Source organism: Durio zibethinus, chromosome 12 (genome assembly GCF_047325235.1).
Source record: "Durio zibethinus cultivar Kanyao isolate XHJ-2024 chromosome 12, ASM4732523v1, whole genome shotgun sequence".
NCBI lineage: Eukaryota > Viridiplantae > Streptophyta > Magnoliopsida > Malvales > Malvaceae > Durio > Durio zibethinus.
The window spans coordinates 23,139,091-23,210,883 of record NC_143173.1 but is presented as its reverse complement, the minus strand read 5'-3'; the positions used below and the strand labels follow the sequence as shown (position 1 = coordinate 23,210,883).

The following is a 71,793-nucleotide window of genomic DNA, read 5'->3' as shown; positions in this document are numbered from 1 at the left end:
ATATGTAATTAAGTTTTATGTAGTTAATTTAATATGTAATTTAATAGTGATATTATGTTAATTTTAAAAATGCCTTGTGTTAAGTTTTCGTGAAATAAATGATAAAGGTATTATAATAATTTAATATATTATTAAATTTTATGTAATTAATTTAATATGTAATTGAATGTAGATATTATAATAATCTCAAAAAATATGTGCCACGTGTCAATATTTTTTAGGAAGCCAATGGTAAGATTATTATCGTAATTTAATGTGTACTTAAATTTATGTTACGGATGCTTCTAATCATACTTCATTTTTTACTCTTCACGTTCTTTTTTTTTTTTCAAAATTATTCTTAAATAAAATTATTTAACTATCATTTTCCTTCTCGCTTCTCACTTTTAAGCTTTTGGATTCATATATCCGGAGGCTTTTATAGTTTTTTGTGTCATATCGTTTAAGTCAAGAAAAAACCTAAATTTATGCGCGTAGTTTTTTTATCAATATGTAAATAAGCTTATAACTATTTGAAATAAAATTTGTTTTTTCTTTATAATGTTATGAAAAATTTCAATATATGAGATTTTTTTTAATCTATTTTTTTTCTAAACTCTAAGATGGTGTTTGGTTCGGAAGAATTCGTAAATTTTTTTTCGAAATCTTGATAATGGGTATTTGATTCTTATATTTGGTTTAAAGTAATCTGATCATGGGAGAAAGTAACAAATTTTTAACAGTACTCAAAGTTTCGAAATAAAAAACCAGCTTTTCCTTGTGGTATTTTAGGATTCTGGAGAAAAAAAAAAGTTATCTTAATTTCAAATTTGATCAGAATAAAAAATTATAAAATAGTCGTTATTTTTTTGAAAAGCATATCTGAAAGTGATTGTAACTTAGTTGTAAGTTTTTGTACAAAAAACTATTTTTTTATATTGTAATCAAGGCATTTAACATGAAAAAGCACCTTAGATAATGTTTTTTTGTTTTTATAAATAGATTATTTTAGGGGTTATTGTACATATAATGTCTTAAATAATCTTTTTATACTTTTATAAAAGGATAAAAAAAAATTATTTAAGGATTTTTCTGTACAGAAATACTTTAAATAATCATTTTATACTTTTATAAATAAATTATTTAAGGCGTTTTTTTTTTTTGTTACAGAAAATGCCTTAAATAATCTTTTTATATTTTAGGATTTAGGGTTAATATTTTTATAAAATGATTATTTAAGGCATTTTTGTATAGAAATGCTTTAAATAATCATTTTATATTTTTATAAATAGATTATTTAAATCATTTTTGTATAAAAAATAACTTAAATAATACTTTTATAATTTTTAAGGCATTTTTTGTATAGAAATGCCTTAACTAATATTTTTATATTTTTATAAATAGATTATTTAAGATATTTTTTTGTATAAAAATACCTTAAATAATCATTTTATTTTTTTATAAATGAATTATTTAAGGCGTTTCTATACAGAAAACACCTTAAAAATTTATCATAAAAAATTAAATGTATGTGGAGAATATATGCAAAAAATAAGATTTAACTACAAGATTAGTTTTATTTTTAAATTATGACACAAAAATTGAGATAATAGGTTGAGTTAAGCTATTTGTTTAGTTCTATCTTTGTTGGTCATTTATAAATCAAAGGTTGATATATTTTTTTAAATTTATTTTTGGTTTAAATTTTGACCAATGCTCAATTTTCGTGAAAATCAATTAAAATTAAATTGGTGTATATGAATAATAGTGATTAAGATATGGTGTTTCATGGATTAATTGGTGGATAATAAATCAAATAATTGTTATTATTACAAACATAGGCAATGTAACATGTATTTTGCATGTTGGTGTATTATAGTACTAGAAGTGATTTTGCAAAATAAAAGTTTATTGTGAACAATCACAAAGAAAAAATTTAAGGTACAACTCAATCTATGTTTGATGGCTAAACAAGTAAGACAAATAAACTCAAGAATTTGGAATATAAATGATCCTGTTGTATAATTATGATTGATGAAATTGGCTTACAAGTGGTAGGAGATTAAAGAGATGCTTGTTAAAAAGGAAAATACCAAATTATTATAACTATGGGGTTTATAAAGGTCTAGGTTCTAAAATATTATTCACTTTGATGATAACATTTATAAATTGTTTGAATTTATAATGTAATAAGTTAATGCAAGTTTATTATATGCAATGAATATATAATTTCATGAAGAATTATGGCTGGTGTTAATGTAAAATACATTAAGTATGTATATCTATGGCATCCCTATATTTTGTAAATTTTATGTTAGTATCACTAACTAAAATTTGGCCAACAATTTGGGCTAATTAAATGATTAATTAAAAGAAAAGACATGTCATTAAAAATATTGAAGCATTTGTCGGTTATTAACATTTTGAAAGATGCTCATCAATGTCTAAATTAGTCACGTTTATAAATTGGAAAAAAACATGCAAATTCAATGTTCCAAAGACACTGGTATATGTATATGTTTAATTCCATTTTGTGATTGTATGAAGAACATTGGTACAGTTTACCATATATTACAAAAATAAAATGAATGTGATAAAATTTTTTTTCTTATATGTTAAGAAAGATATGGACTATGGAGATAGAATACCATCATTCAATTAATACATTATTGCTTAAAGATATTGAAGACATTTTTGCTTTTTGTACATGAAAAAATGGCCTTTTGCAAGCTGTTAAAATGGAAAGTACATAAGTTTTCGTGATTTTCAATAGTTTCATAGTGATCGCAATGATGTGGTTGGTTATATACAATATTAATATATGGTTTAAATAAGAATATTGGCTTGTGAAAGCCGTAAGACTTAAAGTTAGTCAATTAATGATTTAACCAATGCAAATTCATCACAAATTTTTGCATGAAATATGAGTAGAACTCATATTATAATTATTGTTTATTCTATTTTATGAAAATGATTCTTTGAATTCATATTTTATGACTTACATTGATATGATGATCTAGATATGAACATATTGATCATAAAATGATTACGAAAATATTTGAAATTGGAGTTAAATATACTATAAACTCTTATTATACATAAGCATATTGGTCCTATGAGTAAAGTTTGAATTTATTATATACTTGAAAATGTTATGACCAATTAAAAGTGGTAAATAATAGAGATATATACTTAGGCTGCACAATGGTGGAGAAATAAAATTATCATAAAATTTTGAAATTAAGTTTAAAGGTTTTAATAGTTATGAACTTGGAAATTAGCCATTAGTTAATTAATATATGCATTAGAAACTCATGATAACATTTGAGATAGTTGGTTTTCACTGAACGCCATCACTATAAATGAGATAACTTAAATAGCCAAATCTACATGATTTGTAAGTATGATGTGGATTGTTATGGTTGGTTTAGAATAGCCATAAGCCAAAATTAATGTTACAATCTTGATCATGTTGTGGTAATTTATTTTTTATGGTCTAATTCATGGATTGTACAAATGATTTATCATCTATGATTTTATATAATGAAAATTTTATAGTATGTTTACTTTGGAAATTATGAGTGATTAAAAAATCTTGTGAATATGAAAACATTTATAATAGCAAAAAGAATGCTATTTGATCTATTTGGGTGATGAAAATGGTTTTGTTCATAGTAATAAAAATTATTAATAGTGTTAATGATAAAATAGATTCATATAAGTATTTATGAATTGATATAAAAAAATCTTAAAAGGAGACTATAAAAATATAATTATATTTAAAATCTGCTTATTGATGTAAACTTTTATATTGAGTTAAAATATAAAAGTTTTGAAACTTTTATAGAAATATTAAGATATTTGCTAGTTATCTTTCATTAAGAGTGGATTTGGGGGCCTACTACTTAAAAAAAAAATCAAATAGTAAAAGATAAATGAAATGACAACTTGATTAAATATATATAATATCTTGATAATTGAATGAGACATTCTTTAATAAAAGATTGCATACCTATATATGGTGACGGTGAAAAGAACAAAAAGAAATAAAAATTACCACCATAGTGTTGTAAGATTTTAGTATAATTTTATGAGCCAATTATACAAGCTAATAAGTTTAGTATACTTACTAAATTAAAATCATAAAGAGGTCCTTAAAAATCTTAAAAGGACTAAAATAGTTTGGTTTATTCATTAAGTTTATCTAATTGTACTATAATTATAATTATATTAAAAATGTATAAAAGTATGAAAATAGAATGATTGAAATTTATGAATATAGAATTGTGGTCACAACCAATACCAACTATTTCTTAAAATTATAAGAATGAGATAATAATATCTAGAGCATATAAATGATGTGCAAAATAAAAAGTTTGGACATATTAGCCTAAAGTGATTATATTAGATATTCAATCACAAGTGACAGTAATTATCATAAAAGAAAATTAAATTATAAGATATTTGGTTAGTAATACTACAAGTAGAATAGATTTAAACCTTTACTATTAGGCACCGATAATGGGAACTTAACTTTGAACTAGTAACCTTTAATTACAAAGTTAAATGGATAAAAATAAGTTATTATTATGTGTCAATTAAACATTAATAATATCTATTCAAATTTTAGAAACTAATGTGATCCATTATGTGGGGATGATGAGTTTTTATACTCTTAATAGAGTTTTAAATATCTAAAGTAATAGAAACATAATGAAAATTCTATCTATATAAATACAGAAGTGATGACATTTCAATAGGAAGAATTATGGTCTCTTTTGTAAATATTTTTAAATAGGATAAACACATGTTATTAATAGTGCTAAAGCGATTATAAAACTGTGACAGAAGAATAAATAATTATTATGTATGTTATATCTTCAATTCTAATATTAGGAGTTAAGGTTTAATCTATAGACACCATCAACTTCGTTAGATTTTCAAGATATATATATATATATATATATTAATTGAAAATTTAAATCGAGAGATACCTTCTTATATTCATAATATTTATTTGTGTAGAAAATTAAAAATTAAGTACCAACATTCTAAACTGTTGGAAGATTATTGATAGTTTAGAATATGGCATATCTCACATTGGATAGAAAAATTTAATTATTGATGAATAAAGTTAATTTTTTTAATTAATTTTATTCATATTTTAAATAATTACATTTGAATAGAAACAATGACAAATTGTTATAATTATTTGAATATAAATAGATTATTATTCATAAATGTTATGATTATATTATTATATAAAATGTCATAATCATTTGAATAGAAGTTTATGTCTGTTTAATCATTATAAATAGATCTTTTAGTATAACTATTTTAACTACTTTTCTTAGAGAATTTTAAGGTTTTATTGGATCTTAAAGGTATAATTGCTTTTAAAAAAAATATTTTTTAGGCATCAAAATCAATTTTTTTAAAATTATTTTTCTTCTCTTATTTATTTTTTCCAACACAACCCTTGATTTCCTGCCATTTTTGTTAGTGATAACTGTCGGAACAACTTGCTATCCGGAAGATATCCCGTAAAATTGTTGTAGGAGATGTTCAGAGAAACAAGATTGTCTAGCCCAGAAAGTGCTACCAAGTAACTTTCAAGTTTGTTGTGTGAAAGGTCCAATATGGATAGCTTGTTCAATGCAGAAAATTGAGGTGGGATTACCCTAAATAGTGAGTTCCAGCTTAGATTCAGAGCAATATCTAGAGCTTGGATGTCAAACAGTTCCTCTAGGATTGTGCCAGCTAGTGCATTGCTGCTAAGATCAAGCAATTGAAGATTTAAACAATGACCAAGAAAGGAGGGGATTGCTCCAAAGAGAGAATTTCTTCTAAGGATAAGTCTACTAAGTGAAGTAAGTTAGCCAAAACTCTGGGGACTCTGGCCCTTGAGCTGATTAACTGAAACATCCAACACCTAAAAGTCTCGTAAGAGAAGATAAAGAGCTAGGCAAAGAACCTTCAATGGTGTTGTTATTCAGGTTCAGCATCTGCAACTAAGTGCTTAAAATATTAGAGAGAGAAAAGAAATGAAAAATAATTCAAGTTTAATTGATGTGGCATTGAGATCATAGTCACATCATTTTTCTGTCAAGTAATTTGGATGAAATTTGTTGAGTGATCATTTTTTATATATATAACAAAATTTAATAAGTTTATCAATATAAATTTAAATTGAGTGATTTAGTTGGGAATAAGGGTATAGTTTAATGAGCATGGATGAATTTAGTCGCAATAAACGTGTAAATTTTTTATTCAAAGGAATTTGATTCAATAATTAATTTAAATTTTGAATTGCATGTATTTAACGTAACAATTGAAAAATTTTCTAAAACCCATATAAAAAATGTTTTTTTCTTAAGGAAACCTATTATATGATTATGATATATGAACGGCTAGGGAATTAAAAATAACAGTTTCACCATTATACTAAAATTTATTAATTCAAAATTAAAGTTATTTTTCTTACATAAACTAGAGAAATTATTAACATGGGAAGAACTATTCAGTTGCTGCAAGTCCAGGAGCATTGACAAAAGAAACGGTTGGTAACAGTTTGAAAGCAATTTCCCATGCTTCCTGCGTGGAATCGAGCACATTGGTTGTTGCAAGTAGCAGTGTCGCAAGAACCATTACCAGGAATTTGCGCATGGCAGGTTTCTTGTCCATGGACTTGATACATCATCAAGGCAACTGAAAAACAAGAACGAAGTCATGATAGAGACAATAATAAAAAATAATGGAAGAGTTTAATCAGAAGAATAATAACAAACCAGAGAAAATAAGAAGTATGGCAAAGAAAATATTGCAGGAGATGATCAGCTTCGACATTTTCTATGCAAAGCTTTGAAATAGAAAAAAAAAAATGGTCTATGGAGCAGTGAAATGGATGGTATTTATATATAGGGTAGATTGGCTCAGGACTTTTTGTCTACCCAATCAAGGAATATTTCCTATCTTGACTGAGAACTGAAAATCTTCGGATTGTTTTTGAATAATTCCCTGATTTGAGGCCAAGTTGATTCTTTTCTTAATAATCCACTTATCTCTATCAAACAAAATCATTTTTATTTGAAAAAAAAAAAGGGAATTTAATCCAATTTTTTAAGCAGAAAATTCATGTACATATCCCAAAATTTGAACTTTCTATAAATGCATATTACATATTCGCTTCCATTACAACTTCTCTCTTAAGTTTTAGAATTTAAGATTTCATCTTAAAAATCATGAGTTGGAATCGTGAAATAAGCGAAATGAGATTTATGAGACGGAGAGCAGGAGAGAATTACCTCATATAATGTACTTTAATATCAATGCATAGAAACTTGTCTGAATTGCCAGATAATCAGGAGGAAAGGTAGTCCATATATATATATATATCTTTATGAATACACAAAAAGATAAGTGCCCTTAAACTTTGTGGTTAATTGTGCTAATCGGACGGTTAATTTTTCGGACAAATTAGCATTGTTTATGCTCACAATGTTCCATGCAACAATAACTGAATCTAGTTTAGAATTTTGCTCATTTTATTTCTGTTCGATTGGTGTACCCTAAACCTAGCTTTAACTTTTTAATTGATAAATTTTAATTACAAGCATCAAACTTTGTTGCTTCACTTGTTATTTTTCTCTCAATTGATTTATTAATAAGTTTTAAAAAAGTTTTTTTTTAATTTAAATTTAAATTTAATTGATTTATAAAAAATAATATTTAATATATTTAAAATTTAAATTTTAACATCTAAATTATTTTTTTTATTCAGGTTACGACCTTCTTAAAGAAAATTATTTACGAAAACACAGGATTTTTACGGGGACAGTATAATTAGTACAATGTTTTTTCCTTTGTCCAACTTTTGTAAATGAATATATACGAAAAAAAATCAATTTACATAATGTAAAATTAAAATTTATGAGTTCAAAATTTGTAACTTCTTTTTCTAAAAACAAAAATTATAATGTGAGTCAAACAAAGTCGATGACTAATAGTTCTTTTCAAGAGAGAGTCCATGAGATCATAATTTAAATTCATAACTTTAGCTTCTCTGTTAAATATAAAAGTAGAAGAATGCCTCAACTACATATAAATACATTTTCTTGTAGGACTCAAAATCTTTAAGACCAAATTCATTATGCTTTTCATATATAATTAGAATTCCGAGATGAATATAAGTTGTTGGTTTTGAAAGGTCGAGAGACAAGATATATCATTCTATGCATTCGAATTAGTACAAATAAGAGACTGTAAGTCGTATCTGAACCTAAAACTCTTCATGATCAAGACCGATCACTGATTGCTATATATGAGAGCAAATATATTATACATGGCATAAATCTTTTCAAAAAGTTTGGTTTAAGTTCTCTCACAACAATCTTCTTGTGCTTCTTTTTTGTTTTCTCTAGTAACCTTTCATTTATAACTTCTTAATTATTTTTTTTCATTTAGGCATTATGCTATTCTAATCATATGCTGACATTTGTGCCCTTATGATGCACATGGCAACTGATGAAATATCGTTTAAGTGTCTGTCATAAATCATGGAAAACATTGAAACAGTATAGGTAATAATATCCTAAATCTATTTAATCTGTAAATGGCTCCATCTCTCTCAATTTCCAATGCCTAGCACAAACTCAAAAAACAACAAAAGCCAGAAGCAGACAGAAAATGAATCACATTGGGGGTTCCTTACAGTAGTATGTGCAATAACAAATATTGTCTCTGCAATCTCCAATACCAGCAGGTTCCTTGGAACATTCCTGGATGCATTTCTGCAACGCACATGGGTTTGTCTCAATAACCTTGTGACATGTATGCTCAGGGATCCCTTCCGCATACTCCCCAAGTGTAGCCAAAACAGGGCCAAACTCAGCTGTTGAGATGAGAAAGACGAAAACAAATAGCAGCTTATGTTTCTGAAGTGTTTGTTAGAAACAAGAAGTTGATCTTAATGAACTTTAGAAAATCAGAAATCCTCTTAATTTGTGGGATAGAGAACAAAGAAATCATTGGAAATGGATCATCCCGATGTTTTCTTGACATAAAAGCAAGAAACTTATTGCTCTCATTTTTCAAAAGTAATTTTCAATCAATCAATAAGATTTAGCTCTATTATTCCTTATGTACAAGACATGAGCAGAAGTACTGCTTTCAGAGGGAGAGAATGAAAGAGATGGAAGACAAGCAAAATAAAGATGATTAAGAGACAACCTGAGGCAAGGAGTAGGAGCAAAAGAGAGAAGAACATCCAGGATATCCTCATCTTTAATCTTCCTGGTGGCCCAGACTCCAAGATTTGCTGTCAGATTTCGGTGTCCTCAAGGCTGTGGCTTGTTCTATTAACTGGCAAAGATTCTTCCAATAAAGATGGTCAAGATTAACTTAAAAAAATAGCATACCAATCATTACTGAAAGTGTTCATTCAAATAAGGAATAAATTGGGGTCGTTCTACCTAAGTCACTTGCTGTAGTACTTGTGACAAGCTTCTTGCTTTGAGCATATGTTCTTTACTTTGTTAGTACTTCTCAAAACTGCCATTTGGCGTATAGCAACCTTCAAACTTTTCAGTTTTCAGCTGCCAAAGTTTCAGCAAGGTTCAAGAGCTGTTCATTTACATTTCTCATTCATTTTGAAATTATGATTACTCTCCGGCGATGCATCGTCAACCACCCATCCCATCCCATCCCATGAAGAATCAATTCTGAAACCCAAAAACATTGGTTCGGTGTTATTTCTATCCGCCAACATCACTAGGTCATTTTGTGACAGAATTTTGGGAACTTAGAGCCAAATTGGAATTTATATTGCACCGATTCTGTCGGCACTCGATTGTTAAGTGCTTATTTACTATTTAAGTTTTTATCTAGCCTTCCATTCCATCCTCGAAGAACATGTTGGTAGCCCCGTATTATATTTCGCAGCAACTACGAGATGGCGAAGAAGATCGTCCTAACCATTAGTGGGTCTATGTTCCGGATATAGTTGGTTTGAAGGGGAAAAAAAAAGCTTCACTTGCCTGAGCTATAATGAATAAACAAGCTTCCAATGCCAAAAGAAGCTGCAGATAAAATAACTGCTGAATCCTTGGACACTGATAGAAATTTTGGGTTTTGGAACTTAAAACACAAAGCATAAACAAATATAACGTTTTGCATTTAAAGGCAGTACCTCTTCAAAATAAACTTCTAATGAAAACAGCACATCAAGTAACCAATCCAGTTCACTTATGTTGGCCAAACATAAACCAAAACAGCAAGACCACAGAAAATAGTAGATCTAGTAACCACCCTTGAGATCATTAACAACATCATATGGGATGGGAGTGACCGTTTCCAACGTAGCACCCTCCACCATGAAACCAGGTTTAGGGCCCTCTGGCTGCCTCTTTGTGCTAATGACCTCACCCTTTGCCTTAGCCTCTGCCTTGAGTTGATCATTCTTCAACTTTCTAAGCTTGAATTCCTCAGCGCACCTTGAAGGCTGGACATGCTCCACTCGCACATGAATCCTCTTCCTAATAATCCTGTTACCCACCTGAAAACCACATGCATATTAATACAAGTACACAAATGCCCAATCTCCCATACAGGAAGCATGCAGAGATCACATGAGAGTAAGGCACAAAGTTTTAAAAAATTCAGTCAGGCAACAATATCAAAAAAGCCCTATCGCATAAGTGAAAAAAGGAATACACCTCAAATGCTTTGGCACATTACTGCCCATCCAATCAAAACGATGATGTTAAACTGTAACTCATCTTATTGGAATAAGAAATTTAAGCTCATCCCAAAGAGTGAACTTAGATTCTTTTCTTTTTTTTTTTTTGGTCAAAAGCAGCCACAACTCGTCATGAAATTAAACAAAAGCTACACGAATGGTCTATGAGCAGCGAATGCATTGATATTTATTATCATGTAACTAAGTAAATATAACCTTAAAACAACAGAACATAATCAAAATCGAATTTCAATATTAGACAAAGCAGAACAGAATACCATAAGTTGAGAAAAAAAACCCAATTGAATTATCCGAAGCAGAACCTATATTCTCGGTTTAATACAAGATATCGATTTTCTAAACGAAAAACCACATGTCAAACATCAGTAATCAACAATGGAAAACAAGAAATGAAACAAAGATTCACAGCAAGACAGAAAATACATCAAAACCCATATACAAACCAAAATAATACATCAAGCAAAATGAAACAGAAAACCCACAAATATCTTTCACCAAATCCACATAAAACAAAAACCCATAAATTAAAAAAAAAAGTCATTTGTCAACCAAAATAAAAAGTACCCAAAATAAAAGAAAAAACCCATTGTTTTTTATACCTGCTTGTTGACTTCAACGCCGATAGCGCGTTTGGTGACGTTCCAGACACGACCAGTACGGCCATGGTAGAACTTGTGGGGCATACCCTTGTGAACGGCGCCGTTTACCTTGATGTCAACATAATCACCGATCTTGTACGTCCTGAGGTAAGTCGACAAGGGAATATAACCCTTCTTTCTGAAGGGTCTGGCGAACAGATCCCTTGTTCGACAGCGAAGACCGTGACCGGCTGGCATTTTTTTTTCTCTCTCTCAGGTTTTCTTTCTCTGGCCCGCTTGAAGAAGAGAGGGTGGCGGTGAGAAGAAGCAAAACCCTAATTATCAACCTCTTATAGAACCTTCTTTACTTTTCGGATTTTTTGTTTTTAGATTTGGGCTTTGGTTCCTATTTGGGTTGTTTTTCTTGTAAATGATTGTAATTGACTAAGCCCCGTAACTGCCCACATTGTTGGGGGCCTATCCTGGCCTGGAAGTGGACCGGTTTTGATTTTTGGATGTTTCTATAGACAAAATAGTAATTCATCTGGCAAAATCTTTAAAATTGTCTAGAGTTTAGATAAAGATTCAAGGCCCATCTGAGGCCTGATTTAAACGCTTTCATATATATATATATATATATATATATATAAATTCGAGATAGAGAAAAAAATATATGCATTAAAATTTAAAATTTAAATTTATTAATTATCATCTTTTAAAGATGATTATATATACTATTTGAGTTAAATTCTGAATTTCATATTTAATAACATATAAAATCCAATTTTTCGAGTTAATTAGTTTTGATTCTGAATTGCCTTCATTGATTATGATTCATTTATTTACATCAGTAAATGCATTTTTTTTTCTCTTTTGGCTTGATAGCATGGAGTTATTCTATTCAACTACATTTTAAAGTTGAAGTACATGACATAAAAAGGCAGCCCACCCGACCTAACTTTGTCAGAACTGATTGTAATTTTCTTCCCAGTAACCCATTTTCCATGTAACTTTACTCCATTAACCCAATTCTATTCCCACTTTTTGTTTCATTACAATATAGTATGGATATAATATTACAGATATAATGTCCCCAATAGCTTTTGAATAAAAATAAAATATTTAATATAATACTTGAATTTAAAAAAAAATTAATATAGTATTTGAATTATAAATTTATTAATTAATATGATATTTAAAAGATTATTTGTCGATATTACATTAGTTCACAAATTTACAATTTAAATAAGGATGATAATGGTTTAGAGCGGATTTGATTCGATTTTTTTTTATAATGCATAAAATTATAAATTTTTAAATCAAATATGAATTCGAGTTGAACTTTCACACAATTTAAATCGAATTTTATCGGTTTGGTTCACTTCAATGGTTTTTTAAATTTAATTTGTTTGTTTGTTTTTATATTATTTTAATATGATTTTTAATATATTTAAATAGATTTATGTGTAAAATAATTATATTTATTTTATAAACATTTAAAAAATATGTAAAAGCTAATAAAAATATATAATTTGGTTTGGTTCAGTTGTTTTTTTAATTTTCATTTCCTGATATGAAATTTAATATGAACCTAATATATACATTAAACATCGGAACTTAATCCAAATCGAATTAAAAAAATTAATTCGATCTGAATCGAAATGAACCGAATACTACAATTTCAAATCGATTTTCGGTTTCTCAAATTTTTTTCTCACCTTTAAATTTAAGTATCACATTAAAAATTTTTAAAATTTAAACATCACATTAAATATTTTACTATAATTCAAATACTATCAATGACATAAAGCCTATAATATTATCACGCCTAAATCAACTAGTCAATTGTCAACTTGGTTAAGGCTTGGTCCACACAATCATACATGAGGGTCGCCAAGGTAAAACACGCCTTGATTGCCACATCATCCACTCCACATTCGCTTAATTGAAATAGCTTAATTAATTTCAGTTAAAACATTTCAAAGAAAAAACCATTTCACTTAAGTGTTTCTTTTTTGAAATATCTTAATTGATATCAATTAAAGCATTTTCTTTAAACAAATGCCTTATTTAATATATTTTTTGAAATCTTTACAAAAGCATCAAATAAGGTGTTTCTTTTTAGAAATACGTTACTTGATATAAGGTTTTTTTTTTTTTTTTGAAATGCCTTAAATAATCTTAATTAAGGTATTTTTTTGAACAAACTCCTTATTTGACCTATTCAAATAAGGCGTTTCTTTTTTACAAATGCCTTATTTGATAGATGATCTTTCATAATTTTTACAAATTCAAATAAGGTGTTTCTTTTGAACAAATGTCTTATTTGATACTTTTTCTAACATATTTACAAAAGCAAATAAGTGTTCAACTCCTCCAAATGCCATAATTGATTTTTTTTTTTATATTTTAATACAACAATTATGGTTTGATGTCTAGTTAAACGCCATTAAAGACATCATTTATTGTTTATATTTTCTTATTAAAATAAAATGAAAGGTTGCCTACAACTTATCAAAGAGATTATAATAATTATATATGAATTAATAAACCAACATTTCACCTAACAAAACAAGTGAAATTGTTTATAAAATGCCTTAAAAATTAAGCAAAACTTCGAGTATCAACCTTTCTTGGGTATCAACTTTCCCTTGAATCCAAAATTTCACAAACCAAATGCTCCATAAATGTATTTTTTGTAATAAATCTGTATAAGCCCAACATGTTCTCTCATTCTCATTTTTTCTTCCATATGCTAGGCCCTAGGAGCTGGCCTAATGTTAATTACTAATAAAATTTGGGTGTGGGCTATGAGCCTCTAGTTAGCTAGTCCATTAAAGGGAGATTGATGAGATAATTAAGATTCCTTTGGTTGGTGTTTTTGTTTTATTTTTTTTGTTATTCATTCTTTATTTTCAGTTATTTTTTTTTATTTTTTGCTTTTCACTTTTCTATTACAAAAGTAAAGAGTAAATTATAAAAGTAATAACCAAATGAAGTCTAAACTAAACAAGTTTAACTACATCTAGCTTTTTCTATTTATAAGAATAAGATGAAATGACTTCAAAACTTCTTTCTTAAACATCAGTTCTAATTATAGAAAATAATAAAGAAAAATTTACTACAAATAGAAACTAATAATAAAGGCTTTAAAATTATCTCCACCATTTTCAATAGCTATAATGATATAAACACAAACTTAAGTTTCCACTTGCTCATTTCTAGTTAAATCATTTATCAAATAATTAAAATTTTACTCTATCAGGAACATGAAGCTACCAAATTAGTAGGTACCATCTCTAACTATAACTTAATAGAGTTATGAAATTATACATAGATCATTTCATTAGTTTTATGCAATTCTAAGGTTTAAAAAGTGAATCAAAATAAATTTACCTATAAACTTATTCATTTCTTTTAATGAAAATATTTTATAATTCTTTTAAGCGACAAGAACGCATTATTTATGCACTTTTCAATCTAGGAACAAAATTGCATTCTCTCAGATATTCCAAAACTTATTTTCCTAGCAAAAAAAGATACATTTTGGAATATCTAAGAGAATGCAATCTTATAATTCCTAGAATAATGAAAAAATATTTCGTCTCACTACTATTGCAATTATCTATTTACAGAAGCTAGAAGTATTCCTAGAATAACTTGTTTTACCCATTTTGTTGGTCTTTTCTAGTAATTTGTTCAAAAAACACTCTATCAATATTAAAGTTTTTAATACTCTAAAATCTAAATCATTGAAATTACTAAGTTTGGTAGCCAGCTAGTTATTGTGCTTATTATATCCCAGATAGACAAGGCTTTAATACTAGGAGACGCCATTGATTACTCAAAAGAGCTTCTGCAGAGGATTAATGATTTGCATAATGAACTTGAATGCACCCTACCAAGCTCTTTGATGCCACCATTTACAAGCTTTCTCATGTTGACACCCACCTTACCTACCCTTCCATGTCATGTCAAGGAAAAACTATGCCTTAGCTTATTGTCTAGCCTTAAAACCCAACCAACAAAGGTAAATTATTGGACTTAAAGTTGACTTATTTTTTCCTATTTATTTGCTCAAGTTTATTTACAATTGCTTAATTTGCCTAATTCCTATAAGAATTTATAAGTCCTTTTACATACTAGGTAAAAAATTTTGTGCATTAACAGTGCCCGGTTAAACTTATATAATAAGTGAGTTCTTGTGTATATACTTGCATGAAGAATGAGATCCAATGTTTCATCCATTCATACATAGAACATGTGTTCATCAAACTTGGTAGTTTTTGGATGTACTTTATCATAAAAATTAGAATACTTTATGCTGGGTATATATGATAGATTGAGGAGGCTGAAATTTTAATTTTTAAGCTTTTTTTGCTTTGTTTTTTCATCTTATTGATCATTTTCTTGTTTTCTGCATATAAATGCTTAAGAGCTTCTTGTTGGTTATAAATTGTAATAATTATTATTTCCCTTGTCAAATATTGCTTTTCATGTTTATACGCTACGCTTTTATTTCTTTGCATTTAGATGTAGAACTAATATGAGACATGAGACAAGATATTTATACATATGAAAAAATATATGCTTGCACAAATCTTTCACTAGGTTGTGTTAATATAACTTATTACGGACAATTTTGTTTTCCTAAATTGTTTTGGTAATAACTCAAATAAATTCCTAAACTTTTACATTTGTATTTGTGTTATTTCCAACTGAATGTTAGGGTAAGGGAAGAAAGGACTATTAACATTCACATGTTTTGTAAGCATTTTTATTATTGTATATTGAAAGTACTTGTTTATTTGACTTATGTGTATTACCAAATTTTGTTCTTAATTTGTAACATATATGTATTTTTTGTACTTTTATTTAATAGAATTCATAAACAATTTTGTAAAATACTTTACATTCTTTTATAAATAAAATAGAACATTTTGTTTATTTATTTTTCTATTTATGTATATTTAATATTAATGTAATTTCTTTAAAAATAAATTAAAAAATTAAAATAAAATTATAAAAATTATAAATAAAATATATTAAATATAACTAAAAAATAAATATTACCAATGAAATACCGACGAATTACCTATGGATTATCAATGGATTTATTGACAAATTATCGATGAAAAATTTCATTTATAAATTTTATTGATAATGCTATTATCGACGGAAAATTAGTTTTTTCTGATGTAATTTTTCATCGATGAAAACTATTTTTCTGGTAGTGGTCATTACCTCTCAAAACTACTCTTCCCCTATCCCCACCTTCCCCTTTCTGTTTACTCTGCTCTTCTTCTCAATTTCTCTTGCCTCTACGAAATCAGATGGCTTCTCAAATATCCTATCCCTAGCAAAACTAGGCCTCAAGCGAGAGAAAATAAGCCACCTTCACTTCTACTTCCATGAAATAGCCAGCGGACGAAATCCCACAACTGTCCAAGTAGCCAACGCGGCCATGAAAACAAATCCGAAACTTTTTTCGGTACCGTGATGATGGCCGATGACCCTTTGACGGCTGCGCCAAAGCGCAACTTCAAGCTTGTGGGAAAAGCACGAGGAATTTACGCGTTTGCAGCACAAGATGAAGTTGGTTTATTAATGGTATTGCACTTTGCTTTCATGGAAGGGAAGAATAATGGTAGCTCCCTCATGAGTCTTCTAGGGCGAAACACCGTCTTCTCAACCGTGAGGGAGATGCCGTTTGTGGGTGGTAGCGGGCTTTTCCGATTCGCCTGTGTCTATGCTCAGGCAAAGACCCACACTTTTGATATTAAAACAAAGGATGTTGTCGTGGAGTATAACGTCTATGTCTTCCAGTATTGATAAGATGATCGATTCCTTTGGTTTTTGTGGTCTACACATGTTTTTTTTTTAAATAAATGTTTCTTCATTGTCTTCTGTTTTCTTGGGTTCGTCTTTTGACCCATTATGTTAATTGATTTTTCGTTAAAATCCCATCTTCAGGGCAAGATTTGAGGACTCTGTTAAAATTACAATTTTTTTTTTTATGAAAGTTAAACTATATATATATATATATATGTGTGTGTAGATATAAAAATTATAATTATGATCATGCATTGATTGCATTTCATATATATATATATATATATATATATATATATATATATAAAAGAAATCAATAAAATATATATATAATTTAATAAATCCACCAAAAAATTGAATCAAATCCTCTTTAAAACTTGAATGTGAGACTTTAAATAAGCTACAAGGTTTTTTTTCTTGCAATTTTTTGTACATAAGAAATAAAATAAAACAAGCTACATCATAACTACGCCATTCCCATTCATATCCAATTGAAGTAAAGGAAAATATCTAAAGGAGACTCTAATACTGAAAAATTTTAGAGTTATAACTTGCGTTATATATTAGCCAAAAAGAAAAAATCAGCACAACAATTATTTTCTCAAATCTCTACAACCCAATCTCTTTTACTTACTTTAGGTTCGGATAAATATTAGTAAAAGAAAGAAGAGTAGAGAAAAAAAAGTTTTTTAGAAGAAAGAAAATGATACATGTATTTTTGTTTAGATAATTATAATTAATTAAAAAAATCATAACAATTATTATTTGCCAAGAGTAAAAGGAAAAGGAAATGGTTAATTATAGTATTCTTGTCAATTATAACATTCCTATTACAAAATAACATATAATATCAAATTAATCTTTTTTGGTAAAAAAAAATCTTGTTTTGATAAAATATCAAAATAATGTACAATATTTTTTAATTGTAAAAATCAAATATCTTCTAAAAACCTGTTATGAATGTAGAAATCAAAGATCTCAAATCTCTACTCATATATAGGGCATGATAGATGTGTTTAAATTAATTTTATGGATATACTACTTGAATAGACAAAATGACAAAACAAACAATATTGATCATGTGACTTAAGGCAACGATTTGATTATTTTTTAATTGGTAAATTAGTTTTTTTTAACACATATATATTGATTTATGTAGTAAAATGATAATATAAAATTAAATTATTTTCTTTTTTTTTGGTTAGAGCTTTGCTTTCTAACAAGACAATATCTTATTTCTAAAAAATATATTTTTAAATTACGATTTTATGAAAAGTTCTTAGAAGATTTGATAATAACTAAATTTAAAAATTAATAAAATTTTACTTAAAATATAAAAAACAATAAGAGTATAATAGATATTTCAAGTTTTAAAAATTTATTCTCTTTTTTCCCTTCCTTGTTCTCCTACTTGGGGTAATTAAAAAAATGAGAGAATACAAGGGAAAGCATGGGGCTAAGCACTCTCCCTTTCCTTTATATTAATTTATATGTGAAATAAATAAAAAAAAAGAGTTTCTCATTTCTTTTCCTTTCCTTTCTCTTCTTTTCATTTACCACAATCCAAAGCTTAATTCACAGCAATCATTAATCAAAGTATTACTTGGATGAGTTGCAATAACTTAATCTTTTAAGAATTGAACTACCCTGATTTTTTTCCTTACCATTGAAACATGGTTTCATTGGCAAAAAAGAAAAAAGAAAAAAGAAAAAAGAAAAAAGAAAAATATATATATATATATATATATATATATATCTTTCTTTTGATTTATTGCGCAAAGGTGATACTATGGATTTTGTTGGACGTTATATTTATTGAAGATTAATATACAATGTGTAAATCAAATTATGCTTGGTGAGTGAACTTATTTTTATTTTAATAGCATTAATCAATGATATTAACTTGTAAAATTAACCAATCGTATAGCAGGCTGTCTTGTGCTACCAAAGCTGTCCACAATTGCTATATTTTTTTTTCAGAAAATTGACTGCCAAAATCAAACTACTGAAGTACTAATTAAATTATAGTATTATTTCTTTTCATAGCTTTAGCCCTCACCAGTCACCACTAGAAAGTTTGCTCAACTTTACAATAAACAAAATGGAGGGGGCAATTCATTTTGTTTGGGTATTCCAAGCCAAGAAGAATATTTTTGAGCCTGTCTTTGGCTTTTGGGGAGAGAGGGTCACGCATCACTTTGGGCCAATCTCATCAGCATAGAAAATTAAAGCTATAAATCAGCAATTTATTGAAAGTTGCAGAGAGATATGAGAAAGAAAATTGTCTGCAACAGTGTGATTTATTGATAAATTATTAAAGTTTATGGACAGTCAGGTTCAACCTAACATAAGGTAATTATAATGACAGTGATCATAGTATTGTGGGGCGTAACCCCATATTTTCTACCATGCAGAAGACGCCGATCGTTGGTGGGAATTGGTTACAAGTGGCTATGGTCAGGCCATGACCCACTCTCGCTTCATCTCAACACCGGGCATGCCGACAACCGTTTTGGAGTATTCTATAATGTCCAATTGATGGTCTTGTGGGTTTTTTCTTTTTTTTCTTTGGATTCCGAACTTTAATGATTCATTAATTTTGTGTGAAGAGGGAAAACAAAACTTAAAAAGAGAGTGGCTTGATTGTGTTTTGGACAATGAAAATGAAAATTCATAAAATGATAGTTCATTTTTTTATTATATAATTATTACGCTTAAGTCAATTGATCAACCGTCAAAGTTTGATCAATGTAATTTTGCCTTTGTGTCACCTAGACAACCACGTTATTTATTTTCAAGAAAATGGTTCACCCATTGCTAAAGGAAAGACTTACCTAAAGTCCTATGAACATCAAATCAAGACAATTATTTTAAAATTGATCACTTGACATCCAACTTGCTTAAAATCATTAAATGTGACCCACATCTGCTTAATTAAGATCATTAATACGATTAGCAGCTACCTAAGTGGACCTTTCTCTAGCTCCAGGCAAACATCTTATTAATTGTCAACTATTTCAGTCAGATCACTGCTTCTCTATCTCAGACATGGAAGACCAAGTAAGCAAAAGAACTAGAATTAAGAGAATACCTAAACCGGTTATGCACACGTTGAGCTTCCCTCCATTAAAGTTTCTCTCACACACTTCACCATCTTAATCTCTATTACTTACTTCTCTACCCTATCTCAGGCAATATACTTAAGCGTCGGGGCACGCTTCAAAGTAACAACTCTGGCACCTCTTGACCATGTTTTTTGACTGTAAGTTACAATTGTTTTTCGCTTTCACCTTGCCTCCTTCCTTCTAGTTAAAACACCCAAAAACACCATCAATAAAGAGCCACTACCAATTGGCACGCCTACATTCTCTCCCTTATCACTCTTTCTCCCATGTTTTAACCCCTACTACACTCCTCCCCCTCGACCCTCTTCTTGAGTGTTATCTTCTGCCAATTTCTCCTTAATAGTGGCAGCCAAAGTCTGGTCCTTCCCAGTGATGATGCAGAAGTCATGAATGTTCCTGGGCATGGCTAACTTCTTGTGGGAGATTTTGGCATTCTTCAACGCCTATACGTACTTAGCTTCATCCTCATTCAACTTAGGTATCTCCTTAGTCAAAGGATTGGCATATGATTACTTTATTTTGAATGGGAACCTCACCCTCGCTGCCCCTGTATGTGCCACCACAAATAGGTCATAATACAAGTGGATGTTGGAAGGCAGATCTATAACAATCGCTTTGTCCTGAACTTGTAAGAAGTGCAACCAGCTATAAGCTTCATTCAACATATACAATGTCAGAATCACGTTCATTGAGGGCACCCACTCATTTAACTTGCAATGAATGAGGTACATCACCAAAATGGCCCAAGTGGTTGGCGAAAGTTGATTGGCAGCAACATTAAAGGTGGCCAATAATAAATGAAAGAATGAGTTCAATAGTAGATGTAGATGGAATCCATAATGAAAGTTGTGCAGATAAAACCCTGTAATGCCTCCAAACTATCCTACTTGGTTGATAGTGAACCTTCGAGGAGGCAGAGTAATTTCTTATATAGGATCGTTGCGGTCAAACATCACATGATCCAATTCGTGCTCCATCATCGCGCTAGTAGCATGACAAGCATAACCATTTGGAGGCCATGAACCTAGCACCAAATCCTTTGGCTCATTTATAACAACTCATTTTTGTTGGGCTAAAAGCCTCCAATCCAATCATACCAGCGGAAGCGAAATCAAACAATAAATCAAACACACAAGAGACAACAATTTAACGTGGTTCGATCCAACTTACCTACATCTACGGATGAGAAAAAAGATCCACTAATTGTAAAGAATTACAAACTTACATCGAATCATCAACCTCACTCAACAATCAATACTCATAAGACACTCTCAATCTCCTCTAGTCCAATGAAGTATTCTCTACCCAAACAAACACAAACTCTTGTGCACCCTTTCAACATAACCAAACAAACACAAACTCTTGTGCACCCTTTCAACATAACCAAACACATACCCATATGCTCCCATACATCATACCTATGTGAACCCTCTCAGTCTCCTCTAGTGCACTCACAAACAAACATACACACCCATAAGACGTAGAGCCCCAATACTCCTATGGGTTGTCTATCCTACAAAATCCTACAACTTTCTTACATCTTTTTCTCATATCTAACCCTGTAGAGACTTCATATATTTATAACCATACAAACTTGCTCATTAAGAATCCCTCTCCTCTTAGAATTCTTCTCCTGTAAGTCAAACTTGCCAATTAAGAATCCCTTTCCTTTTAGAATTCTTCTCTTGCAAGTCAAACTTACCTATTAAGAATCATCTTTCTCTTGAAATTCTTCTTTTGCAAGTCTTCTTGTCCATCAAGCAATATCTGATAAATCCCAAATAAATCTCTAACAAATCTCAAACAAATCTCTTATGGGATTTGAGTCAATATTCCCAACAATTTTCTCTTGTACTGCCCACGCCCATTAGCAGGAACACCAACCGTAGCACAAGCATTAAGGGTTCCCCCTCTCTAATCACTATACTTCCATTGTGATTACCACCAGCCTAACTCCTTTGGCCTTCATGACCTCTAGGTTGGCTACCCTCATCTTTTTTCTGAGCTTTTTGTGTGTTTCCCTTCCCAATCTGGCTGCCGGCATTGGTGACTGGATAACCTCATTATCCACATTGGAACTTTTAATCACAATTCTTCTCTTGGTGCCAATTCTCTCTTTTCTTCAAATAACCTAAATACTAAATAGAAGTAAAATAACGAACTGCAAAAACCTTACCCAGTAAAAGAAAATTTTTAAAGTTTGCAAGAACACGAAGAACAAGCACAAAAAACAGGAATCACAAACTTTTTCTTTCTTGAAAATAAATAGCAAAGGTGAAGGCTAAAATTTTTCTTAAGTATCCAATTTATGTCTAGCCAAAAGGGCAAGTGTGAAATGACACCTTTGAAATGGCACCTCTGTAAATCGTTTTAATTGATTCTGGAATAACCTACGTTAACCCCCCCTTAAACAACCCTTCGGTTACCTATTTTTCAAAATCAAAACATTCATTCCCTTATAAAAACATATATATTTTCAGAATTATAACTAATAATTGCAAGAAATGGCTCTCTATTCCTAGCACGGCACGTGGCCTGTCCAATCGTTTTCCTCAAAATCACAGGCAACTTCAAGCTCATCTGAAAACAATCACTGCATCCCAACATGGCACGTCATCATGCCAAGCTTGCCAAGCGACAAAAACCCCTCACCAAAGCACTTTTTCTCCTATTTCTTTTTCTTTTTTTTTTTTTATCAAGCTTTGGACAACGGTTCGAGTGCGGTCACTTTATAACCTCCCTCAAACCTAAGGCGCAGTCATTATGCATAAATCAACTGTTCAATGGTCAAAGCTTGGTCAATGTAACTATGCCTTTGGGTTGCCCAGACAGCCATGTTATCTTCCTCTCAGGAATTGGCTCGCTCGTTGTCAAATGAAAGACTTGCCTACGGTCTCACTGAAATCAAGTCAAGGCAATTACTTTAGAACTGATCACTTGACATTCAATTTACTTGAGATCATTAAATATGATTAGTAATTATCTATGTGATCATTTTTTGAATTTTACTCAAATATTTTATTAACTGTCAGCTATTTTAGCCCTATCAACTTTAAATTATCTTAGTTAAATCACCCTTTCTGTCTCAAACATAAGTTAATTAGAAGATCGGGCAAGTAATTAAGAGAATACCTAATCCTACTATGTACACTTTGAGTTTTCCTTCATTGAAGCTTTTCTCACACACCTCATCATCTTAATCTCCCTTACTTATATCTCTCTCCTATCTCAAGTAATATATTGACTTGAGCATTGAAACATGCCCTGGAGTAACAACTCCAGCACCACAGTCACCCCTGACCATGTTCTTTGGTTGCAGGTCACAACTGTTCTTCATTTACACCTCACCTTTTTCCTTCTAGTTAAGACACCTAAAAACACCATCAACAATAATCAAAAGTGTATGTGTAGAAAAAAAATGAGTTTAGAATTTCAAAATTATTTTCTTTTTAAGAGATATTGTCATAAATAATCTTAAATTATAATGAAATGTTCAATTTAGTACTTCAATTTTAAGCATTTCTAATGTGGTATATAAATTATAAATCTATTGACTAATATGTTATTCGAAAATTTTTTTATTTGTTACATATTAGCATTTGCAACTAATCGCTCTGAGTAACACATTTATCTATAGATTTATAATTTAAATACTATATTAAAATTTTTTTAAATTCAAATATTACATTAAATGTTTTACTATAATTTAAATATCATTAATAATACTAACCCTTCCTTTGATAAAGAAAATGAGTCTTCAAAGTTTCAAATTCATCTTTTCTTCCATAAAGAAAAAAATAATCTCCTTATGCACAACTTTACAATTATGATTAAAAAATTGATAAGCATTTTTCATTAACTTTGTTGAAAAAATTTTAGTTTTAATAATTACAATTTCTTTTCTTTCAAGAATTGACCATGTATCACAAATAATAAAAGAAATAAAGAAACGGAACATGGTGTAATAAAACAACTAAAAAAAGACCAAAACAAATCTATGGGTACAAAAAATCATAATATTTTTTATATTTGTTAGAATTAAATCTGCGCTTCGTTGAAGGATAATTTTTTAATTTTTTAGTTCATATTTTAAATATGAAAGAAGTATATTTTTTATATCAAATTTTAATAGATCTAACATATAGACAAATATAAGTGTATTTATTTTTTAATATAAATTATAACTTAATTATATATAAATATAATTTTTATTAAATTAAGTTATTAAATAATATCTTTATTAATATAATACATATATAAAAATAAATGTTAAATAAATAATAAAAATATTATTTTATTATCCCGAAGAAGGTCGAGATAGAGCACCTCAAACCCGATCTTGACTTGAGCCAAATTGTTCAAAAAGATAAAACTTAACTCAATCCTTATTTAAAAAAAACACATTGAATGGATCGTGACGAATCAAAACATATTAAATATAAGTTGTTTTATCATTTACATCTATTAATTTTTTTTATAAAATTTATCTAATAAATAAAATTATTAATAATATATATAAATATAGAATTAAATAAATAATAGAATATTATATATATATATATACACACATACCAAGAATGAGGCGTAACACCTAAAGCCTTAATCAAGCTTGATAAAAAAAATAAAAAACCCTCGACTCAATTATCTCAAATTTAAAAAAATACACAAATTAGATAAGAATAAATTGAAATACATCAGATACAAATTTTTCTCTATTAACTTTTTGGGTACAAGATTTATCTAATAAAAAGAAAAAGTAAAAAAATTTTTAAAAAAAGAAACAAAAACCCAAAAAACTTTAAAAAAAAAAAACAAAGAAAATGAAAAAAAAATGAAGAATGTGCCGGATAAACACCCAAGATGGGGTAAAATAACTTAATTCCGTTTCCATCCTATCTCCTTTTTCAAAAGAAAAAAAAAATCTTGATCCGATCTCAGTTTAAAAGAAAAACATCTATATTGGATTGATACCAACCAAAATTAATTAAATACAAATTGATTTATTATCTCTACCTTTTTTTTTATCTTTTTTTTTTATAATAAAATTTATCTAATAAATAAAATAAAAAAATTAAATGATAAAAAACAAAAAATGAATTAAATAAAAAAAAAAGGAATGAAATAAGGGAGAGGTGACACGTTGATACACTCTCCTTCCTCATTAACTACAAAATTAGGTATCAGTTATTATTCAATGACCAAAAGATCTAATCATATTCATGATCTTTGCATTTGACATCCAATGTTTATATTACACCATAAAACCTCTACTTATGATAAACTGAAAACAATATGATTAAGTTAATCATATCCTATAGGTGACAAGAAAATTCAAAATGTTATTAAAGGATATTTTTATCATTTTTCATTAATAAGTCGACACAAATTTTTTTTCTTTTTCATATGTTTGAGTGACAAATCAGAAACAAACGTGACTAAATTATACTATTCAGTGACAAGAAAATTTAAATTGCTGTTAAAAGCTATTTTTAACCAAAATTTTAATAAATTACCTCTTATAAGTTGGCACTAAAAATCAATTTTTTTTTATGTGATAGAATGTATAAATTATATTAAAAAAAACAAAAGTTATATTAAACACGAAATTATATATAAACTAAAGACCAATTACCATGAAATAAAACAAAATCGGGCTAATTTATTAATTAAACTCTACTTTCATAGTTTCATTATTATATTATGATTATTTTAATAGCAATATATTTATAACCTTGCTTTTTATTATTTTGTTTTTTTTTTTCCTTACAAATATAATGTAAAGACAAAAATAACTATACTATTTAACCTTTTTCTTTTCCATTTTTTATTTAATAATTCTTAAATAATTTTTAAATTAATATAAATAAATAATTTTTTAATAATTATATAATAAAGTAATAAATAAATAAATAACTAAAAATTAATAAATACATAAAAATAATAAATTTTATAATGAAATAAATTATTAATAAATAAATATGTCAAATAATTTAATGAATAAATAAATAAAAATAATTTTAATAATTTTCAATTTCTTATTAATTTCAAAATATCTAACAATTAAAATTTGTGTATAATGTCTACAATAATTTTTTTTCTTTTCACTACGTCTTATCTTATCATCACAATTGTGTTTATATCTAAACATATATTTTATTATTAATTTTAATCTTATAATATTTAATTTTATTATTAAAATTAATTTTATCGTCCCCCCCTCCAATTTCGCGTTATTATGTCCCTAAACACAATGATTGCTACCATTATATTTGCCTTCCGTTAAAGCAAAGTTAAGCATCATTAACAAGCAAAGTAGAGCTTTAGAGTTGAGATTTGAAAGAATTTTTTACATTTAAAATAAGCCTGAACGGTAGAGACAAATCACATTACTGTAATCATGATCATCAGTTGTAATAATCAAATTTTGGATTCTAATGTCACGTGACATTCAATTCCTAACAGCTTTTATTGACGTAAATGTGATCAAACAACAAAAGGCAAACTTAGTGCTCTAAAAAGAGAAAAAATCCAATCAGAGAGCAGACAGATTAGCTCATTTATTAATAATGAAAAACATACACATTATATTCCACAACAGCATTCCCAGTCTTGGAATCAAATGAATGAGTCCTTGCTTCGGCATAGCCACGAGCATACCTGAAAACCCCGCTCCCACCAACGACCGGCAATTCTCTGACCGGAGAAAACACCGAGTTACGCCCCAAAACGCTAAGATTGCTGCCATTGTATTTCCCTTCCATGAAAGCAAAGTTATATGCCATTAACAAGCTAAAATCAGTTTGTGATGCTAAAGCATAAATCCCTTGTGCTCTGCCAACAAGTTTGGAGTTGATATCGGGGTTGATCGTCAAAGGGTCGTCAATCATCACCACCGCACCAAAGGGTGAGGAGGCGTTTGTTGTGGGTGCTTTGGCTACCCGGATAGCGGTTGGGTTTTTGCCAACGACTATGTCATGAAAGTAGAAGTGGAGGTGGCTTAGTTTCTCTCTCTTCAGCCCAAGGGATGATGGGGGTAGAATTCGGGAGAAAGACTTTGATTCTATGATGGCGATGATTGAGAAGAATGAGAGAATTGTGAGGGCGAAGGGGACAGTCGAGGAGAGTTTTACGAGGATCGCCATGATTGAGGGGATAAATATGTTCTAAGTGCCTGAAAGTTGTAAATTATATGCAATATAACTTGAAGTACTGTTTACATCGACTTGGAAAAATTGGTTTAGTTGTACCTAATTAACTAACTGTTACAAAAATAATATATATAGATTTGGTAGAAAAATCCTATATCAAATTGATTGGTTAAAATTAATAAAGTAATAACGTTTATAAGCACAGAGGTTGAAAATTGGTCTCAATTTCAGCAAATTTAATCTTTATAATTTTATTAAATACTAGTATGGTGACTGTTGCTACGGTTTTTTTTTTTAATATAATTAAAAATTTAAAATATAAAAAACAGTATACTAAAATATAAATAATAAAAAAAATCAAAATAAAATCAATCTAATAAATTTGAAAAGTAATGAAGCAATGTGCACCTTTCAAGATAATGGTGTTCTTCGCCACAGTCTCTCTCACAAATGAATATGTCAATAGGTTTCCTAGAAATACATTCAATGCCTCCTGTATTAGTTTGAAAACAAAAACAATATCAAACATTAATTTGTAAGAGTGCAAAATAAAATGTAATGATATACGCATGTATGTCATCTTCTTGCAGTTGGTGCATTGCTCTGAGAAACTCAGCCCATTATATTCTGATTTCACCTTGGTCTTTGCAAGTGCACAAATAATAACCCATTGTTCTATGAAATCACTTCAAAGTTTAAATTCATGCATAGATTGAAAAAAAAAAAAGTAATAAGTTATAAACCTTCATTAGTCTTCAATTTGTTCAGGCATCCTTTATATGCTAAAGTATCTACAAAAGGAGAGAAAGGGACCCAAAAATCAGGCATAAACTTTCAAGTTCATATATAACATTGTCACAAGAAAAACAGGTTTAAAACATATTGTATTAAGGAAAATGTCAGACAGAAGCAGCCATTTTTAACAAAGTTCTCGTTAATATATGATTATATAAAAGCCCAAAAATGAATCCCAATGTCTTGTATTGGCATGTTCCAAAACCCAAAAGCAAGATGAAAGTTCAACTTTTCAAAAGTTGTTCCCTTGCTTTGTTTACCATTTTAAATAACTCCAAGGATGTGGTGCCACAAGAAAAAAAATGCATTTCCTACTCTCTTATCAGCTTATAATTGTTAGTTATTGATAATTCATCAAAGAAAGTATATAGTAATATCACGTGGGAACTATTGAGATTCTGAGACTGAAAGGCCAAAATACTAAAATAACTTTTGATTTTTTTATTTATCTGTTCCTTAATTTAAAGTATATTTTGATTATTTTATTGAGATTCTCCAAAAAAAAAAAAAAGCATATGGAGAACTTGGAAGATCTAAGAAGAGTTTTAAATATGATAAATTTGCTTTTATGCCACAATGATAGAGGTCTTACCTAGCAGTGGTTTCATCGTCTGGAATAGACATGGGCCCTTTGATACCACCACAGCAGCTATATCCAATAACCACAATATTCTCCACCTGAAACCAAACATTCTCTTTTACACATCCAATTCCATAAGCTGGAATTTGAGACAGCAAATCATGCTGAAAGAAAAGAAAAGGAAATGTAAGTTTTGGGTCTGTTCGACTGGCTATAGTTACCAAATTTTCCTGCTGACGGTTGTCTCAGATAATGTATCCCAAATCTGCATGATAGTAATATTAATCACACCTGCATTTAATGCTACCAAATTTCATTAATAGTAAAATTTTAATATTGCAAGATTTTCCAATCACTCCCAATTTTCCCCCTGAGCCTCCATAGCCAGAAAAAAGGATTATCATGTGAGAAGTGGAAAAGACAGTTCTCCAATAACATTCACAACATTACGTGAGAATGAATACGTTTTGGAGTAGTCAAAAAACAACACATGGCTTCTCAATTACTTCCTCTAAATCACACTTACTGCTTTAGGATTCCTTGAATTATTAGACAAATCCCAAAGTTATACCTGCAGCAAATAAAGATCAATGAATGAAACCATCTAAACTATATTCATAACTTTACACATGAAAGCACTAAAAGAAAACCTTAATTTACCTTTTCATCCATGGATCTAGTTGCAAGGAGCTGTAAAAATAAATAAATAAAACAAGTCATGCACATGAAATAAATAACCTGACCAAGGAATGAGAAATAGACATAGGTTTATATGTTTGGTGCTACAGGATTATTTGAAAGGGTGCAAGCAGCTTTGTCATGTGCATGGAGAGTAAAACTTTATTGTGGCACGAATATCATAACCTCCGACTGTACCATATTCAAGACTCACCTGATTAAAACTAAAATTATCTTAACATGCATCCTTTAACAAAGCTAGCCTTTCTCTGTTTCTAAATGGAAGAAATCAAATGAATGCAGCAGCATCTCTGAGAAGTTATTAGCCTAGGTAAAAGGCTGAAGCACACACCATGGATGAGTAATCAGTGTGTGGATCCCACGCCAGACATTCAACCTCAGCAGTGAAGGACCACTTAAAACCAGAATGAGATGGTACTCCCCCATCCTTCTGCAATGTATAACTATGGCAAAAGTGTAAGTCCCAATACTTGAAAGCAATTTAGGAAGAAAAACCAAATATAAATTGCTTCAGTAGGACAGCAGAAAGTATGCACAAATTCTAAGCATGTAAACAATTTAATTACCATGACAATTGAACGATCAAAAGATCCACTAAAAAACTGTGGCAAATGATGATTCGAAGCAACTGCTTGAACCTGCAAAGTTACAAAGAAGAATATTTAAATAAGAGCAACAATTAATAACAAAATTTAACAACGATCAAGCAGTTAAACCGAGATTGCTATAGAAGGCAAAATTACAGTGGCGGTTTTTATATAATACCATAAATCATACATGCATAAAATGACAAATTTGTCAATAAATCATAGCAAAAGATCCCAACTTGAACTTTGAAGAAGAGAAAAAGGAATACCAAATTTAATTTCAGCAAAGTGTGAACAAATATCAATCCATTTGAAGCAAATCAGATCAGCTAATAAATCATGCACAAAGAATTCAATCATAAAAATCAGATCCCCTTTTACTTGAAACCCTAAACAAAAAAAGGGGGCAAAGATTAATGAAAAATCAAAGGGGAATAATTTAATACCAAACTCTTTTTCGGATTCTCAACTTCGAACTTGCTGTGATAAAGCACTCAATCAAGTACATAAAATCCAACACTCAATCCAGCACTCAATACAAAAATGAAAAAGTACATACTTACTCGAACTTGCTCTGAGAAAGCACTCAATCCAAAATCTAAAACTTTAAGAACACCATAGGAATCTAGAAGAAGATTCTCAGGCTGCAAAAAAGGAATATGGATGATTACGTATGAATTAGGAAGTAGAACCCACATTGAAGAAACTTCTCCAATTTCCCAAGTCAAAAACTTTGAAACAACTCATTAATCAGTTAATAAAGAGAAACTCCAAACCTTCAAATCTCTATGGTAGACGCCTCTACTATGGCAGTAATCAACAGCACTAATAAGCTAAAGGAAATAGCTACTAGCCTCGTCCTCTTTGAGTTTTCTGCGCTTGGCCTACAACAAACATAAAAGATTTTTAATACCATAAACAATAAACAACCTACTACTCTTTTATTATACAACCAAACAAAAACTCCATGAGCGGTTATAAATTAAAAAAAAAAAACATGTTCATTAAACTATAAATATCCTTAAGTAAATTAATGACGGTTTCTTACAATTTTGTGGAAAAGCTTGCATCCATCAACAAACTTGATCACGATATAAATCTTTGTCTTGCTTGCCATAACCTATGCAGAATGCATTCGAAGCACAGAAATTTCAATTAAATATTATCATCAGCAATACTTAACTGAATAAATAATACACCATAATTCAGGGATTAGTTTATTTACCTCGTATATCTTAATAACATTGGGATGCTTGATAAGCTTTATAGTTGATATTTCTCTCTTTAGCTGCCCCAATAAAATCATCATTAAAGAAAAAAAAAAAAGCTCAAAAATGTTAATGCTTGAATAGTTTATTAAAAAGTCAAAACAAATTAACCAAAGACTTTCATTTGGCAACAAAATTTAATCATAACCCAAATTCAATTAAACCCGACGCTTGAGCAGTGGAACCCACACTAAAGATTGGTGTTAGCGATGGTCCCACTTTTTTGTTTCTTTTAATGTTGTTTACATGCATGGAAGAGACTAAAAGGGGCACTTTTACCTGTTCGACCATTCGGTGACACAAAACTTGGTCACGGTCCAGGATTTTAATAGCCACATACTCGCAGGTCTCAACATTCTTAGCGAACTTAACCTTTGCAAAACTCCCTTAACCCAAGGTTTTTCTGAGTTCGTACTTCCTTACACATCTCCTTATCGTCTGAACCTGCGTCGTAAAATAAAACCCATGATTTAAAAACCAAAGAAAACTTAACTGAAACCAGAAGAAGCCAGTAAAACAAATCACCTTCAGTGGCAAGTTCCGTCGCTGATTTGCCGCTTATCGCCCCCTATCACCGGGTTGCCGTGCGCCACCACCATTTCTAGTTATTGATCGGCCAAGTCTTTTTTCCTTTTACCAATTCCTAGAAAAAAAAATCGTAAAAGATCTTTTGACCGAAACCCAAAAACATCAATTTACTCCCCAAAATCAAAATCAACCCCTTTTGCTTCCTCTGTTTTCTGCCACCATACAAAAGAAATTTTCCTTTTCCTTTTTTCTGTCAAACACTGATTTGAAGAAACCAACTTCCACCAAGTCAAGATATTTGAAATTCCTTTTTTATTCTTCGCTTTCTGAACAATGTTGGGTTTTCTGGGTAACATTATAGATCGATTCTTAACTTGGTGATTGTTTATGGGTTTAATGGGTTGCGTTTAGACGAGGATCACCCGTTGAAGAAAGACAGCAAATTTTTTTGCCTTTCTTGATTCCCTGAAAAACAACATATTCTCGAACATTTTACCAAATTTATCCATCAATCATTTTTAATTATTTTGGTGACCTGTACAGAAAATTGAGATTTAGGGGTTACTTTTATAGATGCTATAGATTGGATTGAGAACAGTCATCAACGGCGTGAATATTCAATCGTTAAATTCAGTGATGTGGCATAATTTTGATTAGGTGGCAGGGTACTGTGGCTTTTTTGTTAATTGGTTACATATTTTGGGTGTTTAAAAATCTCAAAATTTTTTTGTCAAGGGGCTAAATACTACTTTTTTGTCATGCTTTCTTGATATAAATTATTATTATTATAATTGTAGTTATTCTAAAAAAATATTATAATTATAATTAATAAAAATTTTAAAAAAATATTTGAAACAAAATAATCAATTATTGTTGAAAAAATTCGTGTGATGTAACCAAAATCTAACTCGATTTTTTTATGAATAGGAAAACACAAGAAACATTAATCATGTCGCTAAGCTTAACCGTTTTTGTATTATTAATTTATGTGTACATAAGCAAACCAGTAATTAAAATGACGATTTTAACCTGGCCTTGGGTTGGGTTCTCTTGATTGGGTCTAACCATGTAGCCCACAACCCTCTTTCTCGCTTAGGAATTGGGCCAAGGAGATCTATAGAAAAAGTTGGTCTATAAAAAGTCACAACCCAAAACAGGTGGCATTCAGGTTTCAACACGACAGAAACATCGAAAGCAATATGTTCTGAGTTCTGGGTTGGAGTTGGGAGCTGGGAAAATAGGACAGAAATCAAAATTTAAGAAGAGAAGGTTTGGGAGTTTGGGATAATAGGACGAGAGAGGTATACGAGGAAAAACTAAGGAATGAGATTCTGTACCATGATCCAACCATCAACCCTGGCTTAGGTTCCGCTTGTTGCCCTCGTTGACTCTGTCTCTTAAACCTTGATTCCGTAATCGATTCATCTCTCTCTCTTTTTCTTTTTCTCTCTGTTTTGTAACTCAAAAGATATGATTACTGGATTCTTTTTTATTAATTTATTTATTTTTAACAGGACAAAGCCGAATGGCATTTACTTCAGTTTTACATGATGCTACTGTAGTGGTCAGTTCTTTTCCTCCTCTTTGGATCATATTTTCTTTAATTAAATCGTTTTTTTTTTTTTTGTTTTACTTTCAAACTAAAACAGAAAATGGGAAGAAACATATATATATATATATGTATATATATAACCTAATGTTCTCATTTGTAGTTTAGGGCTACTTGCCTATGTTATTGGTCTTTTGGTTGAGCAGAAGGTTCATGGTTTTTTGTTTTTATACTGGAAAGCTGTAAACCTTTAGTTGAGATTTGATAACCATTATTTCCAAGCTTAGACTAGTTAGAAAGTGTTACTATGCTTTACTTTTTCATATCTAAGCCACAATTTAAAAAAAAAAAAAATAAGGGCATACCTTTAATGTTTAGAACTTGAATTTTCAATTTGGAGGTTTCATGTTTGAATCTTGAGGTGATGGAATATAGGGTTATGGGACTTAAGACCTCTACCACTCAATGTGTAGCTCAAGCCCAAAGGTTTTTTATATGTATAAAAAAAAGGAGGTTAAATAGTTGGTGTTTATGCAAGTTGGAAAATACCTTTTGAGATTTGAAAATAAAATTTGTTTCTGCAATTGAATCATTCTAGTTCTATTTCTAGATACCATTATCAATCAATTTGGTCATGTTATGATGGAATCCTTTAATTTTGTTTATAATAAGAAAGTATGTATATTAATTGAAAATTATAGATTGTAGTAATGACTCTTTTCATTTAATCTTGATTATTAAAGTAATATTATATATGTGTATTTTTTTCTTTGTGTTATTGGAATACTTATGACATGTTTTTGTTCTATATGATAGTTATGATGAGACGTCGTGCAAAAAGTACTCTTAATCGAAGTGGTTATAGAGTAAGATCCATGAGAGGTGATTTACATTTCGAGTCATCATCAAACCGATATAGCATAATCCACCATATGGGTCAACGTCAGCACAGATGCAGTATGATCAACTATATTGGTCACCTCCAACACTGATGATGGATGATCCATCGACGGAGCATGACGTCAATCCAAGATTAGCCAATGATCCACTAGTTGGAGAAAAAGAAGGGACAACAACAAGGCAGAGGACTAAGAGGCAAACAAAGGGTTACCAACTCCTACAAATCCAAAGAAGTGAGTGTGGATTACTCCGTTAGGAGAAAAGTATTAATTGTTTTCTTATTGTTATTTGTTTTTTAATAAATGCGTTCAATTAAACTAATCTTACTAACAAATGGATGTTGGTAGTTGTATTGAGCAATCATTAGTTAACTCAACAATTTTAGGAATAATTCAAGCGAATTATACTGATTCTTGGCCGACATGAGGTAAAGTACCTACGTCAGTTAAGGTTATGATGTTTAATAAATTTAAAGTAGTAAATGGATATGTTTTTTGGTATATATTTTTATTTGATTTGAATTGGAAGTTCAAATTATTGTCAACGAGTTATTATATTCATATTTATTATGTTAGAAAAAATATCAGTGGGTTGAGTCGGATGATGAACTTGTTCAATGAACATGTAACAATATTTCAAAAAATAGATTGAAAGACTTATTGTTCGATGAGAGAGAATTGACAATAAAAGAGTGTGGAGTTGATAACATCATAGATTGCAGATGTATGAAACAGAGATGGATCACAGCTCCAATTTGGGATACTCTTATTAAGAATGTATGGAGCACTCCCAAATGACAAAACATCTCCGCCAAAGCCAAACAAAATGTGGAACACAAAAAGAAAGAATTATTACGAAGCACACTGGTGGATCAGTTGCTTTTCCTGTTCATAGAAAAAGAATGGTATGATCTTTTTTCACAAGTTATTTTTATCATCAAATGTCAATAAATTATATAAGTTGTATTGTTACATGTTTCATTGAGTGTGTCTAAACGAATGCAGTCACTTGAGTTGCAATGAGAACCCACCTTTACAAAATTTTTCAATCGCATTCACAGACGTTCAGGAGGACGTAGTGATTTTGTTGATAATAAGTTTAGAGTTGTCAGTTTATATGACTATCCGATGACTGTGGATAATTTAAAATTGCTGCCTTATTTTATTGAAATTGATAATATCTTGTACGTTTTTGTGATGCTAAGACTTTGTGAGAAGTGAAAATTATTGTGTAATTTACTTTGTGATTGTGGTTGTGTATTGTGATTGTTGCTTAAATATCTTTATAGTGTATTGCGATTAGATGATATTTGTGAAATGTAAAAATTTTTGCGTATTTTGAAATATGATGACGGTTGTGTACTATGATTGTTGATCAACTATCTTTATCGTATATTAGTATTTTACACTAGTCTGATGGTTGTTTATTGTGATTATCGATGAACTATGTTAATAGTGTATTATGATGACTAGTTATTTGTAAAAGGTCTTTACGTATCTAGATAAGATCATATTTTTGAAAGGTGAAAATTATTGTGTATTTTCATTTGTAATTTTGTTTGTGTATTGTGATTCTTGATGAAGTATATAGTAAAGTAATTGAAGGCCAAAACATTGTAAGAAATCTTGTATTTAACTAGATAATGTTTTGTGTATATTGAAATGCAATGACTTTGTAAAGTATGTAACAATCAAATATTGACGTTATAAATTGTTTGAAGTTGTGATATTTTAGTGAACTATATAAGTCCTATGGTAGTGATTATTGTTTTAAAATTTTTGTAGAAAAACTATGTTGTTGCATTATCTTAGAAATACAGTGAAGACTGTTCCAATCATCTAGACTTTGATCCACAAGCATGGACTAAAGCTATTGGAGGGGTTGAAGCTACACACACTAGTGTATATAGTTTTGGATCAGCAAATAGATCTAGGGATCTTCTTCACTCAATTCAGTTCATTGCTGCAGCAGAATCATCTCACTTCGTTTATGGTCCATCACATTTGCTTTCTCAAGCTCGTCAGCCTCAGATAGACAAACGAATTGATAAGTTGAGGGCTAAGCTGAAGGCAGAGCTTAGGTTATTCGTGGATCAAATGATGCAGTTGATGAAGTCTAGACTACCATCACAATTTTCCAAACCTGATAACAACAACGATGATTATGGATTAAGAGGTGTAGTAGTAGCACAGTATTTTTTTTTTTTTTATTTGAATGAAGTATTTGATGAATGTTATTGATGTTTTATGGATAGATATTTTATGATGTTTTATGGATGCTGTGGATGTTCTATGGATCTTTGATGATGTATTTGATAGATGCTTGATGGATATTATCTGGATTTGATATTTTAATTAATAATAATAAAATATCTAAGTAATTACACATGTTTAAATTGTAATTTACAGATTTCTTAAATAATTATAGGTTTTTTGAATAATTATAAAGATTTTTATTTAAATTATTAATGAAACTATAATTTTATTGACGAAATTAACATGGAATTTCATTATTATTGGCGAAATTTTGATTATTATTGAAGGATTATTGACAAAAAAAAAATTTTTTGTGATAATTTTGAAGCTTATTATCAACAGATTTTATTGTCAATAAAATTCATTGGTAATTATCAATAAAAATTTATCTCGATAAATACGTAGGTAATAATTACATTGATATTTACCAATGAATTTTATTTATTATCGATAGAATAGCATTATTGACTTGGTTATCACAGATTAAATTTTTTGGTTGCTAAATCTATCGTTAATATTAATACCAACGAAATATTAAGTTCTGTTTATTTCGTGAAAAATGATTTTCAAAAAATAATTTTTACATTTTTAGATATTTGTTTAATAGAAAATTGATTGGTTAACGAAAAATGATTTATTGGTTAATGAAAAATGAGGTTTTTTTTGTAAAATTTGTCTTATGGATTTGAAAAAAGAAAAATATTTTTTGAAAAATAGTTGTCTATGAGTATAATTATTTATCAAAATTTTTGAGTATTAATTTTACTTATAAATAATATTATAATATTATATTAATAAATAACTAATATTATATTATAATATATTAATAAATAATATTATATGAATAAATATAAAGAATAATAAGTAGTTTTATTTTAAGTATTTTTTTATATTAACATAATATTTTAATATTAAATATTATTATTAAAATTTAATTATTGTTTAATATTAATAATTTAAATAATAATTAATTTCAATATATTTTAATAATGAGTAATTTTTAATATTTTAATAGTTAAATTAATATTATTTGAAAAAAAATTTTCAAAAAATAACCAAACAACGAAAATTTTTTTTATTAATTCATCTAAATAACAAAAAATATTTTTCAATCTATAAAATATAAATATTTTTTAAAAATCAATTTTCATAAATTATTTTATACGAAACAAATGGAATCAATCCGACAAAAAATTCTAATGGTAAAGGTTATTTTTTTTTTAAATTTTTCTAGTAGCAACATTCTCATCCATTTCCCCACAACTGAGACATATAATAATCAATTTTTGGATTCTCACAACACTTGCATTTAATTTCTAACACTTACAAACTTCATTCCCAATTATCCTTTAGATTTTGGTTTCCAAAAAAAAAAAAGGCTGATTAACCATAAAAACCAATTCAATTCTTTTTTAATAGCTATAAATGATTTTAATTAACTTTTATTGACATAAATGTGATCAAACAAAGGCAAAGCCGGTGCTTTAAATGAGAGAAAATCCAATCAAATAGCAAACAGATTAGCTCATTTATTAATAATGAAAAACATAGACATCATATTCCACAACAGCATTCCCGGTCTTGGAATCAAATGAATGAGTCCTTGCTTCGGCATAGCCACGAGCAAACCTGAAAACCCCGCTCCCACCAACGACCGGCAATTCTCTGACAGGAAACAACACCGAGTTACGCCCCAAAACGCTAAGATTGCTGCCATGATATTTCCCTTCCATGAAAGCAAAGTTATATGCCATTAATACGCTAACTTCAGTTTGTGATGTGTAAGCATAAATCCCTTGTGCTTTGCCAACAAGTTTGGAGTTGAAATCGGGGTTGATCGTCAAAGGGTCATCAATCATCACCACCGCACCAAAGGGTGACGAGGCGTTTGTTGTGGGTGCTTGGGCTACAGTGATAGAGGTTGGGTTTTTACCAATGACTATGTCATGAAAGTAGAAGTGGAGGTGGCTTAGTTTCTCTCTCTTCAGCGCTAGGGATGATGGGGGATAGGTTTCGGGAGAAAGGCTTTGATTCTATGATGGCGAAGATTGAGAAGAATGAGAGAATTGTGAGGACGAAGGGGACAGTGGAGGAGAGTTTTAGGAGGATCTTCGCCATGATTGAGAGGATAAATCGGCTGTGTAAGTGCCTGAAAATTGAAAATTATACGCAAGATGACATGAAGTATTACTGTTTACATTGACTTGGAAAATAATATATAGAGATTTGGTAAGAAAACTCTAGATCAAATGGTTAGGTTAAATTAATGAACTAATGATGTTTACAAGCAAATAGGTTGAAAATTCGTCTCCATTTCAGCTAATTTAATCTTTGTATTTTTATTAAATATTGGATTGAGAACAATCATCAACCGTGTAAATATTCAATCGATAAATTCAATGATGTGACGTAATTTTGATTAAGTAGTAGGTTATCGTGATTTTTTTTATTAATTGGCTGCATATTTGGGCTTTTTTAAAATCTCAATTTATTTTTTCAACGGCTAAATTTTATGCTTTCTGGATTATAAATTATTATTATAATTGTAATTATTTTAAAAAATTATTATAATTATAATTAATAAAAAATAAATTTATTATTTAAAACAAAATAATCAATTATTGTGAAAAATATTCGTGTGATGTAACCAAAATAATGTCACATCAACAAATTTAATTTTTTCAAAAAAAATCTAAAGTTTTTGATGAATAGAAAACACAAGAAACATTAATCATGTCACTAAGCTTAACCATTTTTGTATTATTAATTTATGTGTACATAAGCAAACCACTAGTGACAATGACGATTTTAACCTGGCCTTGGGTTGGGTTCTCCTGATTGGGTCTAACCATGTAGCCCACAACCATCTTTCTTGCTTTGGAGTTGGGTCAAGGAGATCCAAAGGAAAAGTTGGTCTATAAAAGATCACAGCCCAAATCAGGTGGCATTCAGGTTTCAACACGACTGAAAGATCGAAGGCAATCTGTTGGGAGTTGGGAGTGGGGAGTTGGGAGTTGGGAGCGGTGAAAACAGGACAGAAATCAAAATTTAAGAAGAGAAGGTTTGGGAGTTTGGGATAATGGGGACAAGAGAGGTATACGAGGAAAAACTAAGGAATGGGAATCTCTATCATGATCCAACCATCAAACCTGGCTTAGGTTCCGCTCGTTGCCCTCGTTGTCTCTCTCTCTTAAACCCTGATTCCGTAATCGATTCATCTCTCTCTTTCTTTTTCTTTTCTTTTTCTCTCTATTTTGTAACTCAAAAGATTTGACTATGGGATTCTGTTTTTATTAATTTATTTATTTTTAACAGGACAAAGCTGAATGGACAATTACTTCAGTTTTACATGATGCCACTGCAGTGGTCAGTTCTTTTCCTCCTCTTTGGATCATCTTTTCTTTGATTAAATCGTTTTTCTTTTGTTCTACTTTCAAACTAAAAGAGAAAACGGGAAGAAATATATATGTATGTATATATAATCCAATGTTCTCATTTGTAGTTTAGGGCTACTTGCCTGTGTTATTGGTCCTTCGGTTGAGCAGAAGGTTCATGGTTCTTTGTTTTTGTACTGGAAATCTGTAAACCTTAGCTGAGATTTGATAACTATTATTTCCAAGCTTAGACTAGTTAGAAAGTGTTTCTCTGCTATTCTTTTTCATATCTAATAGGATTCTGCTACTAGCCACACTTTAAAAAAAAAGAGAATAAGGGCATACCTTCAATGGTTAGAACTTGAATTTTCAATATGGAGGTTTCATGTTTGGATCTTGAGGAGATGGAATTTGGGGGTTATGGGATGTGCGACCTCTACCACTTAATGTGTAGCTCAAGCCCAATGGTTTTTTATATGTATAAATAAAACAAAAAAAAAGGAGGATAAGTAGTTGGTGTCTATGCAAGTTGGAACACGCCTTTTGAGATTTGAAAATAAAATTTATGTTTCTGCAATTGAATCATTCTAGTTCTATTTCTAGATACCATTATCAATCAATTTAGTCTTGTTATGATGAAATCCTTTAATTTGGTTTATAATAAGAAACTATGTATATTAATTGAAAATTATAGATTGTACTAATGACTTTTTTCAGAGGATCTATGTTTTTAGAGGTGGGAAAAAATATGGTTACTTTCAATCTAGTCTATTGCGCTGCTTCTTGCTCTAGATCATCATAGTGTAGACCATAACCATAAGATGGCAATCATTTTACGGTGGACTGTTTGTGAATTAAGTTAATGTGCAGAAAGATTGTAGATTATTATGACATTTGTTGCATATATTTTCGTATTTACCTTTTTTTAAATACTTAAATTTATTTTTTTGCTCAATAGTGTTTACTGCTTAGCTAATTGTACTTATTTTATTTGTTTTCAAATAGGCTGGCTCTGGTATTGGGGGAATGCTTAGTGCGGTACATGGTTTCAACACAGGTATTATTGGCCTCCTTTGTCTTCATAAGATTTGCATTTTGGCTTTTGCATGCACATCTCTTATGATTTTCTATTTTCAGGGATCCCATTCCTTCAGAATCACATTAAGGGACCAAAGTGGCTCCCATTTGTAACTGGGGTATGCCCCTTCTGTGTTCTAATTGCATTCCAATGCTTTCAAACTGTGACAATTCTCTAACTCATTTTTCCCTTTTACATGGCTGGTAGAATGCTTTTATTTGCATCTTCTAAAGCTTACTTAATTGAATTCTGTTATCTTCTTTGTTGACAGATTCCTCTGCTGCTGATGTTTTCAGGCGCCAGTGCAGCATTTGGAGGTATGAGTGTGCCCTTTCACTCCAGATATGAAGTAGTTGTAACTTATAAGATAATTCTCAACTTGGATAACAAAGCTTGATCTTATTTGTGCAAAGTTTTTTCTTTTTTCAAGTTTTTACCTTCCGCTTCAAGTAGGAAAGAGCAATTAAACATATTAATTTAGGAAAAACTTATCAAAGATTTACAACAGATAACCCATTAATGATAATTTAGAAAAAAGTACAATAAACTTTCATCGTCAGTATCAACAACAGGTAATTCTAATTCCTTTGTTATATAATTGGTAATCATTCAAGTATGCTGGTACTCTGGTAGGACTTAAATCATATTTTCTCTTTTATGAATTACTCTGCTATTCACACCCGCTTTTAACCAGCACACTTCCCTTGCACATCATGCGTTAAGTAGAACATGCAATGTTTGTCCATGAATTCACCATGCCATTGGATTAATTATTTAGTTAAAAAGCTAAATAGGTAGTAGGCTGCTGTTGTCTGTCAAAGCATTTAGCAAGTGGCTTCTTGCAGTTAGCATTTGAGTCTTAAGTTAGTCTCCTCGTACCTTTCTAGCCTTGTCCTATTTTTACCTTAAAGATTTTTAGAAGACACGTTTATTCTTTGCCAGAAAGTTTCATCCTACTTATCTATTTGTTTTCTTGTGAAATCTGAGAGACAAGGCTCCTTGGTTTGAGATTCATGTTTTGTGGTTAAGTTATGTTTCATTTGTAGTGACTCAATTTGGCAATCTAGGTAGTTTATGCTTAAGACTGGGTTTACAGTTCCATTTAAGTTGCAATGACTACTCCTGTCAGCACCAATCTTGAGAACTAGAATGTATTTTTTAATGATTATCACTTTTTGTGTGTTTGTGTGATCTATATAGACTTTAATTTGCTGTTGATATGTGAATTTTTAGGTTATGCACTTCCAAAGTTTGCACAACTCACTGTGACTTCCTATTATGCTGCCTCAAGTGCCTCACATTATGGAATTTCACTCCTCACGCGACACATTGAGGAGACCTACACTACTCGGAGTCAACAAGAAAGGCTAAGATGACTCCTTGCTGGTGCATTTTCTAGAGATTCTATTTTCATCAGTTATGTAAGCAATACAATACCTATGCGCATGGAACTTTTGGTTTTTTTTGTAATTTTTTATTTTCTTTTTCCCTTCAAGTGACGAATGTGTATACTTCTGAAGTTAATAAATAATAGTAGTAGTATCTTATTAAGATTTTTTTTCATTTGGTTGCATTATTGCTTATTTTTATGTGAGGTTAGTAACATCCTAATTACATCATACTGACATCTTATCTTGTGGAATTTATTGGTGTATCGATATCATTTACTGAAGGAAAAACAAGAAGTCTCTCTTAATATCTTATTAATGAACTCCCAGATGCCATCGCTTCCATTCTTTGGTTGGATGTTATACCTACAAGGATGCTGTATGCTTTAAGATAGAGTTTAGAAAATCTGTTCTAAACAACAAGCGGGGCTTATCAGATTTGGATGAATCTATTACTGATTTTAGCTGTAATTCTGGAAATTCGTAAAATTGGCTAATTGAGCATAGTGCCAAACTCATGTTTGGCTAGATTAGTCGTTGATATAAACAGCTCAATTCTGTTGCCATCTTGGTGGGAAATTTCAGGGTTGTTAAGAGATGGTAATGCAATGTCAGGATTAGTTCTTACTGGCTGTATCACTAGAATTTACTTAAAATATTTAAAACTTTAATCATTTTCATAGGGTATTCTTTTAAGAGATTATGTGCTGAATTTTCCAGCTAAAAAATATAGATATGATACTAAAACTGTTAGCATATGTGAATCTCCAGTTTTCTACATCCAAAAACTTCTAAATATCTGTGGAATAGAGTACCACTATTTATTAAATTTGAGAACTATAAAAACTACTCTGAACAAGTTTCGGTTGATGCCAGTTGCCTTGTGTATTGGTACAAACAGCAACTGCCACGGTTAAAAATGCATGTGTAAAGCTTACTAGTTTATTATATCTCAGGGTTGCATTCCAGATGCTCGTGTAAGCTTGCAAGCTTCCTATACAAATTAGTCAGGATTGTATAGTAAATGAATGTGGAAGCCATAGCTGTTACTTGATTTGCATAGTAGTCATCTTTAAATGCATCTAGTCCTTAAAGAGGCAACTTACAGTTACTCTTATCAGGTGTACAACAAAAATTGATATAGAAACGGAAGAAAATTTTACTTGTGCAATGCTGCCTGGCAACAGGTTTGGGCAGTGGACCAGACCAGATTCAATGAGTTGTCTGGACTTAGTTATCTTATGACGTTCATGCATTTAAACCTTTTTGAGTGAAGTGATGGCAATTTACTAGGTCTGGCTCTTGTATTAGATTTAGATTTTTTTTTTAATAAATAACGGTTCCTAGAAATATTTTATATAAAAATGGTCTTTTTAGGCGGATCATATTTATGCAGAAGCAAACCAAGTAGGGATCTGTAGGCCCCATCTTGCTTGGCATATAGTGAATATGAAATTATAGTCATTGCTTTCCATCTGTTTGCACAGATCTTTGCTACTTATTTCTCATTGTTAAAGTAACATATGTGGGGCTTTTTCTGTTGTATAAGCAAGTGCAAAATTTAATTGGTTTAAGATATTATTACAATCAGCAATAGTCATTGCTAGGTTTGCTCCTTTTATTATGATTAATTAATATTAGGTATATGCTTCGGAACAAGTTCATTAATGACAGTTGGTGGCCCTTACAATATCAGATAGTTCTGGATTTCTGTTATAATTCATTATTATGTTGATTACTTTGGTTATATATTGCCCATTGTGCTGCATTTGGGGCCAATTGACTGAAACTTGTGCAATTATGAATTAGATGCTTTCATTATTCGGTAAAACTCAACAGTTTATGGTTACAGAAAAACATGGATCCTAGTCAATTTAATTATGGGTATTATTTCATACGTGGATTTGAGTGTTTAGAAAGCTCTTGAAAACAATGTTAGAAGAGAAATAAAGCAAAGGTAGAAAGCAAAAGAAAGAGAATAGGAGTAAGAAGTAATGAGAAATTAAAAGTTTGTTTGAATTAGGAGATTTTGAAGGATTACTAATGATTTTAGTGGGCAATCTTGTATCTCTTTACTGGGTTTTGATATTGCAGTAATGTCATCTGCTTAGTTCAGACTGAGAATCTCATTTCTTCTTAAAAGGATGAGTGTCTAAAAATTTATCCTAATTCATGTATAGGCTGAAAGGAATAAGATATCCGAAAACATGTTTGGTTATATTATTATCATAGATACTATTGACCGTCTGAGAACGTGACTTGGATATTCAAAATAAGTTGCATATCTATATCTTCAATTCCTTAAATCAAATTGAGGCGGTAGCTAGCCAAACAAAGGCTTTGGATCCTCCCACATGGCCTATAAGTTTGGTGGCATTTATTGCAAAATGCTAACCCTACATCCCAGAACTCTCCACCCGGTAGAGACTATGAAAGGGGAAGGGTGGGGGACTCTCCTAGTTGTGTGAGGTTTGTAGTTTGCACCTACTAGGCAGGTTAACATAAGGTGAGCTACCGTATAAACTGTCAACCTCGCTTCGAAACTTTATTGGGGTGTGGGCCGATGTTTCTTGAATTCCACTGGTCTCCTCTCTGGTATAAATATAGAGAGCAATGGAGGGAAAAAAAGTGGTCCAAATGATAATGTGTGTACTCAGTCGTCTTTAATTTATTTGCCTCTTTTGATCATCCTTCCTGATCACATGCCCCCTCTTCTACATTTACTTATGGGTCCCTAGATAGTTGGGGTTGATGTTAACACTCTTGACTCTGATAGTGTCCTTTGATTTCTCATTCAAAGCAGGTAAAAAAAAAAAAAAAGAAACAAAGGCACCACCCTATTTTGAAAGTATATAATTTCGAATGGTCCAATTTGCCCCTTTGTTGCATGTTAATTATGTGGATTATCTAACTTAATACTAGGGTAGAAAGGTCTTTTCCCCATACCGCATTGGTCGGTGAGGTGTGCCCTAGCCAAGTTACTGAGCTAGACGTTAAAAAATATATATAGTACTAGTAGCAGTATTTACAGTTTTCAATTACTGGATATCAGTGAGTTGCAATGTCTTTATATGTATTGTCTTTCCAAGCATCCTTTCATCAATTTTGTCCTGATGCCACCATAAATACCTTATTCTTATTATCGCCCTTTTGATGATTGCTACCACACAGTGAACTTGGAAAAAAGAATTCTTTGGTATTCTTAGTTTTTCTTAAACAGTACTATATATATATTGTTCTTATATTTCAATGTTATCCTCCATCAAATACTTGGATATTATTACTAGATTAACTTGGTGCACTGATTAGGTTTAGGTCTCTTTTAAATAATTGTGTTTCCAACAATAGTAAGATATAGGATTGGTATTTTTTTTCTCCCTTCCAAGATGGGATTTTGGAGATTGCATTTTCTTGGCAATGGAGATGGTAATCTAATATTGGAGCATATACAGATATAGATAATGGAGAGGTTAGTTAGATTTGAATGAAAAAGAAGAGCATAGGTGGAAAGACAGTGGTGACTATGTAATTATTTATTATTATTATTATTTTATAAAGGTGACTATAATTTGGAGATAAAAAAAATTACAGGTATTGAATTTTGAACTTTATACGTGATAGATAACATTTATTAAGAGTGATTACATGAAATAATTGAGTTAAGGGTTAGATTTACTGTCTCATTATTATTATCTTAGACATTAGTAGATAGAGTCATGGAGAAAGAATTTCTCTTATTTGTTTCTGAGGGCCCACCTAACAGATACTAAATCTTTGAAGTAAAGTTGAAATTAATCAAGTACCATTTGGTGTTGCTCTCTTTGAAGAGTCTACTGATGAAGCTTTTTTCGATTTTTAAACATCTGTTAAAATCACATTAATAATTTTGACTAAAATTTTTAGGGTTTCCACAAATGATGGTAAGTTCTTTAAAAGGCTTTTGCATCTGTTTTGCCTCACAAAAACAATTTATAGTTCATTTCTTCAGTAGTAACTAATACCCTCGTTTACAAATGGAGATTTCATCGATAACTTCAGTAATTTTGTTTGATGTTCAATTTTTCAGATTTTTTCAAATAGTCTTTTTCAGTATAATTAAGTCCTTTTAAATTAAATTTGGGTTATGCAAAAGTTTTTGTTTTCTTAAATTTTCAGGATTGAATTTTTATTCGTTAAAAATTAAGAATTTAACACTCAATTTTCAAATCACCTACCCATAAATAAATGATGATTTAGGTTTGATGTGATGTTAACTAATTAACGTGAACATATACAAATGATGATTTAGGATTGATAACGTTCTAGAGAATGCTTAAAATTTTGTTAGGTGAAAATATACAATCATTGGCCAATCTAAGACATCTCTTATATTTTTGGGACTTGTTTTAATGTTGATGACTTCTCTTACAAATTTCTTAATTATTTGAGTTGTTCCATCGCATAAAATGCACGTAATTCCTGTTAATTCGATGCTGGTATGGGAAGATTAGCGTTATACCCTTCCAAAAAATAAGAAAAAAAAAAACCAAGTAAAAGGAGAACATAGAAATGGTGATTTAGGATATGTACTTCATTTTGAGAGCTTTTCAAGATATCTTTGAAAGGGATGCACGCCCTCATTAGCTTCTTGGAAAAGAGATAGCTTGGAGGTCTATCATGAGATAGGGCAACTTACATATATATAATATAATTATTTAGGTAAAATTTATGGGATTTTTAGATTAAAAAACAAAGAAAACTCAAAACTGAAAATCTGAACAAATGAATTATAAGAAAAACAAATGGTAATAGAATTTTGGGAGGAACTTATGATTATCTCTTTGATTTCTTATATGAGCATCATTTTGTTTGTGTTTTGTGTTAAGTATTTAATTTAAAATTAATTGATAACAGGTGAAGAAATCTAACATGAATATAAAATTATAAAAAATTTAATATTTAATTCATGTAGAATAATATGACTTTAACTTATCTTATCATGTATAGGCAAAAAGAAACATATCATGTGATAAATTGAAAAAGGTAACAAACAAAAACAACAAAACAAAATGCTCCGATGCCTAGTTAACCAATCAACCTAGAGCTAATATGCGATAAGTAAAAGACTTAACTTGAATATAAAATATACTTAATTCTACATGTAATGAAAGTTTTATACCAATCTTCCTTGTATGTTTTCACACTTAATGCAAATAAATCCCTTAAAATACAAGCTTGAATTGCTTTGTTAACTCAAGCGTCTTTGGGTTTGCTTTTTTCCACGTTTGAAACTTTCCTCTTTGATACTAAATTAAGTATTTAATTTAAAATTAATTGATAATAAATGAAGAAGCTAACAATAAGATAACACCTGATGAGCAAAGTTTTAACTTCAACAATCCTTTGAGTAAGCATGTCTGCATAAACGGGAAAAAAGCATTGAGAATAACCTATGTCATCGTAATCAGGACTGGAAATAGGGCGCTAGAAGACTAGATTTCATCGATAAGTTAGCAGTTGCTTGAAAGGGCTCCTTAACAGATTTTTACGGTGCATTTGGTTGTAGAAAGATTTTTGGAATTGTAAAAATTAAAATTAGAATTATCAAAATTTTTAGAATTTGAATAAAAAATTTTGAAGGTTCAATTTGATTTTTAAAATTCCAACTAAGGAGGTAAAATTTGTGAAATTTCTTGATTTTTGGATAAAATTTGTGAAATTCCTTTATTATATTTTCTTAGACAATTTTTTTTTTCAATTTAACTACAAAAACTTATTATAAAATATATTTTTAATTTTTATATTATTAATAATATTTACACATTTTTACAAATGACATGCATATCGCAATTTAATATTATGCTTTTTCTATCTCTGATATCATTATTTATCAATTATAATTATTTTTTATCTTATCAAATTCTAATATTTAAAATTTCTTTCTAAAATGTAATTATTCAATCAATACAATTACAAATTTTGTTATTTTGGATTGATGTATTTCAAAATGTTCCAAAATTTCAAAATTTTTTGTCCAAACTTACTATTACGAATTGCTTCAACAATGGAGTTGCTTCGAAGTTGAAAAATTGACATGCAATCTTCAAATCGTAACTCAAAGCAAGAAAGCCTCATTGCAGCTGTTTTGAAGTGAGCTACACAAACCGGTTCTGTCATTTTGCTGAATCTGTTAGGCAGTATGCACGTTTTTTTAGGCAGATAAAACAATTTTTGTTTTCTCAAAATAAACACTTTATATATAAATATATATATGTTGCTTCAAGTGACCTTGCTGAAACCTGGGGGTTTAGTTTCTAGCAGGAAGACGTTCATTTTTTTATGCATGCAGCTGCTCAGTCTAGTAGTTCAGCTTCACCATCTTATATTAGAATTGGCTTTTACTTTATAAAGTGAAATTCACATTTAATGTTATTGGTATTGCAATCTTGGCCTTCTAGAAAAACTCCAAATGTAACAAAAGAATTCCAAATTTTCATTATTTATGGGTTTCTTGGATGGGATTTTCGATTGATATCTTTGGTTTTCCTCTCGAACCCTACCTGCGGGAACAACATACAAGTAGCTATTTCTCCTATTCAAAAGAGCTATAGCTGAAAGGAATTGAGAAAAGAAAAACTAAATATTTTTTTGCATGTGATTTCCGGGCAGACTTTAACTCTTGCAAAACGGGTTGTGAGACAAAATATGGATCCCAACATGAAACAGAAGAGGCAAAGCTTACATATATATACGGTAAATTTTATAAAATGGAGGTGCCTTTTTTTTTCTGATCTGTAGTTTGTTATAAATTCATTAAATGATGTACATTAGCAACCCTCAGAAATCCTGATCGATCCGTGTCGATAGTGATGCTTAATGGCTGCCATAATTGCCAGATAGATTAGACTAAAAATATAAACAAGGAAGAAGAGTACCAACTCTCACTGTTTTATTATTTCTTATATTTGTTTTGTTAAAAAAGTTTTTTTTTTTTTAATTTGGAGTTTAATTTGATTGGCATATACTGTTATTCTCAAAAAAATTTGCTATTAATTCTCCTTGGCCAAGAATTTCAAATTCTACAGCATTTTCCTCTCTGTGGATTCACCCATAAAAACTAACCCACCTAACTTCCCTCCCTCCTTTGCAGACATAAAAGCAAAGGTACAAAGAAAAGGTGAGAAAATAAAGATGGCAGACTTAACTGCCATGTTCGTATGTTCCCTTCCTTTGACTCATCAAAATCTCTGTTAGTGCAAAACAAAAAGACACAAAACCTTTTGTGAGAGGGGAAGGTTTGGTTTTACCATTTTTAAAAGCCATGGATGTGATTGTGCTGTTGTCCCTCTGAGAAGTTAAAAAAAATGTATATATGTGCTTGCGCCTTGCAGATTTTAAGGAAAAAAAAATGACCCATCCCCTTCGAAGCCCCTACATTTTTTCATCAACAAAACAAATCACTCGTCAGTTTACTTTATAGATCAATGTCAGGTCCCCCCCTACCTATGTCTATACTCTCTTCTCTCTTCATCTATGATTTTTTGTCTTTGCATTTTAAAAAATGGTCCCTGAAAAATCATATGATTTCAAATAAGACGAAGGACATTTTTCTTTTCTTTTTTTTTTGGTAAGATTTTTTTTTAATATCATTTCTTAGTTGCTGCTTTCAAACATATATATAAAAGTATTGGGTGGGATTTCTCATAAATCAGGTTGTGGCCTTTAAAATTGCCACCTTTGTTCCCTCAGCTTCTGTCTCATGACAGGATCTTTATGCAGATCATCAGACATCATTTAAAGTTTGATCGCCAAACATACTAAACCTAAAATTAAAAAAAAAAAAAAAAAACTTCTTTGTTCATATATATATATATATATATATATATTGCATTCTGATTCAACACTTTCATCAGCAAGACCAAAAAAAAGATGAACATAAGTAATAAATTTTGGCAACCTATGTCTTATCCTATACCTGAAATTGACATGAAAAATTTTCTTTTCTGCATTTTCATGCAGAGAAAGGAAGCATATATGTATAAAAAAAATCCTTATATTTATCATCATCTCTGATTATATCTTTTTCCTTTGTTCTCTATTCAGTACTGAATAAAAACCCACACCCTAAATCTTTCTTTCTCTTTCTCTCAACCTCTACCGTCCACACCTGTTTCAGACAGACAACATATAGATTTGTGTACACGTGTGTAGCTACAGAGATGTTCATGTACTCCTCACTGTCACTGATAGCCACTTCGAAAACAATATTCCTCACACGTGTGAAAAGTTTTCTGAAATGGGGAAGAATAGATTGCAACTGTAAAATGATCCTTAATCGCTCAAGAGATGACAGAAATTAAATTTCATAATCTTGAAAAAAAAATTAAGAACAATGGCCAAAAAGAAAAAGATCAACAAAAAATGATGACCTTGAATTCTGCTGCTTTTAGCATTTGGGAATAGGGAATTATTTTTCCTTTGCTTTTGAAAGCTAAATCAGCACAGATTTTTTTTTTTTTGGGGTGTTTCTTTCAAAAGCAAGAGAAAATGTTTCCAAAATTCTAACCAAATGAAAATAACCTAAGAGAGCAAGAGTTTTTTTTTTTTTTTTGATGTACGTTCACATCTCAGCTCATGTTTTTTAGGTTACACCATAGGCTGTTTGAGATTAATGATGAGCTTGAAAATCATTTCATTTACATATGCAATTATACTAAAAAAGGTAAAATCCAAGAAGTTAAAAAACAAAAAGTGAAGATTTGGTGTGCTGGGAATATATAATTTCCTCATTTTGCAGAGCAAAGATTTTGTTTTTTCTGTTTAAATCAAAAGTTATTACCAAATTATTACAGATGTAGATCCAAACTCACATGGTCTTGCAAGCTTGGCTTTGATTCATATACGTACCGACTCTGGGAACTTGAACCACCTCCAACAACCTGCGACGGCGTCAACTCATCACCAGCAAACAAAGGCAACGGATGCGAAGACGAACGGTCCCGATTGACAGACGAGTTACTTTGAACCGTAGCAGGGATTCTCCATAACCCCAGTGGGCTACCATTGATGGGTGGTCGAGAAAGAGAGATGTGGTTCCCATAAAACCTACTGCTACTACTGCTAATGCTATTGTTCCATGAAGGGTAAGTCATAGCTGGTGTTGGAGCTGAGCCTAGCCTGTAGTTAACAAGCCCATAAATATGAGAATCAGATAAAGAGTTGTGCACCATTGCTAACTGAAGATGAGCTCGTTTCTCATGTTGGCGTTCCCTTTTGTGAGCGTTTTGGTGACCGCCTAAAGCTTGGGATGTGGGGAAGTTTCTGCAACAATAGTGACACTCAAATCTTCTTCTGCTGCTATCTCCATGCTCGTTCTCCTTGGTCGTATCTTCGTTGTTCTCAGCTGACTCTGAGTCGTTACTAGCTGTAGCTGAGTCACCACCGAATTCTTTGCCAAATAAACGAATACCCTTTTCTTTAAAAGGGGCAGGACGGATAAAGGGAAGCTGAGAGAAGGATTCTACGTTCATGAAGTCGTGAGTTTCCCTTTCATTCTTCTCCATGTAGAAGAGAACAAAAGAAAAAAAAGAGAGCGCGGTAGGGGTATTTTTCTTTGGGGCTGAGAATTGAAGTGATTGCAAAGGAAATGCAAAACGAGGGGAGGGAAACGGAGAGAAAAGGAGGGTAACGTGGAGAGAGAGACAGAGAGAAATGGCAAAGGAAGGGAAGGCAGCTATGAGGAGTGGGGGAAGTGGGGCCTATAAAGAGGGGATTGACGGAGGAGTGAGCCAAGGGACAAATGGGGATGACCCATTAGGGCTGACAAGGCCACAAGTTGTAGTCAGATGGGAGTGGCATTGGCAGTCTAGGTTGTCAAAGTACTAACTTTGCTTCCTTTCACTTGAATTTTTGGTTTGTATTGGAACGTTCTGCAACACCTCCTATGATCTTCAAAGTTTATGTTACCACACCCCCTGCTTAATTTTTTTTTCTTTCTATCTTTGTATTTTTGGAGACGAGCAATGTAGACATATATTCCAAGAAGATTTTTATTAAGGAGACTTCATAAAATAATGATTAATAACATTGAGGCAAATTTCTTTCTTTTATTGTTATATTTTATTAGGATATGATCACATGATTAGAATGTTTAATAACTGATATTTGAAATTTTGATTTAGAACTTTTCAAAGCATGTATAATACTCAAAGTGTTTCTTTTTTGAGAAAAGTGCAATCACCAATCAAGTTATATCTCAGCTTCAAATGTAATTCAATTTTATTATTTTTATTGTTTTTTTATGAATATCTGTAATATTATTTTGTAATGTACATATTACTACATTTCTTATTAAGTGAGTTAATTTTGAGGTAAGAAACTTAATTAATTACTAATTAGGTGGTGTTAAAGAATGATTAGTCTATATTTAGTTGACCAATTCTCTTTTGATGAAGCCAAATAAATCAGGGTTAAGGAAAAGTTCCAAAATAATCCATTGAGCAATAAATAAATAAATATCATGCCACAGTGTGAGGTCCATAAGGTTTAAATTATATATCTATGAACCAATTCAAAAGATATTTTTTTATAAAAGTAGTCACAGTTTAAATATAAAAAAAAAGTCACAAATATTAAGATTTTAATCTTAAATTTTTACTGAATATTATTTTTTAATAATAATTATACAAATTAATTGAATTAAATTTCAAATTCAATTACTAACTTACTAAAAGGATATTAATCATATTGCTCTCAATGCTGTTTTCAAAATATAAATGAGGGGTATTTTTCTTTCTTTACCATATATCTCTTATAAACACATGTTCCCATCAGTACTTATTGTGATGTTAACAAGAGAGCTAGCTAGTCTTCAATCCCCAAATTGACAGCTTGTTGGAAAGAGGGAGCTTACATATATATTGTGAGGAAAAACACACATCAACCCCTATTGCTCGTATGGATTATTAATGTTTAGGTTTCGAAAAGTCTTTTTTTTTTTTTTTTAAGATTTGAATCTCTTCATAAGTACCTTCACAATTAATGAAGTTTTTTTTTTCCTATTCTTAATCTTAAAATATCGACAAGATATCAGTAATTAGTTATTAATTCTATATAGGAGTGAATTGTTTATTGATTATTAAAAATTTTAGCCGGTCGCGACAGGAAAAAATCTTGAAATTTTTATAAATCTGAATAAATTTGATATTTATTTATGATGTATTAATTTGTTTGAAAAATATATAAAATCATGAAGAAATTAATAGATTTGGTGGATCAAGACCGAATCTTAGATGATGAATTTAATTGCGATAACCATTACCACTGTGGTCATAATAATTGCCATATTTTTTTTTGTCATTTTTATTATATATATATATATATATATAAGACACTTTTTATTTAAAAAAAAAAAAAAGAAAAAAAGAAGACATTCTTTAAAAGTATCATTATTTGCAGGAGCGAAGGTGCACGTACCACACTTCTTTTTTCTTTGTCTTTTTTTTTTAGCAATTTTGCTGTCTGTAAAAAAAAAAAAAATGCTGTCTCTTCATCTCAAACTCTAAATTGCCCCAATATATATTGTACGTGTATACATCAGTCAACACCATGTTAGTAACTTGCAAAAGAGAAATGACCCAACTTTCAAATCGTTAGTTAGGATGGCTCTCTACTTTGCTTTCTATCTCTATCTTTTTCTCTTTCTCATCGAGCTAAGAGACAAAGGGGTAGAGAAAAAAAGCAAAAGCAAATTTCATAACGTAGAAATTTTAAGAGTTGTTATTAATTGTTTTATTTAAATATGATTGATTATTTAATTGAATTTATTTCATTTTAAAGATTAATCTTAAACTTTATTTGAATACTTTTAAAAAATAAATTATAGTCTACAAAATTAGATTTTAAGTTTGAAAATCCAATTATGTGTAAGAAAAATTATAACACTATCATCGCATCCATCTAAAAGATGGTACTTATTTGATTTTAAATTATTTAAGCCTTAACCATACTTATAATTTATCGAAATATTTAATGTTAAAAATTGATCTTAAAATTATTTCAATAATTTGATAGTAATTTAAGATGATTATCTCACCTCAAGAGTATTCATGAAAACTAATGTTTTACCGTAAAAGACTCCATCGTCAGATTCATTAATATATTTATTCATAAAAATAAATAGTAAAATTTTTTAATAGTTTGATAAAATTTACTTTGATGCAAATCTTTCAATAGTTTGATGAGATTTTCTTATAAATTTATTTTTAAAAACTGAATTAAATCTTTTCATAATTTAATAAGATTTAATTTAAAATGCAAATCTTTCAATAATTTGGTAAGATCAAAATAAAATATTTTATTAATAATAAAATATTTTATTATTTTTAAAATAAGAAATTAATTTATGAAATTCTTCAATAGTTTGGTAGAATTTATAAAAATTTAAATTCATGAAAAATACTCAATAATTTGGTATGATCCATGTATTTATTTTAGAAACATTTTTTGGTCATTTTTTAGAAATAAAACAAAATTCACAAAGGCATTTAAGAAATAATAATAATATTAAGAATATAAATTAAGTGAAATAATAGTTAAAGATAAAACAACAACAACAACAACAACAACAACAACAACAATAATAATAATAATAATAATAATATATTATTATTATTATTATTATTATTGTTATTATTATTATTAGTAGTAGTAGTAATACAACAACAACAACAACAATGATACTATGCTCACCTTATCCAAGTTATCATTTTAGGTTTTTAACTTAGATAAACCCTTATTTAGTCCAAACTGTCCTTTTGGATTTTTTATTTAAACTCTTTTTTTTTTTAAGCAAAGTACTTCTTCACAGGATCAAAATTTATGAGATTGAAAGTATCATCTCCATCAGCTCCATATTGTTTTCTCACCATCAGCGATGCATAACTTATTGACCCTCATAAGCCTAAAAGTGAAACCCCTATCTCATCTCTACATTGGTACAACGTAAGTTCTTAATTCATCCATGGAGCTAACTATTTCACTTAACAAGTTGTGAGCTTCTACAACAAATACTCCTATTCTTTCTTAAACTTTACTTCTGGCCATTCGCTCTCACAAAACTTTTTAACTAGATTTTGATTATGAAGATAAATTTTGGAAAAGGCATTCTTTTTACATTTAAAATGGCTTTTCATCCAAAAATATAATAGTAGTGTGCAACCTAAAAAGCATGCTTTATTATTATGTCTATAAAAATTCAATGATCTAATGGTTTTTACCATTATTGCCAATGAAAAATAACATTTTTTTTCAACCTACTTAAACAAATCTACCACTTCTGTCTCAATATGGCCTAAGACTTTAAAAAAAATCACCATATAATATATTGTTAGAGCAAACACATTTATTTCTTGGTCAACATCAGGGTGTTGAACAATGAAATCTCGTAAAAATTTTCATGGAATACCTTTATACCCATTTTTTTCTTGAACATGTGAATTTATGAGCTCTTTTTCTATCCCTAAAATGTAGGCCAACTTCTTACGATATCTTAGTTTTTGTTTCTTCACATATGCCCTATATGGATACTAGAGATGCATACCTACCAAAATTGAATATTCCTCTATGGTCAGCATCAAATCAGCTTCATTGAAAATGAAACAATGATAGGAGGGATCTTAAAATTGTACCATATCTTTAATGAGTAAATTTTTAATATTTACCGATAAGAGATGTGTAACATGCCCAGATTTTTGACAAAAAACTTGTTATCTTAAAGGAACCATGTTATTCCATATGGCTAACAAGTCTTTCAAATCATTTTGCTTAAAGAGCACTCAAAACTCCTTAAATAAGGTAGAGACATAGCCAAATGATAAATAATCCCCTTTCTTTCATTGTTTTTTTTTTTTTTTTACTTTACCTTCACATCAATAGGTAACTCACATTTGAAGAATACAAATAAAGCACAAACTTGATGTTCTATGGTTTTCATGAAAGCTTTTGTTGAAGATATCTTTAGGGTAGGAATAATATGCAATCTGTATGTATGTTTATAAATATGTGAGAAAAGAATAATAAACAAAGAAATCAATTAATTATCTCAATATAAATAAAGAAAAAACACAATAAAGCAAATATAATCCAAGAACAATATGACTCTAAATTTCGGATTAGCTACGAAGGATAAAGGGAACATGGCTCTACCTACAGGTTAAGCTTACAAGATTAACTATATGTAGCTTGAGTTACTTCTAAAGGGTTTCCAAATTGTTTATTATATCATTATCCATCACAAACTAATAAAGCACTCCAATCATTGCCCATTATAAGTTACAAACGAAATGATTTAATTTGAGTGAGAGTATTTTATTAGCCTATATGGAGACATGAAATCTTACAAAGGTATAGGTACTTTACTTCTCATAAGGAACAGAACTCAGGTGTGGAGTCCATGTTATGCACATGTAAATGAATGACAAGTATAATAAAAGATTAATACAAAAAAAAAACTTAAGTTTCTTAAATTGACTTGGATAATAAGAAATTATTTACTGGCTTGATTCTTGATATCCCTAGTGAAATCACCAAACTATCATAACATATAGATTTATGGACGTATCACTAAACATAGACTTTACGAGTTACCATCATTCTTTTTTTTATTTAGGTGCGATTGGCCACCTAATTGAATCTGTCTCATTTTAAATATGAGTCTCAAACTTGATTTGGGTACTTTTAAGCGGTAAACTCTAGTCTACGAAATCAGATTTTAAGTTTAAAAGTACGGTTATGCATGAGAAATATTATAACACCTTTACTGCACCTATGCAAAATATAATACCAGTTTGATTTCAAATTATCCAAGCCTTAACCATACTTATGATTTACCAAAATATTTAATGTTGAAAATTGATCTTAAAATTACTCCAAAACTTTGATAGCAATTTAAAATAATTCTCTCATCTTATGAATATTCATGAAGACTAATGTCATATTCTAAAGAGTCTCAATCGTCAGATTCATTAATATATTTTATTCATAAAAATAAATAGTAATATCTTTCAATAGTTTGGTAATATTTATTTTGATACAAATTTTCAATAGTTTGGCAAGATTTTCTTATAAATTTTTTTTAAAAAAAATTGAATTAAATCTTCTAATAATTTGGTAAGATTTAATTTAAGATATAAATTCTCTAATAATTTGGTAGAATTCTTAAAAAAAAATTAAAATTCATGAAAAATCCTTTAATAATTTGATAGGATCCATGAATTTATTTTAGAAATATCTTTTGGTCATTTTTTAGAAATAAAACAAAATTCACAAAGGCATTTAAGAAATAATAATATTAATAATATAAAGTAGTAGTAGTAGTAGTGTTCTTTTCCCTTCTCTCTCTAAAGGTTTTCTCTTTGTCTTCTCTCTAGATTTCTCTAAATTCATATGACTGAAAACCAAATTTCTCCACTAGTTCTGAAAATTTCATCAGGACCTAGTCGAAAAACTCAATGTTGGCCGAAAACTTCAACCGAAAACTTCAAAATTTAATCTCAAACCCAGATTTTTTTTAGATTTTTCCTAGCAAATAAAGAAAAATGCTAGAAATCAAAACCACTTCCAATCTTTGGTCAAAACAACAAATCATTTAACAACACAAACCCAGAACAACAAACTTTCCACACACATAAAAAGCCTAGACTTGCCAAAGTATTTCAGCAAAACAGTAATATTCTTTCCTAAAAAATTTTTTTTGCCTTTTTTCCTCCCCCCTCCTGTGAGATTTAGGGCATCATTTATAGGCCCTTCTTTACCAAAAAATTAAGGAATTTTCTTTCAATCGAATCCCACAAATTTATTTAAATTTTCATTAATCGAATATGTCAAAGTTAATTAGGGTTCTATCTATCAAATTTAATCATATTCACCGTGTGAATCAATCTATTGATCCTCTCGTCCTTATAACCTAGCTTTGATTTAGGGCTTTGGTTGTAATTTGATTTTAGTTTCCAATTGTGTGTAAATAGAATTTTCAAACCTTTCCACCTAATTTACACATGAAATCTCTAGAAATTATGTTGATTTCCCCTTCTTCTTTTTTTACACACAAATAATAATAATAATAATAATAATAATAATAATAATAATAAAAATATTTATTGAGCCAAAGCCTATATTCAATTTATCAAATATTGGGCTCAAAGCTCAAATAAAATAAAAAATTGTAAAAGGCCCACACAAATGCCTTCAAAACTCAACGATCCCTAAACGATCAAGAATTTAATTGTATCCCGGAACAAAATGAGATGTCTATAGCAAGGGCAAGGAAAGGGCATTGCATTAAGATTTGAGGGGCAAACACTTGTTTCTCTCTGTCCAGGACCATTAGAGGGTACCATTAGTTGCTGTTGGCTGTTTTATCTCTGCTGCACCATTCTGCAAGAGTGGTCCTCAAAAACATATTAACCAGAATTACACGAATGGAAAGCACACTTGTAGTCGTCTGTCTTCCACCGGTGGAGGTACCTCTGCCTAGCCGCTAACATTTTCTGAACTCCATGCACTCTCCTTTTCTTTCTCCCCCACTCCTCCATCTCTTATTAATTTCTTATATTTAACCTAATAAGGTATATAGGTAGCGACTCTATAATCTCGTTGATTAACTTTAAAATAGGGTAAATTATCCTATTGGTCATTTAATTATGGTCATATTTTTGAAATGATTATTAAATTATTAAAATTTTTAATTTAATTACTAAAATTTAAATGAATGTTTTTTTGTTATTCATGATCCAATTTTTAATCTCTAACAATGTGTGGATGTGGCAACCTCACGTCAACCATATATGAGATAAAATTTTCGATCACTATTTTTTTTTCTTGAAGCAATATTTCATGTTATAATTTTTTTTCTTGGTTTTTTTTTTTTTTATGTTTAATTGTGCCAAAATTTTTACACAACTCTCATTAACCTGATAACAGTTTAAGTATTTTTCTGCATACTTGGCCAAGAAAAAAAAAACTAATATTTGTTTTCAGTGATATCATTACGTGTAGGTAGTTATTGGACCACATTAAAACATTTATCCAATTAAGAAGAAAAAGAATTGGCACTTAATTTTGTCTTCCCATTCAATGGCTCTCTTTCTTGACCAGCTGATGTTAATTCAATATATCCATCTTATTCCAATTCATTAAAGCAAATATCAGATGAAAACTAAATTGAGCAACGAAAAGCTAAGTCATTTACCGTATATATAGCTTTCTTTAATTTCTCAGGTTTTTTTTTTTGGTTTCTTTAAAATCAGTATCAATATCAATAGCCAGCTCCAAAATGTTAGGGTTTACAAAACCATTTGAGCTCTTTCATAATCATGCTTTGCAATGATAATGATACTAAATAACTAACAAAAAAAATTAGGGTCATAATCATGCTTTGCAATGATAATGATACTAAATAACTAACAAAAAAATTAGGGATTTACTTATTATATTAATTTTCTTTTTTTTTTTTGCAAGGATATATATTAATTTTCTTAAATCTAATTTAATGGAACATACATCAACCTGCAATCTATAGATGATATATAATTCCAAAAATATTAACTAATTAACCTTTTTTAAGTTAGGGGAGTTATTTGAGTTGGTGTATTATTAATTTCCCACAGCACAAGCAATATTGAGCTTTCCACCAAAGAAAAAAAAATCAAGACAGGAGGAATATCAATCAGTCAGAAACAGGTACATAAAATTTGTCATGTTTACAAAAAATAGGGGATATATATCTTTCAACCTATGAATTTTTTCCTTCTTTCCCTTCTTTAAAGAACTATACCAACTCTTTTTACCGTTTGCTTGCTCAAAAAGCTCTTTCCCTTTCCTTCCTAGTTGAGGTAAACATGAAAAAGAGAGAAAAGAAGAGTTTTGGGCACTGATCTGATCAATATATGTTGTTGTAAATGAGTTGAAAGGGTACCTGTAGATTTTTGCATGTTTAATGATTTTTTGGAGTGAGACTGCAAAAAACAGACTGCTTTATTCGTGCATGCTTGACTCGTTTTGCAATGATTCTCAAAGCCCCAACTGCCTCCCTTGTTCATACTTCTACCTTTCATTGCCATCCCAAGACAAGTCGCTATCCTTTTCCTTTTTGGTTTTTTTTTTTTTTCTCCCTTTCTCTCTATCATGTTTTGCTTGGGGTTTGCCATTAAGTTAAAACCCTTTTTTCTTTTTGGTGTTTTGGTTTCTCTTTTCGGTTTGGGCTGAGCCCCATTTTCACAAATTTTTAAGTTTTGGATTTAATGGTAGCAGTAAGCCCTTTTTCTCCCACCGAACATGCACTTAAAAACCTTTTTTTTTTTTCTGCGTTTCTTACCCTTTTAACAACAACAGCCCTTCATTCGTGCAACACCTTCTTTGCCATTAAAGTCATAGTCGCTGAGGCAGAGGTTGTGGCGTGGAAGGGGGACCATTTAAAAATCGGTTGTTTTTCTGATGTTTGGGGGTTCTTTTATACTTCAATGCAACTGCACCACTTATCTCATAAATTAGAAAATTATCCGATGGGATGTGATGCCCACCGCCCCTCTCTCGCTGTTTCCTTCGGCTTCTTGATGTGGCAACATCTTATATGTGTGATGTTTCCTCCCACCATCTTTTCACTCTAATGTTGTGTTTGGGTGTTTAGGTATCTATTCACAACCAATAATAATAATAATAATAATAATAATTTTTAAATATATAAGAGAAATTAATTTGAATGTCGTAAGCTATAGCTAGCTCTTTATTTTTCATTTTTTTAGTACAATTTTTTTTCTTTTTTTTTTCATTTTTTTAATAAATGCAAAACTGATGAGTTTGCAACTTGAGCTGGTCCAAATTCCAAAAGGGTGCAAAGTAGGAAACTAAAATGGTGGCTTATGATTTCAGATTTATTGAGATGCTTTGGCACTAATAATTTTGATCGAGCTTTTAGTCATGCTAATTTTTCTAAGTTCTTCTGATGAGTTTTTAAGACTTATGTCAAAAAAGGCTCAGAGCTTTATTGTTCCTTAAGGTTTTCCTGTGTTATGGTTATGGGGTGAATTTAGGAAATTTTGCGGAGGTCTACCCGGAAATTGGTTTGGTACAATGGTAGTTGTCACGGGATTTGACCGATGCTTCCATTTAAGGATTAGTTGGGAGGCTAGCTTCTTTGAAGTTTGGTTGGCTTGATTTGGTGTTTTCAGATTAATTTGTTGCATCCTTGGTTGTCTGGGCTGTTCCATATGTTTGTTGTTTTATTGAGTTGGTGGTTCTATTGGAAGTTATCCCAAGAACAGAGTTCTTGGATTTCTGGGCAGGTGTTTGAAAATGGAGGTGGTGTTGAAGGGTGAACTTTACTGCAGGCTGGTTTTAAGAAAAAAAGGCATAAAGCCCTGGTGACTTGGAAGGAATGATTTTTTGTCTTATTGGCAACTTCTCATTTTATTGATTTTGGATGGAGGTAATATTATTTGTTTGTTCAATCTATTTGTCCTATCCTTTAGGTTTTGAGTTTTTTTATGTTCGTTTTGAGATGATTTTGTAAGTTAGTTACCCTGCTTTCAAGTTCTTTCTATTTGTAACATAACTATGTTGCAGCTCTTTTTTTATATTAACTTTACCGCTAGATTTATCCCTTTTGGATTTTTAATAAAATTGATTTTAGGCTTAGAAAGATGCTTAGAAAATTTTCCATGGGCATATATGAAAGTGTAAATTAGAGCTCCCATAATTAAATGCTTTTTTCCTAATAGTAATCCTTTGTTATTATGATTTCAGCAATATATTAGGCATCTTTGACAATTATTCGTAGCTAGATAATACATACTAAAAAAATTATGGGTTTAAAAAATGTGTTTAAAAATGTGGTTAAAAAATTATGATTTAAGAATTTTAAGTGTTTAATATTATTGTGAAAAAATAAATCGGAAAATTAAAATTTTCAAAAAAATATGTATAAAATAATAAAATTATAATTATTTGAGGATAATAAGATTATTTTTCTCATAAAATTATGGTTGAACTATAAAATCGTGACCATCCTAAGAAACCCTAACTCTCTCTGCAAGTGGTAATTGATATGTCTTCTTCTCTTTTATTTTCTTTCTTTCTTTCTTTCTTTCTCTCTCGCTCAGTGCTGGAAAGAGTAGCGGGGGGTTGATTTGTCTGACGTGGGCATGCATTGCAGGAAGGGTCGCTATCACATAGTTCCACAACTCTTTTTCCTTTAGCTAGGTGGCTTAATAGCAACCTTGCCCCTCATGACTCCTGTCTCGGGCCTCCCCACTTTCCTCTCTCACTTAACCCCACCTCCATCCTTTCTCATTTCCTGCAACATTTATTTATCTATGTATATAACATGTTCTATATGTGGACCAAAAGTTAGATGTGGAGAGCTCATGCTTTTCAAACTAAATCGTTCTTTGCTTCATCAAATTACTAATCACTATAACAAAGCCTTGTTTGGATATATATATGTATCAATATTATCTTGTAAAATTTCACCTAAGGGATTAGAAGTATTATAAATATTCTTTTAGAAAATCTAATTCATATTGACGAACTTGATAATGAAAAAAATTCAAATAATTACATGTAGCCTTCTGATTTGTTAAAATTAATATAACATAAAGATAAGCCAATTGAGCTCCATAAAAAATTATTAAATTAGTGAATTTGAAAGATGATGAAAATAGAAGAGATGTTAAAGTTGGTACATTCTTTTTATCAGTTGATAGGCAAAAGCTCAAAAAACTACTTCGAGAATATGTGAATACATTCGCATGGTCTTACTAGGATATGTCAGGACTTAGTACTGATATTGTAAAGCATAAATTACCTTCAAAATAGAAATGCAAGCCGGTATAGCAAAAACTAAGATGTATGAAGCTAGAAATGTTGCTTAAAATTAAAAAAGAGGTAAAAAAGTAATTTGATGCTGGATTTTTAGAGGTGGCAAAATATCCTAAATGGATAGCCAATATAATACTAGTTCTCAAGAAAGACGAAAAGGTAAAAATATGTGTTGATTATCAAGATCTGAATAGGATGAGTCTAAAAAATAATTTGTCTATACCCCATATAGATACTTTAATGGATAACACTATTTGATATTCTACATTTTCCTTTATGGATGGCTTATCAGGCTACAATCAAATTAAGATGGCTCTAGACATATGGAGAAGACAACATTTGTGACAATGTAGAGAATATTTTGTTACAAAGTCATGTCTTTTAGGTTACAAAATGCTGGCATTACTTATCAAAAAGTAATAGTTATTTTTTTTCATGATATGATGCGTAAAAAGATAGAAGTGTATGTGAATGATATGATTGTAAAATCTCATGAAAAATAGGATCATGTAATCAATCTCAAAAAGTTGTTTGATAGGTTAAGAAAATTTCAACTGAAGTTGAATCCTACTAAGTGTACATTTGGTGCTAAATCAAAAAAATTATTGGGCTTTGTAGTTAGTGAAAAAGGAATCAAAATGGATCCAGATAAGATACATGTCATTCAGAATTTATCTCTTTCTCGTACCCTAAAAAAAGTACAAGATTTTTTTAAAAAATTAAACTATATTGCTCATTTCATCTTTCAACTCACCTAAAAGTAAGATCTTATTTTCAAGCTTCTTAAAAAATGTGATCCAAGAGAATGGAATGATGAATGTTAAAAGGCTTTTTGGTAAAATCAAAGAATACTTGTCAAGTTCATATGTGTTGGTACCACCAGTTTCGAGAAAACCTTTAATTTTGTACTCAATAATAAATGAAAATTTAATGAGATGTGTGCTAAGGCAAAGAGATGAAACTAATAAGAAAGAATGAGTAATTTACTATTTAAGCAAGAAGTTTACTAATTATGAGTCAAACTACTCATCGTTGGAGAATATATATTATGCATTGGCCTGGAAAGCTTAAAGGTTCAGACAATGCATGTTTTATCACACTACTTGACTCATAACAAAGTTAGATCATATTAAGTATATCTTCAAGAAGCCTTAATTGATAAAGAGAATAGGTGATAGCAAGTTAGGCTTTTAGAATATAATATTGTTTATGTAACTCATAAGGCTATTAAAAGAAGTGCGATAGTCGAGTTTCTTACCAATCACATGGCTGAAGATTATAAACTAAAGAAGCTTGATTTTTCTTGTGAAGATGTGATGGTCATTTAAGAGAATGAATTTGTTAAGAAGTCTTAGAGGATGTATTTTAATAAAGCTACTAATGATTTAAGGGAAGTAATTTTAATATTTTCTGGTGGACATTATTATCCTATCACAGTTACATTAAATTTCAACTGCACAAATAATATGGCTAAATATGAGGCTTGTGTTATGAGTTTGCAAATAATGATTAAAAAAAAGATAAAAATATTGAATGTGTTTGGAAATTTATCTCTAGTCATATAGTTGTTATGAGGTAAATGGAAAATAAAAAATTTAAAGTTGATCCGGTAACATAAATACGTCTCTAAATTGATCGAGCAATTTAAAGAAGTTTCGTTTAAGCATCTACATAGAGAAAAAAACTAAATTGCTGATGCTCTAGCTATTTTGGCTCAATTATCACAATAAATGCAAATTTTAAGATTTAACCCATCAAGCTAGATATGAATGATGTACTAGCACATAACTTAGGTGTTGAAGAAAAAGTTGATGCAAGGCCATGGCATTATGATATTTTATAATACATCAAAACTTAACAATACCTAAAGCAAACAACAGAAAATAATAAAAAGATTATTAGAAGGTTGGCTATGAATTTTTTTTTTATGGAGATATTTGTCGTAACGTCTAGATCCGGGGATCCATCGCTTGACATTGACTTTAGGGAGTCGCCACCAATCTTTTTTTATCTAGGTGTGATTGGCCACCTAAGGAATCTGTCCTTTCAGGGAACACCTAAGCTTAAGGGTCCCTAAAAGAATAGGTTCAGGTCTACTAACCAGAACATGGTTCGGGAGTTCGGTTACGTGTGAGGAAGGTTATAGCACCCTCACAACGCCCATCAAAAGATGGTACCAGCTTAAATTTGTGTTATCCAAAAGCTTTAAAATTTTACCAAGTAATTAGTTATTTGAAATTATTCTCAATTGACTCTAATACTTTTAGCAGAAAATTGAGAAAATTCCCTCACCTCAGGAGTATGCAAGAAAACTACTGTTTCACTTACAGAGGCTCCGTCGTCGGATTATTTAAAGAAAAAAAACAAAATCAAAATTTAGATAGAAAGGAAGGATTTTTTTTTTGTTAAGGGAAAATTGATACTTTCAACTTTTCCCCAAAAATATTTTCTTGAAATTTTAATTTCGAGAAAAATTGATACTTTCAACTTTTCCTCAAAAATTTATTTTTTTTTTTTTGAAAATTTATTTCTAAGGAAAATTGATACTTTCAACTTTTCCCCAAAAATATTTTTTTTGAAAATTTATTTCCAAGGAAAATTGATACTTTCAACTTTTCCCTAAAAATATTTTTTGGAAATTTGGATTTTCAAGGAAAATTGATACTTTCAACTTTTCCTCAAAAACCCTTTTTTGAAATTTATTTTTAAGGAAAATTGATACTTTCGACTTTTCCCCAAAAATATTTTTTGGAAATTTTGATTTTCAAGGAAAATTGATACTTTCAACTTTTCCCTAAAAATATTTTTTTTTTGAAATTTTGTTTTTAAGGAAAATTGATACTTTCAACTTTTCCCCAAAAATATTTTTTTGGAATTTATTTTTAAGGAAAATTGATACTCTCAACTTTTCCCTAAAAATATTTTTTTTGAAAATTTTAATTTTCAAGGAAAATTGATACTTTCAACTTTTCCCCAAAAATATTTTTTGGAAATTTATTTCTAAGGAAAATTGATACTTTCAACTTTTCCCTAAAAATATTTTTTTTTGAAAATTTTTATTTTTATTTAAAGAAAATAAATAAAAAGAATATTACATAAACCTAATCTAATAAATAAAAAATAAAATAAACAAATAAACAAAGAAAAAAAAAAAAACCTGAAGCGGCTCGGATCGCGGCTCGGCTCGGCTCGGCTCGGCTCAAGGAAGAGAAAACGGCTCGGGGGAAGCGGCTTGGTGGCTTGGCTCGGCTCGGCTCGGCTCGGAGGGGCTGCACGCGCGGGTCAGAAAAGCGGGTCGACGCCCGGGTAGGGTCGGGTTTTCGGCAAAACGCGCGGATCCTCTGATTAACTTAAAGCCAAAACGACGTCGTTTTGGGAGGGTATAAAAGGCACTACCCTCTGTTTTTCGGCAGACCGCCCCTCCTCTCTCTCTCTCATCTTCCTTCTTTCCTCTGCCTTCTCTCTAAAGACTGAAGAACACCGGTGGGATTTCGTCGGATTCTGGAAATTCTCGTCGGAATCTGGAAAATTTCGCCGGAAGTTCGCCGGAAGTTGCTGAAAGATCGCCGGTTTCTGGGATTCTTCGCCGGAAACTGGGATTGTTGCCGGAAACTTCAAGTTTGGCCGGAACTATCGCCGGAAAATTCAAACTTCGCCGGAATTTTTTGCCGGAATCTGGAAATTTCCCAGAAATTTCCAGAAAATTTTTTCGCCAAAAATTTCTAGAAATTTTTTCTCACTCCCAGACCACTCCTAAACTTTTCCTAGCTTCCTATACGCCTCCTTTTCTCTCAAATCAGTAGCTTTGCTTACTGTTTTCTGTGTGTTCTTGAACTGTTCCAGGAGGTGCTTTATATAGGGATTGATCAGGAGTTTCTGATCAATCCCAATTCCTCCTTGGACGGGAATTCAGTCTTTGAATCCAATTGAACTCTCTTGATTGAATTCCCATTCCCGGTAGGATTCTTCAGCTTCAATCTTAGCCCTCCAAAATCAAAAATAAAAAATACTAGATAATAATCAGATAAATCAAAAGATATTTAAAAAAAAAAATATCTGATAATCAAGAAAAATCAGAACAGATAATTAAAAATAATAATAATAATAATAATAATAAAATAAGATAAACCCAAGTATATATTACAAAAAAAAAATAATAATAATAATATATAACTGTATAAATAAAATACATATAAATCTAATCTGAATAAAAATAAATAAATAAATAAAGATATACATAATAATAATAATAATAATAGAATACATAAAATACAAAAGAAGAAAAAAAAATATACAGGATTGAAATGGGCCTTACCCATTTGGGTCAGGCCCAATTGATCTGGGCCCGGACCCAATTGGGTGTCTACAGCTGCCCCTCTTTGCACATTTTTTGTGAAACAGAAATTGCGCAAAGACGTAGACACCCAATCAAGACTCAACTCAACATTTTTATTTTTGATTTTTTTTTTATTTTTGTTTTTATTTTTTTATTTTTTTTATTTTTTTGATTTTTTTGTTTTTTTTTTTTTTATTTTTTTGTTTTTTTTTTGGCCGAAGCTCCTCTAAACAGAGACTCAACGACTTTTGAAAGTAAATTGCTCCTCTAAACAGAGGCAACGGACTTTGGAAAGTAAATTGCTCCTCTCAACAGAGGCACCACGACTTTGGAAAAGTAAATTGCTCCTCTCAACAGAGGCACCACGACTTTGAAAAGTAAATTGCTCCTCTAAACAGAGGCACCACGATTTTGGAAAAATAAATTGCTCCTCTCAACAGAGGCACCACGACTTTTGAAAAGTAAATTGCTCCTCTAAACAGAGGTACCACGACTTTGAAAAGTAAATTGCTCCTCTAAACAGAGGCAACGGAACTTTGAAAAATAAATTGCTCCTCTAAACAGAGGCACCACGACTTTGAAAAGTAAATTGCTCCTCTAAACAGAGGCACCACGACTTTGGAAAAGTAAATTGCTCCTCTAAACAGAGGCACCACGACTTTGAAAAGTAAATTGCTCCTCTAAACAGAGGCAACGAACTTTGGAAAGTAAATTGCTCCTCTCAACAGAGGTACCACGACTTTGAAAAAATAAATTGCTCCTCTAAACAGAGGCAACGGACTTTGGAAAATAAATTGCTCCTCTAAACAGAGGCACCACGACTTTGGAAAAATAAATTGCTCCTCTAAACAGAGGCACCACGACTTTTGAAAAGTAAATTGCTCCTCTAAACAGAGGCACCACGACTTTTGAAAAGTAAATTGCTCCTCTAAACAGAGGCAACAAACTTGGAAAAGTAAATACTCCTAGACAATCATGTCCGGAGGAGTTGAAAGTTGTGTTTGAAGGGATTTCAGGAGATTATGCCCAAAGGTCTTATAAATCAACCCTGATACCAAGAGACATCCTATTTCAAGGATTAGGAACTTACCTGACAAGTTTCTTCTCAAACTTGCAAAGTCTTTTCATATCTGTCTTTTTCATGTGGGATGTTGGAACACCCCTGCTTCTTGAATTTGTACACTATACTTTCCTGAAAGTAGTGTATGCTATGCAAATGCATATGAATTTCAATGCATGCCATGCAAATGTTGGCCAATTAATTCCTGTTCAATGTATAGTCCTCGAGTTTCTCAAGCTCTTTTTTTTTTTTCTTTCTTGGGTGTCAAGCCCTTTGATTCCTCAAGGATCCAATTGCACTGTTCTTCTAAGATCGAACCAGTGTAGCTCTCAATTGTCTCTTCCACTCACATTCTTCTTGTAAGAAATCTCTTCCTAGATTCAATTTCCTAATTAGGAACTGAACATGTCGATTCTGCCTTTATCACTCTTGACTCATTCAATGTAATGTAAAAATCTTTCCTGTTGTTATTCATTCATCAATCATTATTTCAAATTCAAAAAGTAAGAATGCATTTGCACATTTCTTCAATGGTGGAGTATTAAAAAGAAAAGAATCTGAATGTTGAGAAACAGTCATAAGAAAAAAGACACAAAGAATGGAATAGAATGTCTCTTATTAGCAAAATGTTGGCAAACTTTGGTCAAGAAAGAATTACAAGGATAGGTATGGGGACAAAGCCCAAAATGAACAATCAGATAATCATGATAACACATCTCAAAGTCTTTTCTGAAAACTCAACCCTCTGATGTATTTAACAACTTGGAACTCTTCGAACTTGCTAGCCCCTATATCAGCAGACTTTTAAATTCGATGCCGTATCCTCCTTATCTAAGCTGCCTTTTCAGGTTTTCAACTTAGACAACCCCCTATGACTCAAACCGCCCTTTTTGGGTTTTCGCCTTGAGTCCTCCTTTTTCATTCACTTTTTTCTTTTTTTCCATTTTTTCCATTTTTTTTTCATTTTTCATCATTTTTCATTTTTTCCATTTTTTCATTTTTTTTATTTTTTTATTTTTTTTGTATTTTTTCAAGCATAGTATTTCTTCACAGCATCAGAATTTACAGGATGGGGTAAATCGTTTCCATCCATCTCAGTCAGTATCAATGCTCCACCCGAAAAAGCCCGTTTCACCACATACGGCCCTTCCCAATTCGGAGTCCATTTTCCTCTACTATCGTGCTGGATTGGGAGAATTCTTTTCAAAACCAACTCTCCTTCTCGAAAGCAACGAGGCCGAGTCTTCTTATCATGAGCCCTCATCATTCTTCTTTGGTATAACTGACCATGGCACAGTGCAGTCAATCTCTTCTCTTCTATGAAATTTAACTGCTCATAACGTTCACGAATCCATTCGGCTTCTTCTAACTCAACTTCTTTTAAAACTCTCAAAGAGGGGATCTCTACTTCCACTGGTAGTACAGCTTCCATCCCATAAACCAAAGAAAATGGGGTTGCCCCAGTAGAGGTGCGAACTGACGTTCGGTATGCATGCAATGCGAATGGTAACTTCTCATGCCAATCTTTGTAAGTCTCGGTCATTTTTTCCAAAATCCTCTTTATGTTCTTATTGGCTGCCTCAACTGCCCCATTCATTTTTGGACGGTATGGTGCCGAGTTATGATGCTTGATCTTATATTGAGCACATATTTCTTGCATCATCTTGTTATTTAGATTCTTGGCATTGTCTGAAATGATTTTCTCCGGAAGTCCATATCTACAGATAATCTCCTTTTTTATGAACTTGCAAACCACGGAGTGTGTCACGTTTGCATATGAAGCTGCTTCTACCCATTTTGTGAAGTAATCTATCATCACAAAAATGAATCTGTGCCTGTTAGAAGCCTTTGGGGTGATTGGACCAATGACATCCATGCCCCACATTGAAAATGGCCATGGTGGTGCCATAACATGTAAAGCAGACGGCGGAGCATGAATCTTATCAGCATATATCTGGCATTTATGGCATTTACGAGCATAATCAATGCAATCATTCTCCATCGTCAACCAGTAATATCCCGTTCTCATAATCTGTCTTGCCATCATATGTCCACTAGTATGTGCCTCACATATTCCATCATGCACCTCTTCAATGATTTTTTTCGCTTCAGTCTCATTTACACACCTCAATAGTACTTGATCCTTGCTTCTTTTGTAAAGGATATCCCCATCCAGGAAAAAGCTCATAGCCAATCTTCGGATGACCCTTTTATCATTTTCTGTTGCATGAACTGGATACTGCTGATCCTTGACATATTGTAAGATGTCATAATACCAGGGTTTTCCATCTTCTTCCCCCTCTACATTAGAACAATACGCTGGTATATCCTTAACATCTAACTTGATGGGCTGAATGTCGGTGTCATCATTAATTCGAATCATTGCAGCCAGAGTAGCCAATGCATCAGCAATCACATTTTCTTCTCGAGGTAAGTGATCGAACTGGACATCTTCAAATTGTTTCGTCAACTCTAGAATATACTTATGATACGGAACGAGTTTTGAATCTCTCGTCTCCCATTCTCGTTTTAACTGGTATATAACTAGAGCTGAGTCTCCGAACACTTTCAGTGCTTTTACTCTTCTTTCTATAGCAGCTTGCAAACCCATAACACATGCCTCATACTCAGCGATGTTATTTGTGCAATTGAAATTTAACCTCGCTGTTACAGGATAATATCGTTCTTCTGGAGAAATCAGAATTGCCCCAATTCCATGTCCCAAGGCATTAGCAGCTCCATCAAAGTACATTCTCCAACATTTTTCTACATGCCCCCCTTCCTCCAGTTGAGAAATAGTCATTAAGTCTTCATCAGGAAATTCTAGCTTCATCGGCTCATACTCTTCAGTAGCACGATCTGCAAGAAATTCTGCTATAGCGCTCCCTTTTATTGCTTTTTGGCTCATATATATAATATCATATTCCGAGAGCATTACTTGCCATCTAGCAATTCTTCCAGACAAAGAAGGCTTCTCGAAGATATACTTAATGGGATCCAATTTTGCTATGAGCCACGTAGTGTGATAAAGCATATACTGTCTGAGTCTTTTGGCAGTCCACGCTAATGCACAACACATTTTCTCCAGTGAAGAATACTTGGATTCATATTCTGTGAACTTTTTA

At 30.6% G+C, this 71,793-nt stretch overlaps 5 protein-coding genes, 1 long non-coding RNA gene and 3 pseudogenes across 14 annotated transcripts; 3 read left to right on the top strand and 6 right to left on the bottom strand.

Moving 5' to 3' along the window:
• Window positions 1-6,418: 6,418 nt before the first annotated feature.
• Window positions 6,419-9,991, bottom strand: LOC149515898 (uncharacterized). Of its 3 annotated transcripts, none has more exons than XM_089741268.1 (4): window positions 9,450-9,991; window positions 9,208-9,351; window positions 8,690-8,869; window positions 6,419-6,687 (listed from the first exon to the last, which is right to left on the bottom strand). In XM_089741268.1, the coding sequence occupies exons 2-4, from the start codon at window positions 9,257-9,259 to the stop codon at window positions 6,500-6,502; spliced, it is 420 nt and encodes a 139-aa protein (XP_089597394.1). In that variant the 5' UTR covers window positions 9,260-9,351; window positions 9,450-9,991; the 3' UTR covers window positions 6,419-6,499. The 3 variants fall into 3 exon arrangements, with proteins under 3 accessions (XP_089597394.1, XP_089597393.1, XP_089597392.1); XM_089741267.1 differs by having other exon boundaries at window positions 9,208-9,339; XM_089741266.1 differs by having other exon boundaries at window positions 9,208-9,991.
• A 138-nt stretch (window positions 9,992-10,129) lies between these two features.
• Window positions 10,130-11,632, bottom strand: LOC111297084 (large ribosomal subunit protein eL21z/eL21y). Its single transcript, XM_022891688.2, has 2 exons — window positions 11,335-11,632; window positions 10,130-10,531 (listed from the first exon to the last, which is right to left on the bottom strand). Exons 1-2 carry the CDS (start codon window positions 11,569-11,571, stop codon window positions 10,274-10,276), a joined length of 495 nt encoding a protein of 164 aa, XP_022747423.1. The 5' UTR covers window positions 11,572-11,632; the 3' UTR covers window positions 10,130-10,273.
• A 4,887-nt stretch (window positions 11,633-16,519) lies between these two features.
• LOC111297782 (dirigent protein 22 pseudogene) lies at window positions 16,520-17,293 on the top strand (annotated as a pseudogene).
• Window positions 17,294-26,707: 9,414 nt separating this feature from the next.
• On the bottom strand, window positions 26,708-27,952 carry LOC111296809 (dirigent protein 22 pseudogene; annotated as a pseudogene). The gene is made up of 2 exons (XR_016326122.1): window positions 27,827-27,952; window positions 26,708-27,441 (listed from the first exon to the last, which is right to left on the bottom strand). The product of XR_016326122.1 is annotated as a dirigent protein 22 pseudogene (transcript).
• Window positions 27,411-32,833, bottom strand: LOC111297781 (uncharacterized). Of its 4 annotated transcripts, none has more exons than XM_089741262.1 (13): window positions 31,873-32,833; window positions 31,627-31,791; window positions 31,305-31,367; window positions 31,128-31,199; window positions 30,856-30,963; window positions 30,643-30,723; window positions 30,059-30,130; window positions 29,824-29,922; window positions 29,454-29,483; window positions 29,015-29,058; window positions 28,806-28,891; window positions 28,162-28,209; window positions 27,411-27,889 (listed from the first exon to the last, which is right to left on the bottom strand). In XM_089741262.1, the coding sequence occupies exons 7-13, from the start codon at window positions 30,059-30,061 to the stop codon at window positions 27,792-27,794; spliced, it is 408 nt and encodes a 135-aa protein (XP_089597388.1). In that variant the 5' UTR covers window positions 30,062-30,130; window positions 30,643-30,723; window positions 30,856-30,963; window positions 31,128-31,199; window positions 31,305-31,367; window positions 31,627-31,791; window positions 31,873-32,833; the 3' UTR covers window positions 27,411-27,791. The 4 variants fall into 4 exon arrangements, with proteins under 4 accessions (XP_089597388.1, XP_089597387.1, XP_089597390.1 ...); XM_089741261.1 differs by having other exon boundaries at window positions 27,411-27,911; window positions 31,873-32,831; XM_089741264.1 differs by lacking the exons at window positions 27,411-27,889; window positions 28,162-28,209 and adding an exon at window positions 29,320-29,364 and having other exon boundaries at window positions 28,842-28,891; window positions 29,824-29,935; window positions 30,639-30,723.
• A 195-nt stretch (window positions 32,834-33,028) lies between these two features.
• Window positions 33,029-36,654, top strand: LOC111297313 (uncharacterized). Of its 3 annotated transcripts, none has more exons than XR_016326120.1 (5): window positions 33,029-33,287; window positions 33,390-33,439; window positions 34,241-34,557; window positions 34,672-35,228; window positions 36,109-36,654. It is a non-coding gene; the product is annotated as an uncharacterized LOC111297313 (long non-coding RNA). The 3 variants fall into 3 exon arrangements; XR_016326121.1 differs by having other exon boundaries at window positions 33,031-33,287; window positions 35,046-35,228; XR_016326119.1 differs by having other exon boundaries at window positions 34,241-35,228.
• Window positions 36,655-38,088: 1,434 nt separating this feature from the next.
• Window positions 38,089-38,852, bottom strand: LOC111297067 (dirigent protein 22 pseudogene; annotated as a pseudogene).
• Window positions 38,853-39,538: 686 nt separating this feature from the next.
• LOC111296351 (uncharacterized) lies at window positions 39,539-42,594 on the top strand. The gene is made up of 6 exons (XM_022890611.2): window positions 39,539-39,784; window positions 39,895-39,945; window positions 40,959-41,010; window positions 41,091-41,149; window positions 41,303-41,348; window positions 42,265-42,594. Exons 1-6 carry the CDS (start codon window positions 39,659-39,661, stop codon window positions 42,405-42,407), a joined length of 477 nt encoding a protein of 158 aa, XP_022746346.2. The 5' UTR covers window positions 39,539-39,658; the 3' UTR covers window positions 42,408-42,594.
• Window positions 42,595-50,294: 7,700 nt separating this feature from the next.
• Window positions 50,295-52,116, bottom strand: LOC111297314 (zinc finger protein GIS2-like). The gene is made up of 2 exons (XM_022892015.2): window positions 51,306-52,116; window positions 50,295-50,689 (listed from the first exon to the last, which is right to left on the bottom strand). Exons 1-2 carry the CDS (start codon window positions 51,959-51,961, stop codon window positions 50,494-50,496), a joined length of 852 nt encoding a protein of 283 aa, XP_022747750.2. The 5' UTR covers window positions 51,962-52,116; the 3' UTR covers window positions 50,295-50,493.
• Window positions 52,117-71,793: the final 19,677 nt, after the last annotated feature.

Coding starts and splice junctions, on each gene's coding strand:
- LOC149515898 (XM_089741266.1), bottom strand. CDS start 9,259: ATGAGGATATCCTGGATGTTCTTCTCTCTTTTGCTCCTACTCCTTGCC. Junction 8,870..9,207: donor GCTCCTACTCCTTGCCTCAG/GTTGTCTCTTAA, acceptor TCATCTCAACAG/CTGAGTTTGGCCCTGTTTTG. Junction 6,688..8,689: donor TTGTTATTGCACATACTACT/GTAAGGAACCCC, acceptor CTTGTTTTTCAG/TTGCCTTGATGATGTATCAA.
- LOC111297084 (XM_022891688.2), bottom strand. CDS start 11,571: ATGCCAGCCGGTCACGGTCTTCGCTGTCGAACAAGGGATCTGTTCGCC. Junction 10,532..11,334: donor GCGTTGAAGTCAACAAGCAG/GTATAAAAAACA, acceptor TGTGGTTTTCAG/GTGGGTAACAGGATTATTAG.
- LOC111297781 (XM_089741261.1), bottom strand. Junction 29,059..29,453: donor CTAGATCCATGGATGAAAAG/GTAAATTAAGGT, acceptor ACTATCATGCAG/ATTTGGGATACATTATCTGA. Junction 28,210..28,805: donor GACGATGAAACCACTGCTAG/GTAAGACCTCTA, acceptor CTCCTTTTGTAG/ATACTTTAGCATATAAAGGA.
- LOC111296351 (XM_022890611.2), top strand. CDS start 39,659: ATGGGGACAAGAGAGGTATACGAGGAAAAACTAAGGAATGGGAATCTC. Junction 39,785..39,894: donor CTCTCTTAAACCCTGATTCC/GTAATCGATTCA, acceptor TATTTTTAACAG/GACAAAGCTGAATGGACAAT. Junction 39,946..40,958: donor TACATGATGCCACTGCAGTG/GTCAGTTCTTTT, acceptor GTTTTCAAATAG/GCTGGCTCTGGTATTGGGGG.
- LOC111297314 (XM_022892015.2), bottom strand. CDS start 51,961: ATGGAGAAGAATGAAAGGGAAACTCACGACTTCATGAACGTAGAATCC. Junction 50,690..51,305: donor GGTTCAAGTTCCCAGAGTCG/GTACGTATATGA, acceptor TCCCCATTTCAG/AAAACTTTTCACACGTGTGA.